Source organism: Haliotis cracherodii, unplaced genomic scaffold (genome assembly GCF_022045235.1).
Source record: "Haliotis cracherodii isolate W230 unplaced genomic scaffold, xgHalCrac1.p SCAF_10, whole genome shotgun sequence".
NCBI classification, from domain to species: domain Eukaryota; kingdom Metazoa; phylum Mollusca; class Gastropoda; order Lepetellida; family Haliotidae; genus Haliotis; species Haliotis cracherodii.
In genome coordinates, this window is record NW_027266265.1 from 8,087,768 (window position 1) to 8,147,981 (window position 60,214).

Here is a 60,214-nt window from a genome sequence, read left to right on the forward strand (position 1 = left end):
AGAGTCTGTTACTACATCTTGCTCAATGGCTTCAGGCTTTTTTGGTCAGACCACTTTACCTAGTATTTGGAACAATACATGTTTAATAACGACTACGCCAGGTTCTGTTGTGAAACCAGCCAGCATAAGAATCTTCCTGACCAAAGATCTTATTCAGGAGAGTCAAGGATTCAAACACCATGACCATCTTATAATGGCAAAGAAAAGGGAGACAATTCACAGTAAGGTTTTGTGCACAAGATCACCCAGCCCCCATAGAACCACGTTTTGACACATATACTGAAAACATGCATACCTTCATCCGGAAAGGAATCCTAAAATAGGCATATCCTCTTCCAGTAAGGATTCCTGGTCAGAATAGGTCTCCAGCAACCAAGTGCTGATAACAAGAGGCGACAAATAGATCAGGTTGTCAGGCTTGGGAGACTTTATGGATTGCTGTCACCATACAGCCACCTTGTCGATCCATTGATCACAATATCGATCACTGGTTTGTCTGGTCTAGACACGAAGACTTACAGGCCGCCTTCATATGGCTAGAACACTGGGGAGTGCGGGATTAAACAATAAACAAAACTCCCGAAAAGCTAAATAAATAACATCACTCTGCTTATTGAAATGTAGTTTTATATTTATTGTATTCATGTTCAACTTTGAACAAACAGTCTTTAAAACTGCCTTTGCTGGTAAAAATATTGCTACAATATTGTTACATTGACAGACATACAACAAAATAACTTCCCGTTCTGTACAGAGAGGCTTATACAAGTAACAGGAAATACTGCCCGAAGCAGCTCAAGCAACAACACATTCAGTTCTCAATTCATTCTTGTCTCGCATAAAACATAAAAAGAATTAAATGCACTTTTTGCATGTTCATAACAAGAGTCTACTAATGAAATAGGTCAACATTGCCAAATACTTAGAATACAGTATATCTTTTAAAAGATATAACAATGTCCTTGATTTCATTATTTAGAAAGAACACAAGGCAGAAATATTAAATTAAACTACATTATGACACAAATAACTTCTACTACACAATATTAGTGAGAATCAACCCATTTAACCAGAAAACCTTCAGAACTGCAAACTGATCCCAAACTGCCCTTTGATGCAATGGACAACAGCCAGGATGTGGTGTTAAGAAGTGATCTCAGCCATGGGAGTTTTGAAATCCATAGCAATAACACCACTTGCTCAAACGACCCCTGTTATGAAGTGATCTTACCCCTATGAATTTCCATCTCAGCCATGGGAGTTATGAAATCCATAGCAATAACACCACTTACTCAAACGACCCCTGTTATGAAGTGATCTTAGCCCTATGAATTTCCATCTCAGCAATTGGAGTTACGATATACATAGCACTAAGACCACTTGCTAAAACTGATCATGTTACAAAGGACCTTAGCCCTATGACTGTCTCTCTTAGCTGTTGGGAGTTACAAAACCCATAGAGCGAAGATAACATTCTCGAACTAGTCCTGGGCCTATTTCCACATAGCTCTAAGACGATCCTAACTCCCATACAGTACTTTAACATAAGACTGATCGTTTGTGGGACCAGTTCTTCAGGACACATGTACTTGAGACTTAGGGCACGCTCCACATAAGTATCAATAAAAGTTTGAAAACATGAACGGCGAATTCAATTCTGGAATTCATGGATACATTTCAATTAATGCTTTTTTAAATTAAATACTTAGCAATCTTAACGAAACGTCCCTACCACAAAAAATACACATATACATTGAGGTAAGTGCTAAATAAGCCATATGGCCTATCATACTTTGATTAAACGTTTTAAATATTCCCCCTTGTTCCGACAGGATATAAATCGGTGTCATTGTCACCAGCAAAGTCCCCTGCTTAGCCCTCAAAATATGCATTTGACAAGAAATTGGTTCAGTCTATCAAAATGTGACTCTGACATCTTTATATCAGTGTCCACCTCAGATTGGACGGACTGGTCAGATTGGCTACTGGCCATAGCTTAACTTGTTCAATGTTGTGCGGACATTTTGCATCTGAGTTATCTCCCCTTGTCTCATGAGCAAGGCATTGAAGAAAGAATAAATAGAAACATGTCTTGCTGTTGCAGACATTTCATACATAATAACTCCATCATAATGAATTCTACTTCAATTTTGGCACTCTAAATATTCAAATAGTATTGTGAGCACTAGCTACATGTTAAATAGTTGTGAAAATACATTAAGATAAATAAACTAAACATCTTACAAGACAAGGCACAGCATCCAACACATCAAGGTGCCTGTCAAAGATTCCATTATTAGAAACTTTTGGCAAGAAAATGTGTTGGAAAATCTGATCGTTTAAGGCCCTGAATAAAAAAATTCAGAATAACTGATGAAAAAATCATCCAACTTCAAACCATGAGAATCTTAAATTTGGTCTGTGAAATCAAACTGGTTGAATTCTCAATTGATATCGATTAGCTGAGTAAATTTTAGTGTCCGTTTGGATTTCATCATCAATCAGTGTCATGATGAGTTCTTTCTAAGCAATCAATCATCGATTATGATCAGTTATAAATATTTTCAAAAAAGTAGAATGTTGAAGAAGTTGTAGACATAATTATTGAAATGTCCGAACTGTTCCTCATATGAACCTGCCAAATCAATGGATTGTTGATGTTTATTTTAAGTGCATGAGTGAGAGTATTTGGTTGGAACATTATTTCAGTTACATCCCCACCTGTCAATTTGATGTGGGGTCAATTCACAAAGTGAAGCAGGTCTTTGACGTTTACCACTTTGGTAAAACCCCCCCGACACCAAACATAATCAGGGCGAATATCAGATTTAAACCCATTAGCACAGATGACTGGGTCACCAGACGCATGCTTCCTGTTTATGTATAATTTTGCATAGATCCAATGAATGGTATACAGAGTAAACATAGATTTCGGACATCGATTTTCTCCACAATTACTGCCACTTGCAATATATCATATTAGCATCCCAAACTATCCTCCACAGCAGATATTGCTGGGGGGAGATATCCTTTCAATGCAATTCTTAGCAGACCATTGTACATCATCAGCTAACAAGACATAATCTCTGCTACTGAAGCTGGCTAGCAGTATGTTTTAGTACCATTTACAAACTGAAAAAGTTAAAGAATGATGTTGGATGATAAAGAATCTCACCCTTCTTTGTTTTGATATAAAACATATCAACACTCGTCAATAATAAGTTTAAAACTCCTCAGCAAGCCTTGTAGTTTTAAACTTTTATTGACTCATGTAGATATATTTGATATCAAAGGCCACTCAGGTGAGTGAGTGAGTTGGGTTTAACGCCGCTTTTAACAGTATTCCAGTTATATGATGGCATGTCAGCTTAATGTGGGAGGAAAGCCCGGAGTGATGCAGGTCTCAGACGTTAACCACTTCAGTGAAACCCACGAGCACGGGTATGGTGCTGACAAACCTTGAAACATAATCGGGGCGAACCGGAATTCGAACCCACAATCATTGGTTTCTGGCGTGCCCAAGGGACGCAACTCTGCACAGCGAATCACAATGCCTGAGGAGACTGGGCCACCCGTGCCCCCCACTCAGGTGAGATTCTCTATATATCAATCATGATTTTGGAACAATAGGAGAAATTAACTTTATCATGAATTTCTCTTAGAACTTGTCAATCTCAAGAAAACACAAAGGAATAATGAAACATTTACTTGGAGAAACAGAACATATTTTTAAAATTAAATATTTTTTATATCAACAGCAAAAAGAAAAAAATATGTGTCACAAAACATGCCTAGTTTTATCATTTTTTAACATCTTCTAACAAGCATTACTTTGCATGAAACAAGATGGGAATACTCCTACACACAAGATTAACCAGAAAATTATTCCGGTAGCACGACTCGAACACAGGCTCCAGACATGTAGTCTTGTGTAGTAAGCAGTTATAGGAAGCTCTACCAGTAATACTGTGGTATTTATACTGAAACGAAATGCCCCACAAACGTTTTAACTATACAGGATTAAATAAACCTGATCTATGGAGTGTCAGAGATTGCCACATAAATTGCTAACTTGATACGGGCACCTAGTACTTCAAACAAAGCATGTGTTAATTTCTAAAGTGTAAGACAGTAAAAAGTTGAACTGTAACTCTATCTGCATGAAGACAGTTATGAGTGAGTGACTTAGTTTTAACCCTGATTTGAACAGTACTCCAGTAATATCCCTGCATGCCAGCTTAATGTGGGAGGAAAGCCCACAGTGATGCAGGTCTCAGACGTTTACCACATTGATAAACCCCACAATCAAACAAGGAACCTGGACAGGGTGAATTGGGGATTCGGACCCACTATCGTAAGTGTCTGGCATGCCGAAGTAACGTAACACTGCACAACGAACAGCAAATAAAGGCCTTAGGCACCTGCCCACCCCCCATGATAGAACAGGAGTTGGTGAATATAAGTGATACACACAGGTGAACATACTCTAATGTATGGTATTGAGTTTTCTGTGGCCACCTCTGAACATAAGCACAGTTTCCTTGTATGACATGAATAATACAAGCAAGACATACAGGTCTTACATGACAAAAATATCAACTCTGTATATGGGCTATGTTAAGGCAAGGATGAAGGGTACACCTGCTATGTGTATGCTATACACGAACCTATCGGAGACCAGAGCATCCAGGTGGGTTGTTGTTGCTGCAACAGGCAAGTGCTTAATCAATTTCTTTAGTGTTTAAATAGCTTCAAGAAAGATAAACTTTAGATTTTTTTTGTCTAAAGTTTGCAACTGTTTGTTGAAATTATTTTTATGAAGTAATGGTCAACTTGAAATTTTGTTTATTGAATAAATTGGGAGAGAGTAAGTGGGGTTTCAGTTGATGCAGTAAAAATTAAACTATTCATCATGAATCATCATGGCATCCTGGACCTATCTTAAAGAGGATAACCCAAGTGTTGAGATAATCAACACATTGACAGCTTTAGAAATTGGCACTAGTCCTGTAGTCCTTACCAAACTGCCCAATACTAAAGGATATCCCAAGGACTAGTAGAAATTGGCCCATTTTAAGGGGTTTGCTATATGTTATCATTATAAGGACTCGAGGACAAAAACTGTTAGTTTCTAACCCTGATTGGCCAGGAAGCTTCCCCACTGCCTCCACAAATCTGCCACTCCCAATTCCCAGACCCTCTTAACTGAGGGTACAGCTGTTGCAGGCTAAACAAGACTATTGTAACACATGCTCCGGTCTCCCTGGTATATAGGTGAGGTAGTTGACAAGAGAATTTCTGTGAGATCAGCAGACAATTGAAGAAACAACTTATATCTGATAAACATCCATATCTGAATGATAGTCATAATACATACTTAGATCGAGTTACGCATGGCCCATGTAATATCTAACTGGTCATGTTTGTAAGTAACCCTGACAACATTTAGTCCATAAATGTGAGACCTAATGATTGATAAATGAGTGCATTATGGAAGTACAGAATAAATTTGTTCATTCACGTTAAAGAAAGGAAAGAGCCGAAAGACTGAACTTTGAGAAATGTGATTTTACTTGACTCGTCACTTCTAATTACCTAAAAACTTGGTACTTGTTTATCTCAATGATTCTAATTCACTTAACACATTTATAAAGATCTTGTTATCTTGAAACTGATTTCTTTTGATTCCCTGAAATTCTGGGAGGGTAATAAAGAAACAACTACAGTCAAACCAATTTTGTGAAGATGACCCATTCCATGACAGCCTAATAGCCATAGCTCAAGCTCTTCACAGCTCTCTATACTATCGCTGCCACCAGTCATAGCTCCCCACTGTGCTCACAACCATGTATGGAGTTTAAATCACAACTGCTTGACCATCATGCTTGCAAACATGTGATGAATATTCTTGATGCCGAATACTATTCGTCAAGCTAATAAAGTTTGTTGGTCAGTTTTAATTTCTATTTCATTCCAACTCTCATGTAAGTAGTCGAGTGAGAATGTAAGGGGCAAAGTTAAGTAATTTTCCGTTAATTCAGCAATCTCCAACCGATCTGATTTAAATCACACAAGTCAAATCATCTGGGAAATAATAAGTCAGTCGTAAACCATCTCCTAATTCACTAGAATGGCATTCCCCAAAACTATAAATTTCACTGCATTTGTGGTTGGAGGGACAATTTACAAAGTTCTTGTAATGGCTGTTACACACTGGTGGCACGAAGGTCTCAAGCACTGGGATAGAGTTTGAGCCACAGCTTCACAAAGGGAGATAACAAATCTGGGCGAGTTACCTCCCCTTGTGCGAAAATCCAATTCCCCTCAATGAAACTAAAGGACCTTGTGTTTCTGTATGTCATGAGTAATCCTTCTTTAAGTTCTACATGTAACAAACAATTAATAACCACTATTGATAATTGTACCAAATATTTCATAAGTTTTAATCCCCTGATAAAGGTTCTATCAAAATTCAGAGAAAGAATCATCCTTAGCTCACAAAGATTCTCTTCAATCATTTTATTAAGACCCTACATCACTCAATGATCAACACGATTGAGCACCATGTGCAACCACTTGGTAATTGGATACTTGGGGTATTATAAATTGACTTAATTATTATTAATATTATTGTTATTATTATCATTTGTAAGTCTATTATCATCAGATCAATACTAATATACACAATTACAAGTACAGCTGAATCGTAAACAATACCCCATTTATCCTCAATGACATAAGTGAAAAAAAAAAAGGAACTTCAATATCAAAATGTCAGTGATAATGACCCCTATCAATGCTATATAATTGAAGTGACAATGTGAGTGAAATGATCTTCATTAATTCCTGAAACATTTTAAGAAAGGATTATGATCTTGCAAACAATAAAACCTGGTCCAAGTGTGTGAGATCTCTGTCCACTCGGACCAAAGTCTCCTGTGACCATATCTATCAACTCGCTGTACAAGAAGGGCTTTTCATAGACTATTAGGATAGCACTTATCAAGGAAATTCAAATGGCAACAGATACATGCATATTTTCTTTAAAAGTATCGAAATAGCAGAGAATCCCGCTCTCCTGCTAAAAAGACTACAAACTTTAAAGGGTATCAAAATGCTACTTCGGCTAAAACAGTAAGGTATAAAATACTCCCCATTAAAAAAACAATGACATTCACGCATTCACTCCAGTATCTCTAACAGAAGGTGAATGGAGTTGGTCTTAAAGCAGTCTTGAAACTCGGAGCTCCAGGATTACAAAAGTTCACAGCTGGCTTCTAGACTTGTTACTGCATTTGTATGTGGAGCATGTAGTTACAACACAATCAAATGTGACTGCCTTCCGTCACTTTAAGGTGTGAACAAAACTCCCATCTTAATCAGTGGTTGTATGCCAATGACAGCATGGAACACCAAATGTCAATGAGAATATGATGCAGATTCAGTGAGTGGCACTCTATTGGCACAAATGCACAATTTTCCCCCAGTAGATATTTCCAAAATACTTTTCTAACAAATCAGTTTAATGGCTAAGGTTGGTGATGTTTTATCTCAAGTTTTATGAATTTGTCAAGAGGCAAACAACAAACCTTGTAGACTCCATAACTATTGCTCTAGGCTTAAGACTGCTTTGTGAGACAAGAAGTTGATGCCCTATTAACTGTACATCAGGCATAAAGGGACAGTTTTCAGGATTAAACATAAAGGAAGTCAATTCATACCCTGGAAATATCCAACCTCAGATACCATACTACAAATATATATAATTCACATGCAAGAGAAATATCAGAATTATTTTTAGCAATAAGACATAATAGACAGTTTTCACTGGAAACAATTCTATTTTGTTTACAGCAAAATACAGTATTATATATGGCCTTGATTCTATGTTTCATCAACCAACTTGAAGACACTTATTTTCAAGGATATATCACTTGATCCAGTCTTGATTTGCATATAATAGTACTCCCACATACAAGGGAGGTCACTCCCATCATATCACACTGACAAGGGAGGTAACGCTCCCTTGTTGACAACTCTCTCAAGACCGAAAACTTTCTCATTTTCATGTAAAACCTGAAAATACCTGGTGATGAAACAGAGAATGAGAGCATTTGACTCTTATGGACAATAAGAGAGGAAATCACATTATTTTATCACATAATAGAGAGTAGTGTTAATAATTACGGCAAAGATTTAATCTTTAGAAGAACCTTCTGTAAAGGTCTGAAAAATAAATAATGATGATTATCAGTTTCATCTGACCATGATCCTCATCATGACCGGAGTCTTGCATTCATGCAAAACTGCAAAGATTAGCTGTCGGTCGTACTGTGAAAATTGTTCGTGTAAAGACAACAGTTGCCTTCATTAGACTGCACATGCACTCACAACACGATAAGTCCGATACAGCAGTCACTCAACAATCGCCAAAACCACATAGGTAATGACCTTCGCACCAAAGATCAGCCATCAGTCTTCTGTAAGCACAGCCAAGCACTCATACCACATCTTGGGTGATCATGATCAGCATGATTTCAGTTTGAAATGCACAGAGCTTGATTGGTGACAGTCATATAAACGATATTAAAATATGGGGTGTTATAAACAGACTCCAACTTTCTAAAATGCATAAAAATAATCCTTTTGGATGACAAATGTAATAGCTGTCAAATTACAAAAATATTAATTATGTTGTGCATGGAGTTTGAGTGAAGTCTTTAGCGTTGAATGTTTGCAAATTTTCAAAGTTTGCAATTGACCGAGAGTTGTGATAAATTATTTGACCAATTCTCCCATATTAAATATCCTACACCATTCCAATGATGCATATCAAGCACTGCATCTGAACTCAATGCATTCAAACAATCAGTCCCCTGCTGTAGAGAAGCACAGGTCCTACTGCCAGGACAGTCATTCCCTCATCAGACAAAGGAGAAAGACAACTTGGTCAGAACCAACAGATGCTATTTCATCTATGATCATATCTGAGATCCAATTCATCCCTGAATCGTTCCTGGTGCAGTCAACAGGATTTCTCAATCCTGACGAAGCTCCAAAGAAAGAGCATAACCGACCTGATATGTGGTCAGGTCTTAACAAAGGTAATAAATCTATATCAACAAATTGTCATTAGGAGCTTGAAAATATCGTGTGCTGGCTCAGACTTGGTCCTAGTTGACGATTCCATTTGCCTCCTGTCGCTCTGAATTTACATCCTGTAATCGGCGCATTAGCCGACTGGAACACATTTTCTTTGATGGGCTGTCATCAACGTCATCATCGTGATCCACCTCAAGGATCCTCTTCCCCGTCAACTTTCGCTCCCCCATGCGGACCATGTTATTGATTGCACGCAGGTCCTGAAATGATACATCGTGAAATCAGTTGAGTGAGTGAGGGAGGGAGAGGGTGGATGTCTAATATTCAAATCAGGGTCGGACAAACCATTGACTATTTATTTTTGTTTTGTTGTTGTTTAATGCTGCATTCAGCAATATTCCAGCTATATGACAGCAGTTTGTAAATAATCAAATCTGAACCAGAAATTCCAGATATTGACATTATGAGCATCGATCCATGCAATTGGTAAACAATGACATGCATCAACCAAGTCAGCAAGCCTAACCACCCGATCCCGTTTGTCGCCTCTTACGACAAGCAAAGTCACCTTTTACGGCAAACATTGGTTGCTGAAGACCTATTCTACCCCAGATCTTCACGGGTCCCACTGATTAATGCCATATATGGAACATGAAGTTACGACAACATAAAAGTCTTGAAATGTTGAATATCAAAAGGCAACTTTGATAATCATGATTCATTAGAAATAGATTATAATAAGCCTAAATTGGTTAGCAACAAATAGCATCGCCAACACATTTCAAAATGAGGTCTGTTTCTACACGTCTGCTCTGGAAAACAAGCAAGAGAAACAGCAACCTTATTGTGACTTGATACCCTGGATGATCGGGAATGGCTGGAAACTATTCTTCCACAGAATACACAAACGTTCAATGCACACTTACAATCAGGCCAAAGCATATTGTACAAAATCCTGCTATTTACACCAGTGGAATTTCACAGGAAATGTCCTATCTCAAAGTGTTTTATTCTGTAATGAAACTTGTCAGCAGGACAGTATCCAGAATTTGATTACCAGATTTTTGCATACTTTCTGCGATTTCATACAAGTATATTGGCACATGTACCGAACTTGTCTTCATACGCTCTCAAGTTTCAAAGGTTAATTTTTGAGTAATCTTTTTGTGAGAGTTCAACTAACACAGCAGACGCTTAGTATGGTAACTCAAAGTGCGAACTGTCAACTGTGATATGTCTAACTAGGGGAATCACGATGTTAGAAGGTTCATATATGGTAAAGGCCAACCAGTAAGCTTGATTCGCCAACAAGTGATGCTGTATCCTACTACCAACCTTTGCTGGGCTCCTGTTTATGCAGAATGAGATGCCTTTAGGCTGAGTTTGGTGGGACATGCTGCCTGCATGGGGGGAGATATACACAGAGTATTTGCTGGACACGCGGCGTGGAGATGCTTGCTGGCTTCGTACCAATGGCAGCGGGGACAAGGGAGGTACATCCTGCAGCATCAAATAAAACTGATCACAATGAAATCAATACTAAATCAGTTATTATACTTCTCAATTTAGAGACAGAACATCTTAATGGCATGCCATATTAACTGTAGAAATATGAAAGAATTGGGTGTCCTTTAACTTCTTTTGAATGGTAATATCAAAGATTTCCACAGAAACTTATTTCATTGAACTGATAATTTTTAATTTTAAAAACTTGTTAAAACAGGGAAAATGTTGAAATCATATTAAACTAACACTCAATTGCAAATGGTGACTTACAGACGTTGCGTTTGCTGATGAAAATTTCAGTGCAAAACTCTTTATTCTCTTCACAAACACCTGAAAATGAGTATGAAGCACAATACAATATATAATCAAATCAGACAGTCAGCTCATTGTAACCACCACTCATCACAACATGGTAACAGCTAATCCTTCTTCACACAACGCATTAGGGATGTCAAGATACGACTATCCCCCAGTGCGATACATATCGCGTTACTTTGTTCACGATCACGCCAATTATTGGTGAATATTTATATTTTATAGGGCATTAAGAAGATGTCAAACTTCCTGGTCTCAAATTTAAAAACAATAAGTCCCATTTCAATCAATACTTTATAAACTTCGGATAAATCTTGAGTGTCGAGGCCTGTGAGAAAAAGACCAGAAAAGATTTAAGTCTTAAATTATTAAATTAATGATGATAAAATCGTTTATCAAAATGTAGGTAGGGCAACAAAGTCATTTGTGAAACACTACTGGGTTATTGGTTTGGTTGGTTTGTTGTTTAACGCCACACTCAGCAATATTCCAGCTTTATGATGGCGGTCTGTAAATAATCGAGTCTGGACCAGACAATCCAGTGATTAATATCACGAGCATCATCCACGCAATTGGGATCGATGACATCCAACTACCAAGTCAGCGAGCCTGACCACCCGATCCAGTTAGTCGCCTCTTACGGCAAGCATGGGTTGTTGAAGACCTATTCTAAACCGGAATCTTCACAATATCAATGGATACAGTTAAGTGTGTATTGCATATCTCATTGTCTGAGACCAGCAATGAATCAGGAATCAGGGCATCCCTACAACGCACATCCACTGTCGGATTGTCCAGATTTACTGTGATATTTGTGAATGCTAACTATCCTAAACTTCCTTCACATTTGGTTAATTTATCAGTATTTCCAAAGATGAACAAGATCTTCCTCACAAAACAAAAATATATCATGCAGTTTTCTACAATAGCTAACATCATACTACAACTATTAGGCAACAACAAGGATAGTGTATTTTCATTCGTAAATAATTACTTCACATGTATTCAAGTTATTCCAACGTGAGTACTTACAGCATTGTAGAACTGTATCAGGTCCCCTCTCTCAAAGTCAAAGGTTGCCTCACCCCCGAGTAGCTTGGTGGGGGTGGGGGGCTGACTGTTGGGGTGGGGGACAGGAAGAGTACTGTCAGAGCGAATGAATCCAAGCATTTCAGTTTTCTCTGCAAAACATAAAACCAAGATATAGGGTTTAAGATTTGTTGATTTTTTCTAGGGCATTGACTGATTGTCGTTCAAAATGTCAAGTTTTTTCCCTTCAAATCTGATATCGATATAGAAGAATGTCCTATCAATAGCTCATTTGAACTAGGGGTTATGTAAAATAGCTACATTTCGGGAGAAATCAAGTAGTAAGTATAGAATTTCACTGGTCAGACTAAACAGACTAATGGCCACGTCTATTCCTGATGGGGTATTCACTTGGAGATTTGGTGCAAACTTTGAATCATTTCTTCTGCTCCAATGGCCTTACTTTTGTCACGGTCCTTTTCGTCCTCCTTGTTGACCGGGGACGACGAGCCGCTTGCACCACTCTTGCTGCTCTCGCTGCTCCCAGACGCATTGCGGTGACGGCCGATTAGCAGCACACTGCGATACACCTGCACATGGAGTCCATTTGATTATTTGTTTGTTGTTTAATGCCACACTCAGCAATATTGGAATAATATCAAGGCAGCCTGTAAATAATCAAGTCTGGAATATTACGTCTAAGGATGATGGATAACAAACTCCAGATTTCATCAAAATGATCTACAATCTCATGGAAGAATGCATCTCGGCCTGCTCAGAGGCAATAATATGTTGGCAGCAAATGTCACTGATCACAGGACCAATAAAGAGGATTGAGTGAGCGAGTTGGATTTAACGCCGCTTTTGACAGTATTCCAGTTATATGTGGGAGGAAAGCCCAAAGTGATGCAGGTCTCAGACGTTTACCACTTCTGTGAAACCCACAAGCACGGGTATGGTGCTGACAAACCTAGAAACATAATTGGGGCGAACCGGGATTCGTACCCACAATCATAGGTTTCTAGCGTGCCCAAGGGACGCAACTCTGCACAGCGAATCGCGGCGCCTTAGACGACTGGGGCCCCCTGTGCCCCCCCCCAATAAAGAGGAAGGGGTCTTAATGCTGCATCAAATGCCATCTTGAAATACCACAGAATTAATGGAAATGAGAACTCTGGGGTTGTACAGGACATGTTGTAAAGTGTAGGGCTGCAACGAATACACTGAGGCGAATACGATTCATATCACAAATATAAGGTTACGAATATGAATATTAATTCACAATTACAATAACAAGTCAGCAGTTTATGTATTATTTATTATATTCAGTGAAACAGTAACATCATAAATTATTTGACATGGTTTGTTAATTATTACTAAATTATACATTTATATACTGCACTTATCCAGGTACTGGTATCTGCTCAATTGCGACAATGACCAGTGACAACAAGACTGTCAAATTAAATATTATTAAAGTGTTGTCATTGAAAGAAATCTATGCAAATAATATGTTCTTATGGATATTTTTAGGTACAGGGTATGTAAATATACATGATAGCATATTCATAAATATTCGATTCTAGTGGCCATGAATTACGAATTCAATTCATGAACGGTTACGGTTCGATTCACGGAATACGTGAGTGAATCGTAACAGGTGAGGTGAGGTGAAATGGGGTTTAACGTCGCGTCCAAGATTATTGCACTTATTTAGCGACGTGCATGTATGTGTGTGTATACTGACTCCGAGCCGACCAGTCCTTGTTTTAGCCCCTTAATGCTGAACGCCAGACAGGGTAACAACAAGTACCATTTTTTAAGGTCTTTTGGTATGACGCAGTCGTGAATCATAACAGCCCTAGTAAAGTGCTATAAAAGGAGAGGCACATTCAGAATTAAGATTGAAAGACAGGGAAATATTGATCAACCATCCTCCTACTCACATGACTTTGAGCCTGTGGTTGAACTCGGTAGCACTTCATGATTTGCTGGAATGTTAGCGGTTTTTGGCACACCTGTAGGAAAATAGGGAATATCAGAAAACACATTTCCTTAACATCTGTATATCTTCTTAGTGAAATGAGTCTGGATTAACATTGCTCTGCATTGCCATTTGTTACATCATGGCATGTGGAAGGAAAGCCGGACGTGCTGCAGATGTTAGATGTTTACCACTTCAGTGAATCCCATGAGCTCAGGTATGGTGCTTACAAACATAGAGACATAATCAGGGTAAACATGGGATTCAAACCTACAGTCGCAGGTTTCTGCCTGCCTGTGCATTCCTGTATTCAGTGTGAAGACACAGATCACATCGGTGAAAATATGTCGAGCCAGGGATTTATCTAGACCTGCTCGGAGACCGATATTTGACCAGGTTTCTGGCACTCCTAAGGAACATGTCTGCCTGTGTATTCCTGCGTATTCTGAAGACACAGATCACATCGGTGAAAATATGTAGAGCCAGGAATTTATCAGAGGTCGATATGTGTCTGCAGCAAATGTCAATAAAAATTCCAAATTGGAACCTAACATTTCCCTATTCATGTTATAATGTATTAATATATAAGAACTACATTTGGGGCTTTGTAGCAGTAACCTGTGTTTACTTTCAGCAAGACCAATAAATAGGAACAGGTTTTAATCCTATGTTTTACAATATATCATGAAATACAATCTCAAAATTTAAAGTGGCATTTGCAGTAAGAACTACCGCACTCAAAGTTAAGAATCCTGGATGAATCCCTGAGACTATGAACATGTATGTTTCCTGCTTAACATCACACTTGGCAACATTCCAGCAAAATGACGAGTCAGGACCGAACAAACCTGTGATTGATACTAATGAGCAATGATCCATGTGATCAAGTCACACAGCATGACCACCAATAAGTCACCTTGTACAACAAACACGGGTTGCTGGGACATATTCTAACCTAGAACCCCCACCAATCCAATCTTATGAGGAGTTCATATTAGTAAAATCTAAATATTTTTTACATTTGTATACTTATCCTGCATTACTCCTTAATGCATTCACTGCTTACTTACGACAACTAGAAGGACAGCCTGCGAAGGTCCTGGGTGAAGAAATAAAGTTGTTGTTCTCAAGTCCCAATCAGTGGCCTTCCGTCGCTGTCCTGTGACCTTGATGACACCTAAGGTCATCTTCACATCACTGCCTGTCGCCCAAGCTCTTAGAAAAACATACTTTTGAGGTTTCTGAAGCCAAAGTGGGGAGGCAAGTCTTACGACGGGTGGGCCAAAAGCGTAGTAATGCAGGATAAGTATACAAATGTAAAAAATATTTAGATTTTACTAAATTTTTTACTTATCCTGCATTACTCCTTAATGCATCTGTATCGGACGGTTTGGAGGTGGGTAAACCTTCAGAATACAGAAACCTCAATAATTCACACCCTACAATACGACACCAGTTGGTCGATAAACCGTGAAGCGGAAAAGTTCAGAAAGGAAACAAAACGCCATTACGGTAGGGTTGTTCAAAAATCAAAAAGATTGAACATAGGAATTAAAGAGAAATTCCCTATATATACACGCATAGTAATAAAGAAAATAATAGCTATTCAGCTAATTCTTTACTTACTACGTCATGGAGCCGTCGCTGACAAACAAGATTGTCTAATATTCTTCCACTGGCGGCGACTGAGTGACTGCACATGGAAGTTGACTGGCTCTGTATAGGGCGAGTTCATTACTTGCGTCAGGGGTTGGCAACCTACAGGATAACAACCAGAGGGCCAAACTTCAAACGTTTTCGACATCCCCGAGAGCCCCAACGCGAAGGTTATGACTAACGAAAATATGTGTCGAATCTCCAGAAATATCCTTCCGTGATTGTTCCAAAACCACAAGTGCCGTGTTGAGCCCTGGTAAGGCTGACACCTTGAGATCTTGAGGGTAATTCGCTCTCGGCGAGTTCCGTTTGGCGATCTCGTATGTCTGAAGGATTACTGCACGTAACCATAGAGATATGGTGTTTGCAATTATGCGACTAACTTCGGTCGTTGACAAAGTAAATACGGGTATCAATGACCGCTTCCTCGAACTCCTCGTCGAACTCCTAGTCTTGGAGCGTCGAATGAAAACTCGAACTGCTCGCACCGAGCCCAGGAGAACTTCACCATGTAAGATTCCCACACTAGTCGATATCGGTGGGATGGTGAAGGAACGGTCGGGTTGGCCTGGTAGTAGATTTTAGCAATAAAATCCCAGCATAACCCTAGATGTCCCGTTCCGTGCGTCCCATGCTCAAAACGGATCCGGGTTGAGTCGATCACATGTAGTTCGCTCACCCGTACCGCCATTGCTAATGCCAAGAGAAACCATTGTTTCCTTGGTGATGTCCAAGCTCCTCACAGCGATAGCCCGTTCGCGGAGCTCTCTATACTATACCGAGAGTGTAACGAAGGTGTCACGCGCTGGGAAGGAGCTTGAAAATGAGGATGCAATGAGGGGCTCGAAGGGGGCCCTCGCAAACCTCGAAGTACCACGTTCAAGTCCCAATCAGGTGGCTGGAACTTGGCCTTCTGATCCTCAAGCCTGAATGAGCATAATATGGCCTGTAGTTCCATGACCTTAATCACGTTGTGATTTTCCGGAAACGGCCAACACTAAGATAATTGCAGCCAATTACGTAGTAATGGTGCTACCTTCCAAGTGTTTTTGGGTACGCAATGTAGGAGGTATTCCTCTAGGAATTGTGACGCAATCGTAGGGTCTTGATTCTTTTCTTCCCTGTAAAAAGTCTCAAGTGATCCCCACTTGTCATCGTCGTCTCTGGGAGAGTAACGATAAATTAAAGCTATAGCTTTGCTGCCCGTGTCGAAATAACCCTTCGCACTTAAACGCCTTTTAAAGACGAACCATGCGTGCAGACGTTGGGTGAGGCAATTTTCTGTTGAGGGTGGATGAGTAGGTTGGACCACTGTGAGAGGGGTAGTGAATCGTTTTAGATTTTTCCGAGCTTGACGAACTACCCTCTCGCCGGTTACCAGGGTGCGACCAAAGGAGAGATCGAGATACCTTGTCTCCTTGATCCCCTGTATCACCTTGGGAAGTAAAAGTGGTGGCAGAAAAGTGTTAGTTTTTTGCCCTTCCCAAGTGATACTGAAACTCGTCCACCGCCCAAGTCTGCGGATCCGGCAACGGGGAGATATACGTCATGAGTTGGTGGCCTAGGCAAGTAATAAACAAGTCAATGTTTGGTTGCCTGAATTCCTGAAGCAGTAACTGGAATGCTTCTGTGAGAAATTTCCACTCGGTGGGCGCCACCCTGTCTGGACGTGATAAAGTATCGGCCAGTCTGTTTCTACATCCGGGGATGTGCTGAACTATGAACTTTAGTCACAGCCGATCCACTAGACGGAACAAATCTGAATGTCCTTAGAAGTAAAGAGTGGGAGTGTGTTGTTCCCCGATTGCACAGGCACCACACCACAGTGCTGTTGTCTGTGGATATTGCGAGTCGGGCTAACTGTAGTTGATTCTGCCAATGTGATATAGCCAGAATTAAAGCTTCCAACTCCAAGTTGTTTGTGTGCCACTTTCATTGAGCGCCGGGCCATAGCCCTGAGTTTATCTGGTCTTGTAAGTGAAGACCCCACCCCTGAAAGGGGCCGTCCACAAACAGGTGTGTATTCGGGGAAAACCCGAATAAAGAGACTCCGCAGACATTCAACGCCACAAATTGAGGCAAGGCTCTAGCTTAGTCGGTAGAGTGATGGCCTTGAGTGGATCCTGACTCCTGATGTAAGGGTTCAGGAAAAAATTGAATTGGTCGCAGTTGTAAGCGGCCCATGCTAGTTAACTCCTGTGCCGAGGTGATTAACCCTAGCAACACTTGCCACTGGCGAAGTGTGTGTGGTTGGTGTAGAGTAGATGACAAAAGAAGTAGAAACTTGTGCCATCTGTCCCTCGGTACAGATAGGATATCCTGGTCTGTCTTGAACAGGTCTCCTATGAACTGAAGTCAATAGGAGGGAGAATACTCCCGACTTCGTCTCGTTGATTGTCTATCCCAGTTATTGACATGTGTTGATGATACAGTAGATCGCCCTCCATCTACGACTCGAACCAAGTGTTCGTCACGTGTAGATAGTTATTGGCTTCATTACTCCTGTAAATAGCCATAAGTGTCACTGACATGTCAAATGGGAAATACTACCATTGGTAGTGAACCTCAATGAACTGGACCTGAAAAGCCTACGGTTGGGATGGATAGTCGAGACTGATCAAGAGTCAAACGTTCGTTGAACACAGAGATTGTGGATCATTCTCATCTTGTCTGGGTCCTTCATGAGTACCAGGTAGGTGTGAGGATAAAACCCCGGTGTAAAAACTGGGTTGTGAACCCACTCTACAGCTCTTCTTACCAACAGTATATCAATGTTGGATTTTCCCAATCAAACTGTGGTCAACGGTGGGGTTATCTCTACCCGTATACGGACACCATGATATAGTGCGATAAGTACGAAATCGTCCTTGAGACTTGTCTCTGCCACTCCCTTCTCAGTAAGGGAATGCTGGTCTTCCCTGAGAAACGCGCGTCAAGGCTTATAATTCCCTGACTTGCCAGCCCGCTTGGACTTTCCAAGCTTTTTGGGAACTTGACGTGCGTGTCTGCGATCTGTTCGTTGAACAGGGGAGTAGATGACCAAGGTTGACGTAATAGACTGCCCTTGAAACCAGCATCTCAGTTGGAAACGCTATAAAGTCTTGGGTGTAATGGTAATCTCCGTCAGAACGGTCTCAAGATGAATTTTCCTGTGGTCAAACTGACGCTGTAGGAAAAACACGATAGTTTGAAAGTGATCTATTCAGATAGGGTTATCCTCTAATAGATTCTGATCCACTGCAAACATTGACGATATTGGTCGCTTAAATGACGGAGCAAAAGTGAGTTTTGGAGAAGTCTTCCTCCAATGACCTCGTGGTGTCCCTCTTATTTACCCTGTTATCAGGGGAGGGCGTTACTGACACGAGATGGTTTGCTTCCCAATCGGGTACATGTGCTAAGCTGATCATGTGCCGGTTACGTAACCGAGTACACTGTAAGCCTTGGGCTAACGTCATTGTAGAGACCTTGATTGGTACGCAGACGCTGCGCTCAGCGCAGGTCTGGAATGTTGGAACAGCGCTAAGCTGATCGTGCGACGTTTGCGTAATAGGAGCGCATTGGGTAGCAGTCAGACGCTGCGCTCGGCGCAGGTCTATGCTGGATATGTTGGAACAGTGCTAAGCTGATCGTGCGACGTTTGCGTAATAGGAGCGCATTGGGTAGCAGTCAGACGCTGCGCTCGGCGCATGTCTATGCTGGATATGTTGGAACAGTGCTAAGCTGATCGTGCGACGTTTGCGTAATAGGAGCGCATTGGGTAGCAGTCAGACGCTGCGCTCGGCGCATGTCTATGCTGGATATGTTGGAACAGCGCTAAGCTGATCGTGCGTCGCTTGCGTAATAGAAGTGCTTGGGTTGTAGTCAAGTGCTGCGCTCGGCGCAGATAAATCAGACACAAAGCTCAAAAGTATTGACTGGATCAAGGCTTGCGTCTAATCTACCCCCATCATAGCATCTTGATACGCTGGTGCTGTCGCCGACCTCACAGATTAACATACATGTATCTGGAAGTGTCCGGCGGCTGAAAAAATAAGAGCAGTTACGATACTCACAAAATCCTCCGATATTGTTGATTTCGGTGGATGGTGTACTTCTGCAGTCACAGGCGTCATAATACCTGCTGATAATAACGGTTGGGTGGTAATGACCGAACCATGTCATTCGCTATTCTGCGATAGTGACATTCCTCTCGTCTCACGGCGGAATAACTGCAAAATATGATTGTGTGTAATCTGCTTTTATATAGTAAACTCGTTGGATTAGAGATTTACACAAAAATTACATTTTGAATATGGGCGAGCACATCTACGTGCATGCCTAGGACCGTGGATAAAGAGCTTTGGGCGAATATTCCACGACAATATGTACACCACGCAAACACAAGTTACGCAATTAAACCATTGAAGAAATGGTACTGGAAGAATGCCGTAGAATTGAACAGTAATCTATCGGCAAAAATACGAATTCCAAGGGTATACAATATTTTTATATACGCAATTCAATGTAAACCAAGGCTATTTACATTTAGAGATTGGAGAGCACATCTGCGCGCAAACCAACCAACGTGGATGATAATCTTTGTAAGGTTTTTTCCACGACAATTAGTACAATGCTCAAAGGTATGTTACGCAATTAAACCCTTGTTGATGAGACAATACTGGAAGAGTGCCGAAGAATTTGAACTCTAATCTATCGGCAAAATTATGAGTTGCAAAGGTATACAATCTTTTTGTATGCGCAACTAAATGTAAACCAAAGGTATTTATATTTTCATTTAGGGTTTGGAGAGCACATCTGCGTACAGACCAAACAACGTGGATGATAATCTTTGTAAGATTTTTCCCACGACAATTAGTACCACGCTCACTCAATCATAAGTTACACAATTACGCCATTGTTGATGAAGCGGTACTGGAATAATGCCATAGAATTGAACAATAATCTATCGGCAAAACTACAAGTTGCAAGAGTATACAATAGTTCATATACGCAACTCAATGTAAACCAAAAAGACCAACAAAAACCTATTTAATCGCATAAACATAGGTACGCAATAAAAGAATTGTTGATAACGCGGGACTGGAAGAATGCCGTAGATTCGGCAACCATATTTTTAACGAGTTGAAAAAGTATACAATAATTTGAGTATACGCAACTCACTGTTACGCCAAAGCTAGTAGTATTTAAGAACATAAGAATATGTTATACATACGTAGCTGATAATTGTAAACAATATGACTACCTTGGCAGGCAAACGATTGTAACACAATTCAAAATGGCGGCGAACAACAATATTTTGGCGGGGAAAAAGACCAGAGTCTTTACACGCCTAATTAATTCACATAAAACTACACAACATGGTGAAAGTAATATGAAAAGAATACATCACCAATCGCAGATCAATTTTTAAGATTGTAGACAAACTGAAGGTCTAAAATTAATCCAAAAGGAGAGCTCCGCTTGGACACGTCCTAGCTGTGCTGCGACAAGCAGTGATGTGAAGATGACCTTAGGTGTCATCAAGGTCACAGGACAGCGACGGAAGGCCACTGATTGGGACTTGAGAACAACAACTTTATTTCTTCACCCAGGACCTTCTCAGGCTGTCCTTCTAGTTGTCGTAAGTAAGCAGTGAATGCATTAAGGAGTAATGCAGGATAAGTAAAAAATTTGTTGTTTAACGCCGCACTCAGCAATATTCCAGCTATGTGACGCGGTCTGTAAATAATCATGTCTCACCAGACAACCCAGTGATTGACATCATGAGCATCGATCCATGCAACTGGGATACGAGCAAATGCATCAACCAAGTCTGCGAGGCTGAACACCCGATCCCGTTATTCGCGTATGACGGCAACTTGTTAATAATCATGTCTAGACCAGATAATCCAGTGATTGACATTGTGAGCAATGATGCACGCCATCAGGGTACATGGACACACTCAACCAGGTCAACAAGCCTGACCACCCCATCCATTTGGTCGCCTCTTACAACATCATAGATTCCTAGTGACTAATTCTAAGCTGGAATCCTTACAGGGTGAGCAGTTCAAGAGTGAGTGAATGTTAATTTACGACCCAGGCAGTAATATTAAAACCGTCTTACAAACAATCCAGCCCAGCTGACCATTTGATAAAGCACATTATCAACCTGATCACATATCATAACCACCGGATCCTTGACCGCTGGGGCTGGATAGTGGGATTCCAGAACCTATCCACCCCAGAATCCCCACAAAGTCACAAGAATGAATAAAGAAACTGAAACTCACACAGGTTGAGGAGACTTACTTTCGCCATAACGTAGATAGCACACATAAGCAGTTGGTCAATATGACGATCCTTCATAAGGTCCAGGTTATGTACAAAGACATGTTCAAAACACGTCCACATCTTGCGTCGCAGGTCGTCGTCTGTGACTTCTAACCTGTCACACAGGTCACGTAATCGCACGCTCACTAAATGATACACCTGTGGACAGAAGATGCACCCTCAATCTTTGATAACAACCTTGATGCATCTGGATTTGATCAGTGTGGGTCATGTAACCCTTCAAATTCTAAAATGTGGGCAAGATGTTAGTCAATAAAAAGTACTTCTGATTTACCAGTTTGAACAGAAGACCTAAAGAAGAGGTTAAGATAGAAGACCTCAAGTAAATGTCACTGTCAGTTTGAACAGAAGACTACCTCATAGTTACGATTGTAGACCACAAGGAAATGTCACTAGTCCTTCCTGAATTTACTAGTATGTGACTAGCTGGCATTATGTTAATTTTGAAACCTGCATTGTAATTAGTCGCTCGTGTGTTAGTTTGTTGTTTAACACCGCACTCAGCAATATTTCAGCTGTATGATGGCGGTCTCTAAACAATCGATTATAAGTGAGACAATCGACTGATCGATATTGTGAGCAAAGATCCATGAATTCAGGTACAATGACACGCAATCAACCTAGTCACTGATTCGGAATACCAGATCCATTTGTCACTTCTTACGACCAGCTTAGGGACCTATTGCTAGAACCTGTTCTGACCCTGAATCTCAATTTTGCATGCCCGGCTGCTTATAATATTCGGGACAATGCCAGCTTAAAAGTGCTAGCACACTGAGATACCTTGTCGCAGTTTTAACATAAATACCACACTCAGACATTGTTCATCCCCTTAATGCCAAGCACCAGGCAGGGTAACAAGAAGTGCCATCATTTATCGTCATTTGGTATAAGGGAACTGGGGTAAAGCTCACCTTTCTAAAGAACAGCGGCAGAGAGCCAGTTTTCTTGGGTTTATTGGACTTGCTGGGGGAGGGTGGAATCTGTTTGCTGGGACTGGTGGACACCAGGGTCTGTACCGGGATGAGCACCTGCAACACGGAACAGGGTAACTGTAGCAGCTGGAGAAAATTAGTTCATTTATCGATACTAAAAACAGCTTTTGAGATATAAACTTAAAGTCTCTTGAATGAATGGCATTGATTTATGAAACAGTTTAGAGACACGCCACAATAACTTGAAATGTACTATGATCTTAAAAACATCAGTATGTCAAATCTGTATCATATATGTATGACATGAAGAACAGTGATGAGCAAGAGCATTAACACGGAGTCGGCAATGTTCCAGTTTTATCACTGGAACAGACAAACCGGTGACTGAAAACATGAAACCAACAATTCCTGTCATCCAGGTAAGATGACAAGCATTCGGAGAGCTAGAATCTCATCTCAAACAAAGTCTGTCCAATTCAAGGTCTGACCAAACCTTTGAGACTATTGTCCAATGTAGTGCTACATTCTGCATCCTATTGTTACCGTGGTGACCACTAACCTGTCTCCCATCGCTGGTGACGGCTATGAGGGTCTGCCCCGTGGAGAGGGTGTTGGAGTCGGTCTGCGTCACCACGGTGTCCGTGACGCCACTGTTGAGCTGCTTCACCAACTCTGTGTGTGTTGCTGCGTGTGTGGAGAGCTGCTGGGCAGCTGGCCCGAACAGCTGGCGCTTGACGCTGCCAGGCTGGGGGGACGAGAAGCGGTCTACAGCTGACGGCCCTGGGGGGGACTGGAGGGGTTCCACAACTGAACAAACACAAACATGTTTTGGCAAATTTAGACAAACCATGTTTTCAAAGCATCAAAAGAGAACACCAATTTCTTGTCTTGTTTGTTGTATGGACTTTCTAGGTCAAAATGCCAAGAAGCAGGAGGGGGTATTAAAACGCATTTGTGACGTCATTCTATAGTTTAAACGCTCCATTATTTTTCAGGAATGGACAGTTGTTTGTCAATTATACATTATCTTGAACCAAAATTTCATTTAATTTAAACTAGTTATAGGCGGACCTTTTTTTTTTTTACATATATACAAGAGAATGATTTTAACTTTTGATGGGAAATATGAGTCCCCAGTGGGCTCGGTGGGGTTTGAACCCGCATCGCTTGATTTGAGAACGTCCAAGTGTCAACCTCAGCTATGGCGACACATGACAGTGCAGTGTGAAATGAACTATTAAATATTTTCAAATATTTGCATACTCCTTAAATATGCACAATCTTGTGTTAAAGCAGAGTACCTATAACAATGTTCATATGTAAAGCAATTTGGCAAACATGATGAGTAAAATATTCAGGTAAACATATATATCTTTGTTCATGGCTCTAACTTTGCAAGCATCAACCAAGTCAGCGAGCCTGACCACCCGATCCCATTAGTCGCCTCTTACGACAAGCAGAGTCGTCTTTCGCGGCAAGTATGGGATACTGAAGACCTATTCTACCCCGGATCTTCACGTGTCTTAGGGTAGGCTTGTCTGCAAGTCTAGAAACTGAATTTGCCTGGCCTCATTATGCAACCTTTCCAGAGTTTCATGTTACACTGGCAAGCCATCAAAGTCACCTACCTTTGATTGTTCTCTGTGTGTTTCTACCTTCTCCCACAAGAGACTTCACTCTAGGATGTGTGAGCGGGGAGGACGTTATGTTGGAGTTGTTGTCAATCTGATTGGCAGGAGTTACCTGTAAATACATCACGGCACAATCAACTCAATACCATGCAAACAGAAAACAGACTTACTGAAGAATTATTCAACAGAACAATCCATCATTCCTGCACTGTTACGACATACAATTGGGTTTTTTAAGTATTCAAGGAACCATACAGAACATGTTTCAATTGATAATAGCTGAACAAAAGAAATCTGCCCTGCTAACAGAAAAATAAAGTCACAAGTCTCTGAAGCTCACCTGAATTATGAAAAAGTATTGGTGGCCATGCTATAGCTGGGATTCTTTATACAAATGCGTTGGTTCTACAGACCTAGTTACAGAGTAGATGTCAACAATACAGTAGCTCTAGACAAATAGGGATATGTGAAGGTCAAAGATCATAGCTTGATCAAACTCAAAATATGCCAAAAGCCATATGTCATACCGCATACACAGTACTCGGTGAACATCAAACTTCATTCTGACACATGCAGAAATTTGAGTAATGCCACCAGGTCCGCCATGTTTCAAGTCAGATCAGAATTGTGTGAGCACTTTCAGACACATCATGGCAGGGATCATTCATACAAAGTTGTAGTTCTAGAGGAGATGAGGGTAATGTAAAACTTAACACAGGACAGACAAAGTGCACACTTCACTTTCTGTCAGGTGAATTTAAAACAGGACAATCCTTGGTGTGGTGTGGTTTAATGTGGTGTGTGTGGTGAGGTATGAGTGTTGTGTTGTGTTGTGTTGTGTTGTGGTGAGGTGAGGTATGAGTGTTGTGTTGTGTTGTGTTGTGTTGTGGTGAGGTATGAGTGGTGTGGTGTGGTGTGGTGTGGTGTGGTGTGGTGTGGTGTGGTGTGGTGTGGTGTGGTGTGAGTGGTGTGGTGTGGTGTGGTGTGGTGTGGTGTGGTGTGGTGTGGTGTGGTATGGTGTGAGTGGTGTGGTGTGGTGTGGTGTGGTGTGGTGTGGTGTGGTGTGGTCTGGTGTGGTGAGGTATGAGTGGAGTGGTGTGGTGTGGCGTGGCGTGGCGTGGCGTGGCGTGGCTTGGCTTGTGCATGTCATGTGACTGTTACCCACTGAAAGCCTCACCTCCTCACACATCGGGATGTCCTCACTGTGCTCCTGGATGGCGTCCCACAGAGGGGAGTCTCGCTTCCATGCTAGCGACTCCAGTATTGTCTCCTCAATCTGAAGTAGTACGACGGGTCAGTGAGTGCCCTCAGTATTTTAACACAACAATCAGATACATGGTACATACAAACATCTCATTGTCATCAACTCTTGCTTATTCTGCTATGACTGCAATTCTGTCAAGACTGGGACTGTTATATTTGCTTGGATAGCGAAAATTTCAAAAACCAGCCCATGATCTCTTAAACCCCCACTTCTTTCTGTGTACCAGAGTGAGAGTGAGAATGGTCTTACCCGCTTTTAGCAATATTTCAGCAATATTACAGCAGGGACACCTGAAATGGGCCTCACACATTGAAACCATGTCATGAATCGAACCCGGGTCTGCAGCCTGACAAGCGAACGACCTAACCACTAGGCTACCCAAACGCCCCCTGTGTACCAGAGAGAGAGCTGGACATACATGATTGAGATGCTTGACGACATCCCGTGAAAGTCCTTCCTCAGCCCGGATGCAAATCTCGATGACTTTGTAGAGGTGATAGGAGCTCATCTCAAACACATCCACAATCCAAGGAAACGTTCTATTAACAAAATGAAAAATAAATTATCAACAAATAAACATTCATTTTTTATATGCATCTTGTCAGCCTAATGTTTGCTCAATGCTGGCTTTTTAACTAATAATTAGCACAGTTGTTACGCAGATAGATAAGACAATAGCTTCAGTTGAACCGACTGACAGAAAGTTTACGCAAGACTGCTTTTGTACGATTTCAGGAAGTCTTTCCCCATTGCCCTAAATAACATAAATTGGATCAATTTGGGACATACATAGTCATGATTATTATGAATTATTGGCTATGAATTGAAATAAATGTATTGATGAACACATGGTCTGTGCATTAGTAAAAAAAATGTATTGCCATAGATTGCGATATGGGTATCTGAATTGTAATATATTGGGACACTCATCATGCTCATTGCACATGCAGACTATTTTTTACATACTTAAGTAAATATGTTTTTGGTTTTGTTTTGTTTGTTGTTTAATGCCGCACTCAGCAATATTCCAGCTATATGACAGCGGTCTGTAAATAATTGTGTCTGGACCAGACAATCCAGTGATTGATATCATGAGCATCGATCCACACAGTTGGGATACAAGGACATGCATCAACCAAGTCAGCGAGCCTGACCACCCGAACCCGTTAGTCGCCTCTTACGACAAGCATAGTCGCCTTTTACAGCAAGCATGGGTTGCTTAAGACCTATTCTACCCCTTCTAAGATCTTCATGAGTCTACAGTAAATATTACTTAGCATGGTCAATCACCACCATTTTGTACTCATGGATACAGGGGAGATCAGAATGTGGAATAAAATCATTTGTGCATTTCTACAGTTCTGTCTGTCTGTCTATGTGTCTGTGCTTGCGTGTGTTTTTGTGTGCCTGTCTGCTTGTGCTAGTCCTTACTTATGCCAGTTTCATACAGCTAGCATACTGACCATGCCCCAGTTTAAAATGGAGACTCTTCCCAGACACAATATACCGACTCCGAGACGACAAGTCCTTGTTTTAGCCCCTCACTGCTGAGTGCAAGGCAGGTAACAACAAGTACCATCTTTTAACATCTTTTGGGAAGATGCCGCTAAGGCATCAAACCACCAACCTTCCGCTTTCAGAGCACGTTCTCTATCCCCTACACCAAGGAGGCTGTCTATGACAGGATGGGAGTATTGTAAACTGACCGTTGTGAGTTGTAGGAAAAGATGACAATCTCCAGACAGCAGGCCAGCAGCGACCGGTGGAACATGGGGTGCTCCAGTAAACCTTGCACAGATGTCTGCAACAGTCAAGGTGGCTTTCTAAACTTCATGTACATGTATCAGTCAACAGTTTACACACTGCTCTGAAATAGACTTCCACAAAAGTCCTAGAATTTGATATCCTAGTCATAAAAATACTTCTTCAGAGCTTGAGAAATGCTCAAGTAAACTTAAATCAAATCCTAGCGTATCAAATATGCATCAAAATTAATGCATATATTACAACTGTTAGATAAAATGATTGTGTATCAGGCTATCACAAAAATTCACTTATTGACAGTTACATTCGGAAAGGATTGTGTAACAAACATACCGATAGATGCCAATTGAAAAGCACATCAATGTACATGTTGTATCTTAAACAGTCACTGATTAGTGATTAAAACAATAGCACCTTTCTTACAATGCTAATTTTTGCAAACAAAAATGGCTTCCTGGAGAGGAAGCCGCATGCTGATGTAGACGGTATACTACTATTCACACAGTTTAAAATGATTTTCAGGGATTGTTACAAAACATGTCAAGAAACAGGTGGGTAAAACGTATTTGACTACCCTCTAAAATTGTGGATACCCAATCAAAATCAAATACCCAAATAACCAAAAGCTTATCTTTAGCTCTGCTTCTTGCAGTACCAAGATAAGTTTAGGCAACCATGATTTCCTCAACTAACTGTACATGAAATATCTTGAAAAATGCTTGAACTGTATCAGTACATAACGTTGTGTCATCGTCACGTGGGAGGGGATTCCTGAAGTGATGCACCTCTCTTTGAGCATAGTATCCGGACATGAGCAAGGAACGCCACTTGCAGCACTGAATGACTGGACCACCAATGCCACAAATCCATCAAGGACTCAGGAAGTGTGACAGAATGATTGAAGTTGTGAACTGTCAGAAATATTATTCATAGCACAGAGACCAGTAAATAATCAGTGGTCACACTAATGACACAATCAACCAGTTCAGACTTCAGACACCATACCTCACGACTCACTCTTTCGACAAATAAATTTGAATGGGGTGGTTGGGAACTGAGCGAGTGAATGCTGTGTACCAACGTAGTCAGCAATAATCCAGGCATATCACAGCAGACTCTAAATAAGTGAGTTTGGATCAGACAAACCTGAATGCATGTGCAACAATCAAAGCTATGGGGGCATTCCTACATGCAATAAGTCAAGTCACAGAGGCTGACCACCCCATCCCCTTCAGCTAGGGACCTGGGGAACTACCTTAACCGAAATTTCAATTGGGTGATGGACCACAAGGATAATAAACTCACAGCTGGGTTTGTTTTCTGGTCTTTGCCGATCCGTTTCTTTTCCCCCTGCACGATGTTCTCCAACATCTTGAAATAGAGGCTCTCCCCCAACTGAAGGCGACGTCGGGCGAAGTCAATGTGGGCGCCAGGATGACCCTCGGAAGGCTGCAACAGAAGGTAAAGTCAAAATATGTCATGATATGTCTACCACATATCGATACAAATTATGATACTCAAGTCACGATATTACTCAGATGGTGATAACATATTTGCCTGAAATTCCCCATGTTCCATCTGCTTTGGTTAACACAAGGTCCTCCTGTCGACCAGCTTGTGTCCAACTCACATGATTTGTTAATATAGGCCAATTCTACTTCAATCAGATAATGAATTTTGCTTAATGACATGCAGGTGATAGAGATGTTTCGTCAATAGCTCATTGAGTAAGAAGGCATCTCATTAATGTAAGAAGCTTGAAAGTAGTTCCGGCTTGGGACCTGATTTGCATATTTATTTTATCATGACACCAAGTTTATCAGATTGGTTTACTCCATAGCCAACACAAGCCTATACAGTAACCTACGTTCATAACCAACACGCTTATAATGAACTGATGGATAAAACTAATTTATTTTTTGCTCCTGGCCATTTGTAGTATATATGCTGGACATATGCTTATAACGAACTATGGCTATAACCAACTAAAATTAGTGATCCCTTTGGGTTCGTTATAACAGTAGTTTACTGTATATAATAAATGCTGCATTTTTGTAAACAGATAAATAAAACATGAATCAATACATGGGTAGGTCTTTCTTGCATCATAAGGTCAGGTGTAAATTCACAATGAGTGAGCAAGTTGGGTTAAACACCGCTTTGAACAGTTTCCTAATTATATACCATCATGTCAGCTTCATAGGGGGGCACGACTGTCCATGTTACCAGCTGGTCCTTGAACCACTGGACTATAGAGCCAAGTTTCTTATTAAGCTTGTTACAGTTGAGTGAGTGAGAAATGGTTTCAAGCACTGCACTCATGCGGGAGTGAGTGAGTATGGTTTTATGCCTCTTTTAGCAATATTCCAGCAATATCATGGCGGGGGACACCTGAACTGGGCTTTACAAAATGTACCCACTTTGGGAATCGAACCCAGGTCTTCAGTGTGACAAGCGAACACTTTAACCACTTGACTACCCCACAACTGTTACAGATGAGCAGTCCCAGATATACTGAGAGACATGCTTCTTTTCACATGTTGTTGACAGCTTTGTCATTGTACAGGTTTAGACAAGTGAATCGGATCCCTGGGAATAAGAAAGTTTTCACAACATCCACAAAACATTTTATCCAAAATTTACTTAATTATCACATTTTTCTTTTTTTAAAATTCAAATTGCTATGCTCCCCAAATAAAGACTTGCTACCTCTAATCATCTTACTCAATGGCATGTTAGTGATATACTTAAGGTTTCTTTTATTTAAACCAGTGTTCAAAATTAATGGGGATTCTGGACCCTTGAATCTTAAGACTCCCTAAATATTAAAATCTTAACATTACAGTTATGGCACCTAGACTTTCATGCTTAATTTGAAACAGTGTTAAAGAGTGTTGGATTAGCTTACTCAGCAAGCATAAACAGAAATAAATCATGCATAACACACAAAGCCTTGAGAGGAAAAAGTCCATTACACCAGCAACCAGACAATGAAACAGCTGTATTGTAGGGGCAAAGTAGGTCAGCTTGTCTTGTTTATCAATAGCCAGGAGTGTCAACGAAGTATCAGTTACATCTAGCTTAACAGCCATGTGAGCATTCAAGCATGAACTATCCTTACAAGCATAAAGGCCATCCTTGGTGGATACAGAATTCATTTATACGAAATTACCATAACATCATATATATATTACTTTAGAAGCTTTAAGACTGACCAATAAAACAAATTTGAAATTAGAAAAAAAATAAAATGACTTGAAGGAAAAAAATTGTTTTGCCTGACTTTTCTACAATTAGTTTAAATTTTTAAAAAAACAAACAAGCTTTTATCACTGCTGATAATAAGAAATGGTGAATTAAGTATAAAAACCTTTATTATCAACCCCCCTCCCCCCAACCTAAAAAAATACCTTTTAGTATTGTATCATGTGTTTTTTGGCGATTCTTTTACAAGCAGTACTAATCTGAAGTTAATTACCCCCCTCTCTCTCTCTCTCATACATTGAATTAAATTTTAGGCAGAACATTTTGAAAACCAACTAATAAACAATACAATGTCTAAAGACATACTGCTACATCAGAATACATTACAAAAGGTATTCGAGTATTTAACAGAAGAGTTAACCAAATTCAAGGCCTTTTCAAGACATTTTAGCAAATTTTAAGCATGTTCAATAAGTTCAAGGCAGATTCAAATTTAAGGCCTTAATAAGTCCTGCAACATTCAAAACTGTTTTAATTTGTGCTAACCTTGTATTTTTGTGCACTACCAGTAGAATATATTTAGCAAGACCACCACACTTGGATCTCGGTCCTGGTGAGCTAATACATCCTTTTGAATCAAATGGATTTGGGAGACGGAACATTTTTGTCATATTGTCAATCCTTTCTTCCCCTCTTTGAGGATACTTACTTGTACATAATGTGTGCAGAAGATCTCGCCCATATCCTGCACTCTGGAAACAATGTCATCTTTCGGGTCTTTGTTGCACTCTCTGGAAAGAATTAGCAAAAAGGTTCCCATGGTTACAGTATTAATGTCTCACACATACGTTAAATAATTACCCCCAAAATACTAATTGCATTTTGATGGCAACTTGTGGCAATTCTTGTCAGTTGTAATGTCCTTAAAACATTTCTTTTTCAAACAAGGGTCATTAGAGAACAATTCCCCCTGTTTCCAATAAATTCGAAAGAACAAATGCCCTGAACAAGTCCAACGATTCGAGAATTTCAACATCTATTTCTGTCTCTCCGTATGTATACAAGAGTAGTTATTAGGGTTGGGAATTGGACCAAAAAGTGTATTGCGATATATTGCAATATTTCAAAAACAAAATATTATTGCAATATATTGGGAAATAATTTCTACCAAGAGAAAAGCTTTTTTTCATATCCCTTTGACAAATATTAATATGAAAGCTGCAATGTTAACAATTTGGTCAAAATTATAAACCAATTTTAATAAATTGTACTATTATTTTTATCTACAATCAAATAAAGAGTATGAAGCATTTGTTTTGTCTTTGTTTTGATTTAATAAGGTAAGACTATATATCATGGCATATACATTTCAGTCACAGTTTGAATAATGAGGGAAAAACCGATACGCCAAATACGTATCGCGATACGTATCGTGATGAATTTGTATTGCAATTTACCAGTATACCGATAAAACCTCACATCCCTAGTAGTTGTTGAGCTATCAAACCTATACCACTTTGTATTGCTATGTCAGGTTCACACCACTATGGACAGTCAAAATCAAACTCGTTGGTAAGGAAAAAGAACAAACATAAATTCTAAAAATCCCTGAATAGCAAAAGGCACCAGTTGACAACCTGGTCTTTGTGTGTGCAGTTTCAAAAAGGGTGTCTAAAGATATGGTCAGGACAAACACCATTATGAAAAGAGTCAAAGTCAAACTTGTAGCCATGGAAACAGGAAAAAATATTGACACGTAAATAGCAAAAGGCATCACTTCAGCCCCTGATTAATACATGTACCAACTCTGTTCTGCTCCAGAAACTACACCTACCTCTGTTTCTGTTAAGTTCAACTTGTTCCCATGGAAACAGGAATTTTTGAAAAATTCTAAGTAGCAATGGACACCACTTTAGCCTCTGGTTAGTACATGTAACAAAACTGGTTAAAAAATCTTTTGCGGTTATACTCGGGAAACGAAAGACGGATGGGTGGACCAGATGATAACTACATCCCCCCCATGTCAAAGGAAGGATATTCTCTTACATCACTAACCTTGAACGAGAAAAATCGGGTGGCAGCAATTATGTTGAAACAAACCCTTTAACAGCTCCTTATCGTGAGAGTGCAAATTGACAAGACTAATTGTGCTAATGATGTGCTGTTTCCAACGCCCCCACAAATGTGTTTCCAATTCAGCCCATGGTAAAAGAGGGAACGCAGGTAGATATTTGTTGGTTTTTTTTAGTTTTTGTTGCCATATTCAAAATTCATGGCTTATCTATGGATGGTTAAGTGCAACAAATTTGTGATAGTGGCATAAAATCTGGAAAGAAAGTGTTGCAACTCGGGGGGAGAAAGGGGGCCTGATCAGGTTTGTCAGGGAAACAAGAAACACAATATTCTGCTTGTGGCCTAAGTTCTAAATGTTACTACTTACCCGAATATTTCCAGGAGAGTATCACTGGGAGAGGTCCTTCTCCCAGACAGAAGAGCTTGTAGGCGGCTAACACTCTGTGTTGCCGTGGAAACTGGTGTGACACTTGGGTCCTTGTCCTTCAGGTAATATCTCCCAGTCAGTGGGGTGGATGGCGCCAGACTTCGTGTCTACCACAAAACAAAAAAAATGTTAAATTGTTTGTTTGTTTGTTGTTTAACACCACACTCAGCAATATTCCAGCTATATGACGGCAGTCTCTAAGTAATCAAATCTGGATCAGACAATCCAGTGATTGACACCATCAGCATCGATTCACCCAATTGGGATCGATGACATGCATCAACCAAGTCAGCGAGCCTGACCACCCGATTTAAGTTGTGCACAGCCTAATTCCTGCATAACACAAATCAACAACTACTGCTAATAAAACAGTATTGTGTTGTTTGTTTTCAGAAAAACTTGTTGTTAATGGCGTTGACACATTGAAAAACAGGACAATTGTCATCAACTGAATAATGATTAACAATCAGTCATGGAGTCATGGAAATGACTGGCAACTTGTCAGCGAGCAATCACTGTTTATATCTATAGATTGTCATCACGCCACAAACCTTTACAACCCTCTACAGTCATAATATGCACTATACAGGTGAAACTACTGCAGCCTACTGTATGGTAACCTCAAGCTAGTTCATTACTGAGACTGGACCATAGGGACTTTTGTTTTCATCGGTCACATCACACAAAACTGTTTTAAAAAACTTACGTAGGTGGTCTAAAAAAAAGAAAATTCAACTTGCAGATTAGCACTACAAGTGCTATTAATGAATAAGTGAAAGTGTGAGTATGGTTTTACACCAGCAATATCACGGCAGGGGACACTAGAAATGGCTCCACACATTGTACCCATGTGGGGAACTGAACATGGGTCTTCCACATGACAGGCAAACACTTAAACCTTCAGACTGCCCCTTATCATCTTGTAAACATGGCCAATACTGAATTATTAGTTTGTTTCTTGTTTAGCGCTACTCTGCAATATTCCAGCTATATGACAGAAGCATGCAAATAAATCTTGGCCAGTAAAAACAGTGATTGATATTATGAGCAATGATCCACGCAATCTGTGTACATTGACACACGATAAACAAGTCTCTATGCCTGAATAGCCAATCCATTAAGTCGATCTGTTCAACAAGCATAGGATGCTGGGGACCAATGACAACCCAAAATCCCCATGGGAGAAACACTGAACAAACTTAATGTTCCGTGCATAGGCTTAGGCTTGTCTACCTAGTCACTGGTTGCCAAGGTGATTAATAACTAGTGGTATAATGATACGTGGATACAGCATTGTATCGTGATACAAGGCCCACGATAAATCAATTTACAACTCCTGCATCACGATACAGTCATGCCCCGCTTATACAGACTTCAGATATCCGGAAACCTCGGTTCATGGACGATTTTCATTCAAAACAAAATAATTACTAGTATATAAATTTACCCGTTTATACTTAAATTCAGTTTCCGGAACCGGATGGTCCTTTTCATACACAAAACACTGAAATGCACACAAAATTGTATCACTTACCCGGACAATACACTTCCGCTGGTGGTAATCCTTTGATTCGTGAGAAGTCAATTAACCGAGTGACACTGAATTACGTTTGAGACGAGCTTGTTTATTGTACAAGTAATCCCATTCGATAAATAATGGAGTCTGTGGAGGGCAGAGACAGATTTTTTTAAACGTGTGGATGTATCTGTTTGCTGTCATGTCATGAGTTGCATAATTGAAGGGAAGTAACTCTTCCAGTAAGAAGCTGGTTTCAGTTATACGGAAATTCGTTTATACGGACGAATTGTGAAATGACGCAAGTGTCCATATAAACGAGGCACGACTGTACATATAATACATTTATAACAAGTTGTATTGGTGGAAAAACATCTTATTAACAAAATATTAACAGAAACTGTTCAACCACCAGCTTATGCAGATTGTCTAGTATATCATGGTTGGAATGTAGAGTCAGTACAGTGACGTTTGTGTATGGTGAGATCAGAGCACAGTAAGTACATTAAACGAGAATAGTAAAGAGAATGTACCGTATTCGACGCAATAAGCGCCCCGCTCTAATAAACGCCCATGGCGATGTTTGCTAAGATATTGGCTAGTGAACAATCCCAATTAGCACCCCTTCCGATTGATCAATGTACACTGGACATTTATTTGCATATAATACGCACACGTGTGTTATATGCACCCTTAATTATGGGCAATAAAGTTCTGGAAAAATATATCTGTCGTAGATAAACATTTCAGACTGTCAGCATAAACCACGAAATTTATCTTTCAACTTTTCCACCAAAATAATATTCTAATAAGAGCCCCCTTTTTCTAATTTTGAGAGCGCCCTGGGCGCTTATTTCGTCGAATATGGTATGTATGGCGAGGGTTGTTCTTACCTGGTCCACGTGCTGCCTCAATGACTTCTTCTTGGCCATCTGTTCTGCGAAGTCTGTCCCAGGTTTCCCCGGCGTACCTATCTCCTCCTCTGCCTCCTCCCCGAGAAAGATCCGCTCGTCAAAATCCCCGACACTCAGCACATACTCTTCATAGGCATTATTGATCGACTTGCTGGAAGAGATATGATGAACCTCTCACTGTTAATACAATGTACAACCTGGCCCAGATCCTGCCATATACAATTACAATGTAAGGAATGTGTTCAAACAAACTAAATGGCCAACATCCTGTATTCTACATTGTCAGAAATATAACAGCTACACCACAGAAACACATGTTTACAGGGATTTATCTGTTTCCTCATAAAGTGCCTTTTTTCATAATGGAGATATTAAAAAATTGGATTTTTTTACTGTTTATAAATAGGAGGAATGGAAATGTAACTGTCATTTACTGCAGGCTTGGGGCAGTTGATGAGCAGGTGTAGACTAACACCTGGTTTACTGTTAAAGTGAGCAGTAAACCCCATTTGTACAGGAAGTGTACAGTGCAGTACACACCGTACACACAAATAGTAAGGCAATGTCTGAGTGTTTCCTTTCCCTGTGATAACAAGCATGAAGTACTCATATCCCCCGCCAAAATGACATGTCCGGTTGTGTGCAATGCATTAGCTCCTGTGAACTATGTTCACTGGGCCTTTTTGTAAATGGCCTAATTGCAGCACTAACAAGTCCAACTTGTTGCAATGGAAACATGAAAAATAAAAAATTCTTAAATTCCGAAATAGCAAAAGGCAGTTCAGTATGTGTCTGGTAAACATGCATAGTTTTGTTAGAAAGTATTGAATGGGTTTTGAGTTATGCTCCAGAAACAAACACTACCGAATAGAACCTAAGTCCAACGGAAACGTAAAAAATAAAAATTTATAAAACTGCTAAATAGCAAAAGGCACCAGTTCAGTATGTGTCTGGTAAACATGCAAAGGTTTAAGAGAAATTATTTAACGGTTTTTGAGTTACGCTCCGGATACGAACAGCACCCTTATGGAACCCAAGTCCAACTTGTTGCCATGGAAACGTAAAAATAATTTTTTTAATAAAATTCCTAAATAACAAAAGGCACCAGTTCAGCATGAGTCTGATAGACGTGCAAAGTTTTGTAGAAAAATATTTAACGGTTTCTGAGTTATGCTCCCAAAACGATTTTGGGGCGCACACACGCACACACAGACGGAACCAATTCTATATCCCCCGCCAACTTTGTTTTTTAATTTTATCCCCCGCCAAGTTTTATTCCTAGTCAGTCTCCATTGTGAAAACACACACTACAAGGCACGCCCTTAGGCAGAGATTAGTAAACATCTCAAAGGACTACTTATTTTCTCCCAAAACCTAATTAAGTTAAACAAGAGTTTGCCACTAACGTGGCTATGTCCCCCGCCCCTCATGCAGAATTTATGAAATAGTTGAATCTAAACAAACCTTAACCTTTTTTAACCGAGGTGGAACTTGTCAGGGAAATTGTAAAAAAAACATGAGTCCATCTTGTTGCCATGGAAACATAACAAATAAAAATTTCTAAAATTTCTCAATAGCAAAAGGCACCAGTTCAGCCTGTACCTGACAGACCTGCAAAGTTTGATGAAAAAATATTGAACGGTTTATGAGTTATGCTCCAGAAACTCACACTCCCCTCACAGAACCTAAGTCCACTTTAAATATCCAGTTATCATTATTCACAACAATACACTCTTCAGTTATGCGAAACTTCAACTCATGGTTTATCCTTTCTTCCCAGCACATCTGGGTGTCCAGGTATCTGTATTAGCATGGCAAGTCATCATCAGAATGCAGAATTGAAAGCTAAAATCATTATCCTTTCAAAAGCAAACAAGAGTTTGCCACTAACGTCACCCCCGCCCCTGTTGCAGAATTTATGACATAATTAAATCTAAACAAACCCTAACCTTTTTTAACCGAGATGGAACTTGTCATGGAAATTGTAAAAAATAAATATTTCTAAAATTTCTCAATAGCAAAATGCACCAGTTCAGCATGTACCTGACAGACCTGCAAAGTTTGATGAAAAAATATTGAACGGTTTATGAGTTATGCTCCGGAACGAACCCTACCCTCACAGAACCTAAGTCCATCTTGTTGCCATGGAAACACAAAATATAAACATTTCTTAAATTTCTAAATAGCAAAAGGAACCAGTTCAGCATGTACCTGACAGTTTGATGAAAAAATATTGAACGGTTTATGAGTTATGCTCCGGAAACGAAACGTGACGGACGGACGGAGCCCGTTTCTATATCCCCCGCCAACTTTGTTGGGCGGGGGATAATAAATAACTAGCCCTAGAGGTAGTTTGGAGCTCATTTCAGACTAGTGGTTCATGCAATACACTTAAGATTTAGGTCGGAAACATTTAGCCCTTCTGAATGTTAACTGGTCTCAGACTAACGCACTGTCCGTGTCTAACCCTGAACTGAGCTGTGCACGAGATAATTATTTATTGGTGACCATATTTACCCCATCCTAATTTGGTCTTACCCCAAGACTTGAGTCCAGGGGATGTATTCTGCCTCCTGCCAGCAGTGGCCAAGTATTGGGTGCTGGGGATCTATTTCAAGCACACCACAGACAGTGCAGGAACGACAATGGGGACAGGAAGCCAGAGTTCCAGAGTGAGCGAGTGAGTACGGTTTTACACCGCTTTTAGTAATATTCCAGCAATATCACAGCAGGGACACCAGAAATGGGCGTCACACATTGTACCCATGTCGTGAATCGAACCCTGGTCTTTGGCATGACGAGCAAACGCTTTAACCACTAGGCTACCCGACCAACCGCCAGAGTTCCAGAAGTATATTATCATGACTAATAGAGTGATGCATGTCAAGACAAAACAATAACATGATTAAACAATATCTTAAGTCAATGTTTATGCTCACATTCAGCGAACACCAAAAAGAATACCACTTTGGGCAAAACTCACCTATTGACTTCAAAATTCCCAGTCTCCAAAATTGCCGACAATGTTTCCACTTTCCCTTTCAGAATCTACAACAAATGCAACAAACAAGATTAAAATACCAGCAGCTAGAGACTTATTGTGTTTACAGCTAACATCCACTATAGGAGTGTAAGGGGTCCTTGTCATGTTGAAAGCATCAAATTTAGGAGATCCCTCAATTACGTCAAATACTGGATTGAGTAAATGAACGGAGTCAGAAATACTCCAGCTACTTCGTGGGAGCCTGGATTTTACAGCAAAACCAGTGTGTGATAACAACAATCAGGGCTCCACATCATTTTGGGAGCCATTAAGTATTCATTCACAAGTTATCATTCACATTAATAGTTTTCTCTGGGTATTCAATATACAGTGAACTAAGTTTAAAACGAACATGCTTATAACGAACTGACGGATAACAGCCATTTGTTGTATATATGCTGTATATATGCTCATAACGAACTACGGTCATAACAAACTAAAATTAGTGGTCCCTTTGTGTTTCTTATAACCATAGTTCACTGAATATGTACTCCTTTGGGTGCAGTCGGGTCGATATTATTTTACTAATGAGTGATCATTTTTCTTAATAATTCTACTTCAAATGCTGTTTCAGGGGTTCTGTGGTAATTTTTGGCTTGTCGATCTTGAATATCATCGTCTCGACTAAAAGTGGTTGCCAGGGAAACATGCTCCCCTGACAGTCCATCTTCGGGGAGCAAGCGTGTCCACTAGCCTTTATCAAAGCCTAGGCTCTACCCTCGCCACATCAAGGCCACTTTTCTTGGCTCAACCCTGGTGCCATTTAGCGTAGATCACGACTCGTGCCCCTTGTAATGAAAACGCAATATCTAATCGGATCTCTGTTCTTATCTCGTATAGCTTCACAAAGATGGCGACTACCATAGGCAACAACCAAGTCGATCACATAATGAAAACATTCACGATTTCATCCCTGACACAATAACATAGGCATTGGGGGGTTTAAAAGATGAAAAAAGGCATATTTGTGTCAACAAAGACAGCGGTAAATTACCTTCATACGAAGGTGTATCAGTCATGGATGTTGATTTTTGTGAAATGTTCTCTGATTGGACTATCGATATGTGGAATAGTCCAATCATATTCAGCACAGGAAAGTGGCCTTGATGTGGCAAGGGTGGAAACAAGACTTTGATAAAAAGGCTAGTGGATGCTGACAGTTATGTACGTACCCGCTTCTCGTACAGCTTCTTGATGTGGGGCTTCCACCAGTGTTCCTTGATGGTCTTGGCCTCCACCACGAGGCCATCGTGCTTGTCACACAGCAGCTGGATGATACACGGAGCCTCCACCGGGGGCTTCCAGTCTCGACTGTGGTAGTTGTCCGGTAAACCTGATCAAGTCAGTCAGTTTGGCATAATGCTGCTTTGATCAGTCGTTCATTATCATGGCATGTCAGCTTAATGTGGGAGGAAAGCCTAAAGTTTAACCCGCTAGCACATGTTTGGTAGAGACAAAACAATCAGGACAATTCAAGCCAACAATCACAGGGTTCTGGCACTCCTAAGGGAGACAACTCTGCACATCAAATTGCTAGAGTTTAGATGCCTGTGCCAACCTGCCTCACAGCAATAGCAGCAGGGCAGTGAAAAAATTCAGGACATACAAGAGTTGTTATTGAGCTTTCAAAACAATTGGTATTCGGAATATTGCTATATCCTCACATTATATCCTGGGGGTCGGGGGTGGGGGGCGGGGAAGAGAAAAGAAAGTGAGGAGACACTACCCATACAGTCAATTACCCATACAGCGAAGTGTTAAAATGATAATATTGGCCGTTTTTTCACCCCTACCCCACCCCCATCCCGGACCAATTTATTTGTTTAATTTTGGTTTTATAGATCAAAGGTTGTTCAAACTATAAAATAAGTACAAAGCACTGTCAAAAAACAGAAATAATTTGTTTATTACCCACAGATCCTGATTTACCTATTACTTGATATATTGGCTTCAGTCTGAAAAAGAATAGGGTATTTTCCTCTCGTCCTACCTGAGAATTCAGGACTGAGCAAATCTTTGCGTCCTCCAAGAAGAGCGTTGGCATAGATCCAGTCGACACAACACACCAGCAGATGGTAGGAGTTGACCAGGTCGTCACTGATGGCTGGAAAGTTACCTGGAAACAAGCAACAACTCATCATCCAACCATACTCGCCTACCGTGGACTTTTCTTCCAAGTTAAGTAATTTTGGCAAGCAAATTCATGATATTGCTAAAAACAATATCCTGTGCTGCAAGCTTGTGACTCAATACGGGGCTCTGAGCGATTCTGATAAACCCAAGCTAAACTCAGAAAAAGTATACCAAAATCTCAAGTAGTCCTCACCTAATGTCCATGGCACATACGAGCAATGGTCGAAATTAAGTCAAAAGGTATAGTGTCTTAACCCTGATGTTATATTGTTACAAAATGAGCTACAAGGTGAGATGAATGGGGTTTAACGTCGCGTACAAGATTATTGCACTTATATAGCGACGTGCATGTAGGTGTGTGTGTTTGTGTGGCTGCTTGTACTAGTCCGGACTGATGCCTATTTATAGTGCTAGCTCACAGAGATACCATGCCGCAGTTTAACATGAATACCCCACTCAGACACACTGTGACAGTATACTGACTCCGAGCCGACTAGTCCTTGTTTTAACAGCTTAATGCCTAGCGCCAGACAGGGTAACAACAAGTACCATCTTTTAACGTCTTTTGGTATGACGCGGCCGGGGATCGAACCCCGGGCCTTCAGCTCTCCGGGCGGACGCTCTACCACTAGACCACAGAGGCGGTAAATGAGCTACAAACCTGCATGACCCCAACAATCCTAACATTGTGCAAGCATAAAATCAGCACAAGTTTTGTCACAACAATGCTGTTTTCTTAGGATAAAAGCTAAATTAAGAAACTTCCTGAAACGAGTTTCCTAAATGTTACAATATTAATGACTTAATTATGATGTTCACCAAACACTCTGACATTTGGCGGAACCCACTTGGGGTATCCCAAAAACAATGTGATGAGGATCAAAATTATGATATGCATTTGTGTATGGTCTGTATATAACACATGGTCAGAGGTGCCATCCCTCAATGAAAGTTTAGAGTATTTAAGGGGTACAAAAACGAAGAGTAATTTCATGTGAAAGAGAGTATTGTTAACAGTACCATGTTCCGAGTTCCAAGGTAATATTAGTGTACAAGCAGTAAGTTCCCTGTCTGCACTCACAGATCGATAAAATGACCTGAGCGTGTTTTAACATAGTCAATCAGAGTGAGTGAATTTGGTTTTATGCCTCTTTTAACAATATTCCAGCAATATCATGGTGGGTGACACCAGAAATGGGCTTCACACATTGTACCAATGTCAGGATTTGAACCAGTGTCTTCGGTGTGACGAGCGAATGCTTTAACCACTAGGCTACCCGACCTCCCTAGTCAATCAGAGACCTGGTACCACAGAGTAATGGCTATTTAACACTAAGCGAATTAAAAGCATGGCTATCACTCGTCAACAGACTACCAGGTATGCACAGACTCGTTGTTGAATGCTTCAAGCCACTGGTGGATTAACAATTTGCTCTGATATTTTATGTGTGAACAATACTTGAAAAAATGACAGAAATCGTAATTTTGGTCAAGGACAAGTGTAATAGAACAATTTTAGGCTCAAAATCGTAATTGTTGGCATCCCTGCATGTACTCACTGATAGTGATGCCAACCCTTCTACAACCTATTTATTTGTTTGTTGTTTAACACAGCACTCAGCAATATTCAAGCTATATGACGGTGGTCTGTAAATTATCAAGTCTGAACCCGACAATCCAGTGATTCACATCATGAGCATCAATCCACTCAATTGGGATATGACATGCATGAACCAAGTCAGCGAGCCTGACCACCCAATCCTGTTAGTTGCCTCTTATGACAAGCATGGGTTGCTGAAGACCAATTCTAACCCAGATCTTCACGGGTGCTAACTTTAAAAAGACAATACACAGCACGTCATTTGTCATTACTGACACTGTTTCCATAAACAACATGATTCAACTCACCTTTCACTTGAACAAACATTGTCCATGCGAAGTTGAAAACATCTGCGGGAGTGCAGGGCAGGCGGCTGCAAGAAGACGAAACAACAGTTCTACATCAGGTGGTACATTCATATGCCAGTGAAACATCCAACCCGAGGAGCATCCGTATACAAGATAATACTAACCCTATCATTTTGTTTGTTTGTTTGTTGTTTAACGCCGCACTCAGCAATATTCCAGCTATATGACGGCAGTCCTTAAATAATCGAGTCTGGACCAGACAATCCAGTGATGAATATCATGAGCATCGATTCACACAATTGGGATCGATGACATGCATCAACCAAGTCAGCGAGTCTGACCACCCAATCCCATTAGTCGCCTTTTACATCAAGCAGGGTCACCTTTTACGCAAGCATGGGTTGCTGAAGACCTATTCAACCCCGACTAACCCTATCAATTTGGAGAGTTCACGTTGTTGAAACTGAGAGTTAGTACATTTTTCCAGCCCTTTCAGACCTGGACCCACTTGCACAAAGCGAAATTTGAGCTATAGATGTTGACACCACTGGTCATACTCCACTTGTCTTTCAGACAAGCCAGGACTTCAAAATTCTTTGTTTTAAAGTGTCAATGGCACAGTTTAAATCATAATGGCACAGCTAACAGTAGGTTCAGGTGCCTTAAAGGCACACTTAGAGATTAAACAAAAGTACCATGTGACTTTCTTGTTATGAAGCCTGTGTGAAATGTACTTTGCAACAGTGAAGTGCACAAACACATAGGATATAATAAATGTATGAACAGAGTGTCAATTAATGGATTTCTTTTTTTCACTTAAATGTATTCTTCCAGTTGGAACACACAAACATCTTATCAAGTGCCCTGGCATACTTTAAAAAACAATGCTTCTATCTCTAAAATAGTTAATGTTAAATGACAACATTTTTGGAGAAACCAAAAGGCCATCTAGATGATTACTGCTCTTGGACTAATGGGCTAGGGGGAAGTGTTGGCGTATTCAGTTGAGCACCATTGCTCTTCGTGCGTGTGGGGACAAGAAACGTTTCCTAAACAAACTGTTGCAAATAGGGAGGATGTGTTTGCTTTGTTGTTAAAAGTTCAAGATTTAGTTGGTTGGTTGGATGGTTTGATGTTTAATGATGCACTCAGCAATATTCCAGCTATATGACGGCGGTCTGTAAATATTCGAATCTGGACCAGACAATCCAGTGATTAATATCATGAGCATCGATCCACGCAACTGGGATCAATGATATGCATCAACCAAGTCAACAAGCCTGACCACCCGATCCTGTTAGTCGCCTTTTACGACAAGCATATTCACCTTTTATGGCAAGCATGGGTTTCTGAAGACCTATTCTACCCCTGATCTTCACGGGTCTCAAGATTTAGAGGCTCACAGGATTAAAATACTGCTGGCTCCCCCTGAACTGCAAGCAGTTCTTTGTTGAATGCAATACTCAACATATTCTAGCAATATGATGGTGACATGTTGATAATCCGGCTTCTACTACACAATTTAGTGCAATTTTAATGAGCATTGATACCCAACTTAGATACAATGACATGCAATCAATCAAGTCACCACACAATTCAAAACGGACGTCTCAAGAAAACCAGAATCACAACAGCATTGTTCGAAATGAGCTGTGGAATAGCTCACTAGTTATATTAAGTCATTTCAATACCAATGCTTGTATTACGGCTAACAGTATATCAATACATTAAACATTCAGTGAATTGTTGCAATACAGTGGAATCTGACAAAATAGGAATTCGGTGCACACCAGACTTCCCCCCGTTCCCCTCAGTTCCTTAATAAATTATCATTACTCTAACTGACCTACAACTCTCCTAAAATTTACAATTGAAAAGAAGCGGACTGGACCACACCTGACTCAATATTCTCTCACTTGGAAGTGAGCTCAGTCATTGTCAGCTAAAAGAAACAATGCTGTTTTTTATGGGGTTTTTTTTTTTATTGTTTAAAGCGTCACTCAGCAATATACTCCAGTCATGACAGTGGTCTGTAAAAAAAATCGAGTCTGAACCAGACAATCCAGTGATTGACATCAAGAGCATTGATACAGTTAATTGGGATACGATGACACGCATGAACCAAGTCAGCGAGTCTGACCACCTGATCCCGTTATTCGTCTCTTATGACAAGCATAGTCGCCTTTATAGCAAGCATGGGTTGCTGAAGACCTATTCTAACTAAGTTCTAAACAGGTATAATCCTGCATGAATAAACTTAAAGCCATGAGCATGGCAATAAATAGTGGTAAACGCAGCTTGAAATTATCAATCACAATGGCTGAGCTACTGGCTGAGAAAGTAACTTTAATTAAGGAAATTTAGTCAGTGAAAAAACCAAAGCAGAAAGAGTTAGCAGAGAAGTATTGCATCAGTGAGCTGACTTTTTTTAAACATAGCAAAGACTACCAGCAGCAGCAAATAAAGATGAATGATAGTTGCTTTTTGTTTTGACTTCGGTCGAACTTTTTGTACTCCAGACCTCGCTGTAAATTAGACATCTAACCAGTCCCAACCAAGTCCGAATTAGACAGATTCCACTGAACTGTAACAGCCATAATACACAAAATGTAAATCTCTTGTGACCCCTATTCCCCTCAGTGCTGGGGATAGATCTCATTTGACAAAAGAGGTTTATTTTAATGTCTTTCTAAACTTGCCCAATAACTCATGTCACTCTTGGTATTAATATAGAAACGCTATACACCATGTTTGTATTCCCAGGTTACCAGACACTCAAGTTTGTTTGTTGCTCACACCTCACTCTGGGCCAACCACTCTAGTCCTTGTTTTGTCCCTTTAATGTCGTGTGCCAGTCAGGGTAACAACAAATACCATCTATTAATGTCTTTAGGTAAGATGCGGAAGGGGATTGAACCTTCCGCAGTCAAGGCAGACACTATCCACTAGACCACAGGAGGTAACCAGGAAACATACCCAACACTGCAAGCAACTAGAAAACCCTTAACAGGCCCATAGAACTACCCTTCAAACATGATCAATAACCAGTTGCCATGACAACAAGTACCTAAGTGGTGATCTAAGAATATAACAGTTACATTCATTCAACTAAATGCTAAATAAGTGAGTGAGTTTGGTTTAACGCCGCTTTTAAAAGTATTCCAGTTATATCACTGTGTGTCAGCTTGATGTGGGAGGAAAGCCCCAAGTGATGCAGGTCTCAGACGTTTACCACTTCGGTGAAACCCACGAGCATGGGTAAGGCGCTGACAAACCTAGAAACATTATCGGGGCAAAACGGGATTCAAACCCACAATCATAGGTTTCTGGCGTGCCCAAGGAGGGCAACTCTGCACAGCGAATCGCTGCGCCTTAGACGACTGGGCCACCCGTCCCCCCTTGCTAAGTAAGAGTTAATCCAGCAACATGATGACAACTATATGGCAGACACTTGGCCAGACAACTGGTTGAAAGCACAAAATCCCAACAGAGTATACAATGAAACAGAGTTGCACATTGTGGCCACCCGATTCTCAGTCAGTCAGTCGCCCCAATGAAAAGCAGTCGGTCTAAGAAATAAATTAAACATAAAAACATTTCCTTTTATCATGTTTCCCGCTACTAATATAGTACCTCTTTTACAATATAAAATGTCATATATAAATTTCTTGTATACATCACTATCCATGATTCAATAGGCCATCTGCAAATCCACAGCAGAAAGATTTTCATAAATAAATAAATAATTGACATTTTTATTTCGACCGACTTTGTGTGGCAAAGCTGGAATAAATCCATGAAACATAAGATTAAAAAAGTGTGGCCTTAAAGCATTTGGCACTGGGGACCTATTCTGACACAAATAGATTCATTGTTATTTAACGTCATACTCAGCAATATTCCAGCTATGACAACAGCATTCGTAATTCATGAAAGTCTGCTAGCCCGTGACTACTAAATTGTGCTGAGGACAAGTAAAAATCATTAACATTAATGGTGTTCCAATTTTGAGACAAACTGAAACTAAATAAGAGGGACAAAAAATTGTACATAGTCAACTTTTTTGTCTTGTTCTGGCCGGGCTTGATACAAACTATGAGGACGAGTGAAATATAGTTGACACTAGTCCTCTCGAGTAATCTTAAAAATACATATTCTAAAGCCGGTGAGGACATATTCTGAAACAGAATCCCCAAGGGGTCTTAACTAAGATTAAGTAATTATGTCTACTTGAGTTTAATGGAATGGAAAGACAGCATGAGAGTCAGGACAGGTGAATTATTAATAAACTGTCTTAGATATTATTACTGGTAAATGGTTACCAGGGGGGCTATTTCAAACCATGTAGTAGAATGGGGGTCGCTGGTAGTCATTCTCACTGCATCAAGACAGCAATATGTGCCCAGGTATGAACTAGCGATCGACTGTCGGCAGGCAACACACAAAATCATTCAGTGAGGCAACAGTTGTTAAAGTGGGGTTCCCAATTCATCAGGGTCTAGTTGGTAAATCATGCAGATCTATTACTTGATCAAGAAGTGAGTGATCACTGCTTAATGCCAAGGTCAGCAACAGTCCAGATAAATCACCAGACCAGACTAACCAGTAACAGAAAGCAGGAGTAATGATCCACACCACCAGGGTCCAGTTTCAGCCAAACAAAAGAATGGGACACCTGACATTTATCTCCTCTTGCAAGCACAAAATTGGGGATCTCTTCTCACCCATAACACCCATAGGGCAAGGATAGATCCTGTTAGACAATAGAGATTTATTTCAAAATGTCCTTCATAAAAGAAGTAAATCATTTGACGCTTAGAAATAAAATAGCATAATTGAACTATGGTGTATTTATAGGTTACCAGCCATGCAACATATATCCATTTTAGTGAGGATACTCAGTCAAGTATGCACAATATGTAGAGAATTGATGTAGAAAAAAAATATGAGTCCTAGGGCACACACAATAATATTCATTGAACCTACAGCGCATCAAGAGCAGTTAAGGGTGTCTGTTATGTCAAACATCAAACATGTCTACATAATCACGGATTCATTCCTGACTCCAAAGTATTTATCTAAATGTACAGTACACTACACCATTTCATTACTCTACTGGACCCTCATATTGCCTGCAAGGACCCTTAAAATTAATTACTGGGGGTCCCATTGACCCCCACTTTTGATAGTTAAGGTAAAACCCTGCTCAGTACTAAAGAGTGACCACACAATCAACAGTAAGTGTCTTCTATTTATTTTACATCGGGTAATAGACAGATACACAGACATGGACCCTGTTCTACAAAGCTGTTGTAGCTCTACAACTGTAATAAGTCTATATTTGTGGAGAGCCCTGGTCTAGGTATCAGATTATCCCCAGGTAGGTCTTCCCCACCGGATGAGAGAGTTAAATATGCCAATAGCTGCATCATCAATATCTAGCTACTAACAGCCAGGATTGAAACTATTAAATGCCATTGGCGGATAATTTGGGAAAAGAATTATCATTTCGACCAGCAACTGGTCACCAAGTTACAAGTCCCTTCTACAAAGCCATAACATAAGTTGTAACTATATATAACATAAATTTGGGAAATTTATATTTCCTATTTGGGAATTATTACTGACATTTACGACAGACCTAGAGCCAAATAAAGGCACCCATGCATGCCTAGATATATCCACCTTGCAGAAGTCAACGAGTGAGGGTAGTTTTACGATGCTTTTAGCAATATTCCAGCAATAACTTGGTGGGTGTCACCAGAAATGGGCTTCACACATTGTTCCTATGTTGGGAATCAAACCCGGGTCTTTGGTGTGACGGGCAAACGCTTTAACGACTAGGCTACTCGACTGCCCCGCAGAAGTCAATGAGCTGTATGCTGTTACTGTTGCCACTATACCAGGCATATATTCCTGTGGGGACATCAAAAACAGCCTTCACAAGCTGTACCCTGTATGAGGATCGAACCCATGTCCTCTTAATGACAAGTGAAGGCATAAACTTCTCATCAAGGCTGTCCAACTGCCCTATCTTTCCCAATTAATATCTCCTGTGACAGTTGGACAAAGCTGAACAAAAGCTTCATGTTAGACATTTAGATTGAAATCAGGTGTGAAAAAAAGGGTGCAGGGTTATCTATGTTAAACTGCAGCAGAGAAACTACATAACTACAGAAATACCTCAATGTTAACAAGTGCAGCGTCTACGTCTACAAAATTTCATTAAATCAAGTGTTAGCTCAACTGGTGTCAGTGCTAGAACGCCAACATACAAGGGGTGAGGGGTTGGGATGGAGAGGGTACCTGTTCCGTTCAGATGAAGATACACGGGACTTGCTATGACTAGATTTTCTGGAAATTATCACAACAATTAGAAAAGCATCTGTAATAATATATTAATGTGATGATTAAAAAAGGCACAATCAACAAATGAGCAAAGGGAAGAATGACAACAAAAACTAAATGCGAGTGAACTGCTATAGAATACTACGGCATCCTTCATCAGGTCACTTAAGAACGTAACTTAATATAATAATTAATTATTAAATTTCTGATTGAATACGTCATTACTGAAAATAGCGTCTGAATGAATACGATGTTATTTAAAAGGAAAAATAATATGATATTTTTTAAATATGGTTGAATTCTGTTTTCAGAATTGTCTTTACATTATTTATCACAAATGAATATTAAGTTAACAGTAAAACCATTGCATCAAGCCCAATATAATTTCATACAGTTTTCATGTACATTTGCATATGCAAATGCAGAGTCTCTTGGCTTGAGGGAATCTAAATATAGCCCAGTTATCCGAGTTCCCCTCAGCAACAAAACTCTTATGTGACCTTGACCTTTGATGATGGGGATGAGCATTGAAGCTAGTATATTATATATACGACCAAGCTACAAGTATATACGTACTAATATATTATCTAGTGCCAAAATTACATACCGCGGTTTTCTGCTCCTCTGTTGTCGTGATATTTCACTCGGTGCTTCAAAGATATCCAAGAAAATGGGCTCGAATTTCTTGAATATCACCGTTGACACTGCAAAATTTCTCTCAAGCCGGTCAACTTTATTCCTAAACTCTTGGGGCAGACTTGCCATATCCGACCATTTTTTCATTTTGTTAAAAAACTGGATCAAGCTGAAAAGAACAGAAATGGACAAGTTTATTGACAAGAATCAGAATACCAATCAATTTCATGTTTGTCTTTCCCCGAGATGTTTCTTTCACTTCCGTGTTGCCTTGCCGGCGGACGGTTAATATAGACATTTCATGCGATCGAAATAATATGGCTTGCTGTCATGAGAATATTTGTAATTTTTTAATTACCTGAATTTTGCTGATCGCAGCAACCTTGTCAGCGAAACGCAGTTGCCTTCTACTTGCCCCCGGCCCACAGTGGGAACCACTGTACGACGACATGCTTCGTATAAAGCACATGCCAACCAATGGAGCTGGTCACCCTGTGAAATAACAAGCATTTTATCTACAATCAAATCTGACTTAATTAGATTCGAGTTATTTTCGCGGCTGACACCCGTGATCATAAATAGTATGTATACAAACATCGATACGACCAAAACAATGGGTGATCTGTGCAAGTTTCTAGGACACAACACGATGCAAAAAAAATGTAAGTCATAAATTTGTAATGGAGTGGAATTATGCACTAATTATAACCGCAATCAGATCATTTATAACAGTACTCCGATCAAACCGAGAACGACGGAAGCTACGAATACCGGTCATTTAAACTCAACATGGCCGAACGATAGAGCCCGTACTTCAAGAGTATAATTTAGCTGTATCCTTTGGTACGATTCCCACGCCTCGCCCTCAGCAGTTTTGTCCATATTTAAGTCCAAACATAGTTCTTCATATCGTTGTTGCACATTGGCCTCTCCCTCGTCGGACAAGCCCATCTTGGACGAGGAATCTGCGCCGTTCTCAGTGATCGCGGCTGACAATGGCTAGCCGATCACTAGCGTATGATACCGCTACTCACATTCGAGTGGCGGGAAAAACGAGAGACATGTCACCTACCGCATCACACCTTTGAGGTCATATCCGCGTAACGATATAGTTCCCCGTTCAAAGCATATTAACGGAAGTTACACTCTACAAACATAATTGTGACTATGTCAGTATTACTCATTATGAGTTACAATATACATGTTGCTGGTGTTGTAACCATATCGATACACTAAAACTTGGTATTTTCTGGCGGATGAATCGGGCACCTTGCAATTGTGACCTAAATGTAAACACAGTACAGAAAACAATTATCAGTGACAATTTGTTGCCAACTAAATAGATTATCGTTTCAAACAAGAATATATCATTACTTACACCAAATACCGATACCGGTGTAAACTAGAGTCTACTATTCTTATCAGTATAAATCTTTCGAAAATTTAATAACACATTTTTGTTCGTATTCTTTTGATAACTGTTTTCTTAGTGACGTCATTATATATTTATGACGTCATTGCATTGTTTGTGACAAAATCTTGTGTGTTTCGAATGACTTCGCGTTAGATTGTGTCTCCTTGATGTGTATTTAAAAGTTCTGGTAATTTGTTACCTATGAAGAAACTATTTCAACTGAAATAATTTATGAAATACTGAATGAAAATCTACGTTAAGATCGTTATTGTGATTTCATTGAAATATTACCTTTACAAGAGCGTTTCTAATAAAGGAATATCAGTTTTGCACATTTCTTAACTTTTATTCGTTTAAGTACTTATCATCATTATCATTATGACGTATACCGTTTGCATTATTACTTTATGACTCTAGAACTTTAATTGTTAGTATTTTATCATGATCTTTATTCGAAACATAATTTCATTAGAGGATTCTTTTCATCAACTCCGGTACCCTATCTTTCTACCTTATCTTTTTCTCTATTATTTATCTTTTGGTTTGTTTTTTGTTGTTTGTTGTTTTACGCCGCACTCAGTAATATTCCAGCTATATGATGGGGTCTGTAAATAATCGAGTCTGGACCAGACAATCCAGTGATTGACATCATGAGCATCGATCCACACAATTGGGATACGATGACATGCATCAACAAAGTCAGCGAGCCCGACCACCCGATCCCGTTAATCGCAACTTACGATAAGCAGAGTCGCCTTTTACGGCAAGCATGGGTTACTGAAGACCTATTCTACTCCAGATCTTCACGGGTCATTACTTATCTGTTACTAAACGTCTAAATGTTAGATGTTGCTTGTATGTCGTCCACACGTCCACTGTACTCCTTTAGAGGTGTGAACTACACTCATTGCGTACCATGATAATTATTATCATTATTATTTATTCATTTTATTCACAAAATCCTTTGCGTGATATGTTACAAAAAAAATATTCTTCGTCACAAAGACAGGCATGGGCATATCTTCTAAACCCGGACAGAGATTCAAGTCGGCAGGTGGGTATAGCTGCGAATCCGATGAAAGCAAAACTCATCATGTAACAACACGTTGTATTAACTAACGGCTTTGGACAAAGCTCCGACATGCAGATCTGATCGATTAGGTAGAGCACCGTACACTGTAATTACCCGCTGTCGCTCGTTCACTGTCAATCGGATAAGCTCGCCTATTTCCGCGAATCTTCGTTAAAGTATTGCTCAGAACACATTGTGCTCAGATAGCATCGCGAACGCCTGGAGGCACCGGGAAAACTAGGGGTAGTGGGGAGGAGGGGGCGGGGGACGATGAGAGGGAGAGGTCGCCATCTGGACAACCTACCGGCTGCGCGTCAAAACAAAGAGTCGGTGACTTGACGTTTCAGCCGATGAATTTGTATAGGCTTGGGTCTGGGTGTCTGGGTAGGTGAACTACAGGTTGGTAATTGTTTTTATCAATTATCAGAGAGGTGTTACGTCGGCCGGTAATAAAAGGGGCTGGGTTACCACACATGACGTAATATTACGAGCGTCTCCGGGGAGAAAGATTTGCTTGGTCAGCAAGTTCTCAGTTTGCGTACATGCGGGGTTTAAACCAATGCTCTGTTCAGTTGAACGTTCTCGACAGGCGGCGAGCGCGTTGTGGTACCGGGTTTGCAAGAATAGGCATGGCTTATTGTGATTTGGTTTCCGATCACTTTCATTAAATATGCAGCAGGAAATAGAATAGTTTCTATGGGTTCTTTTTTTCTGAAGAATATTAGGTGATGACATTTTGTGGTTAATGTTTTGTCTGGGGCGGTCGGGTAGCCAAGTGGTTAGAGCGTCCGCTCGTGAGGACGAAGATCCGGGTTCGATTCCCGACATGGGTACAATGTGTGAAGACCATTTCTGGTGTACCCCGCCGTGATATTGCTGGAATATTGCTAAAAGCGGCGTAAAACCATACTCACTCACTAATGTTTTGTTTAAGTATTCCTAATAACATATTCCATGTGGTGTGTTATTAGTTATAAGTCAGGAAGTATATATACCTTGCGCCGTTCTTATCTATCACAATGGCGACTCCCTTCGTGGTCTAGTGGCTAGAGTGTCTACCATGAGACCAGAAGGTCGGTGGTTCGATCCCCAGTCGCGTCATACCAAAATATGTTACAAGATGGCACTTGTTGTTACCCTACCTGGCGTTCGACATTAAGGAGCTAAAACGAGGAGTGGTCGGCTCGGGGTCAGTATATACTGTCCATGTTAAAACTGTGGAATGGTATCTCTGTGCTAGTATATAAAACCGGCACTTGTCGGCACCGGTATCTCCGGACTAGTACTATAAAACCGCCACTAGTCCGGACTAGTACACACAGCCACACACACACGTGCACGCACGTCGCTATATAAATGCAATATTCTTGAATGCTGCGTTAAACCCCATTTCACCTCACCTATCACATGGGATGAAATATGATCTTAAGTCAGTCGAGTGTGAACATGTGTCTCATGTTACCACCCCTCTCGTGTAAAATGTCATGCAAATCAATTCGAACAGACGGCAGGTGGTAGATCCACAACGCGGGATAGTGTTTCGAATGAGGATAAAAATCGACATGTCTCAGTTAATCACATTCGTTGATTTGGCTTTATAAAATAGTGTGTATATTGCATGTATACTGTGTATATAATGTGTATATCCTGTGTATATATAGTGTGAATGTATTGTGTTGTCATCTACATGCATGGAACACGTCAGTGTATTTGCCACCCAAAATACATATACTAGAATTTCTACATTACTTGATCCTTGAGATATATATAGAATACTAAACGAGCTCCCATGTAATACTAATTTTATGAAACGAGTGAATAGTTGTAGTATCTGACGAGCGAAAGCAACTATTCACGAGTTTCATTAAATTGGTTTTACATGGGAGCGAGTTTAGTATTTTATTTATTACTGGCCATTTATAACGTTTTTAGAATTATACTGTTGAGTGTGAATAGGCTGACACCTACACGATCCACGGCATAGTCCAACTGAGATTAACACAGTAATACTTTAAATACGTCAAAAGTTGAAACGTATGAATTTAATACATCCAACGGTCCACCTTTAGAATTCAGGCGTCAGTTCCACAAAATTAAGGTTATCGCAACTCATATACTTTAACTTAGACCAACGACTGTCGTTGCGCTACCGCTACGGTCGCCTTGTGGAACGGGGCCTTGCACCTCAAAGTTTACAATCACGTCACAATACCCGATGACGTCATTTGTGAAATTTTGTTGCAAGATCCTTCTGCGAAACAATGCCATGTGACGTCAACCTAGCAACAAGGTTGCTGGGGTCATCGAGTGTGCATAAGCTCCTCTCAGTGATCTATCATCTCCACACGCAATGTCTTTGAATAAGCCAAGGGATGTTGAGAACTTTCAATATTTGTTCGTGAAACGTGTTCCGAGAGTACATAAGCACGCGTTTTGGTATTACACAATGTGTAATACAGCTGTATGTTTATTAAACGGGTGATCTCTTCACGGGCAAGTAATAAATACACATATTTCCCCCGAGATCTTTCTTGCATGAGGCGAAGGTGCAATGGGGTTTAACGTCGCGTTCAAGATTATTGCTCATATATAGGGATGTGCATACGCGCGCGTGCGTGCGTAATTGCGTGTGTGTGTTTGTACTTATACCGAGCGACCAGTCCTTGTTTTATCCTCTTAATGCCGAGCGTCGGACAGGGTGACAACAAGGACAACCTTTCAGGGGATCGAACTCCGGGCAGGTGCTGAAGTGTTGAAACTATGTGTGAAGTTTAAAAGAGGGGTCGCCCCCGTGGTTCATACAGCGTCTACCTGTGGTATCCCAGTGGACTAGCACTATAAAAGTCCGGACTAGTACAAACATACCCACACGCACGTAGACATGCACACACACGTGCATGCGCATCACTGTGTAAGTGCAATAATCATGAACGCAACGTTCAACCACTTTTCACCTCCAATTGTAAATAGCGCCATGTTCCAAACTGAGACATTGTCTGAATACTTAGAAGGGGGCACGGGTGGCCAAGTCGTCTAAGGCGCCGCGATTCGCTTTGCAGAATCCAGGTTCGCCCCGATTATGTTTCTAGGTTTATCAGCACCATACCCGTGCTCGTGGGTTTCACCGAAGTGGTAATACTGTTAAAAATGGCGTTAAACCAAACTCACTCACTCACTCGACCGCCTCCGTGGTCTAGTGGTAGAGCGTCCGCCCGGAGAGCGGAAGGTCCGGGGTTCGATCCCCGGCCGCGTCATACCAAAAGACGTTAAACGATGGTACTTGTTGTTACCCTGTCTGGCGCTCGGCATTAAGGGGCTAAAGTCAGAGTCAGTATACTGTGTCTGAGTAGGGTATTCATGTTAAACTGCGGCATGGTATCTCAGTGGGCTAGTACTATAAATCGGCATCAGTCCGGACTAGTACAAGCAGCCACACACACACACACACACACACACACACACACACACACACACACACATCGAGTAAGCAGACGACAAGAGGGGTTTGAATTATTTGAATCAAATTTACTAGATACAACTTGGCATTGTTCCGAGAATACAATCCCCTTTGACGCCCGGAAACCAAGACTGTTATATATAGAGTGTCGGATAGGAATATAGCTTATATACCGTCAGATTGACTTGTCAACAGCCTTCAACTGTGCTGATATACAAAGTCACAACGTTTTTTTTGTTTACGAATATTTATCATACATGTTTGCACCCGTGAGATGCGGGTTAGAATAGGTCTTCAGCAGCCCGTGATTGGCAACTATGCTAAGAGGCGACTGACAGGATCGAGTGGTCAGGCTCGCTGACTTGGTTGACGCATGTCATCGTAACCCGACCGAGGCTCATGATATCAATCACTGGATTTGTCTGGTCCAGAATCGATTATTTACAGACTGCTGTCATAAAGCTGGAATATTGCCGAGTGCGGCGTCAAACAACAAACCAACAAAACCAAGTTGAGCGCCCGCATTAAAGATGCGCTTGGTTGCAGGTCTGCAGCTAGTTTTCAGTGTAGCCCCGGGACGTGCAATAGGTGATGTGTGAAATTGACTTTGTCATTTTTATATGTGCCACCAATGGGATGGATCGACATTCTGAACCAATGTTTAAAGTAAAGCAAAGCTGTTATGCACCCCCTACCCCATCCTCAAACACTGTAAAATAACACTGCAATAAATTTGAAATAAATCATTTGAATTTATTAGGAGAAAGAAGTAACTTAAGTTAGTGATTATAAACACACACACACCCTCCCCCTCCCCAAAGACACACACACACACACACACACACACACACCGCTAACGCACGCACGCACGCTCACTCACTAATAATTCTACCTATACGGGCCTACACCTGCCCGATCAAGCGCCAACTTGTACGACAATCACTGACGATTGCTTACAAGCCGATTCTATCCAAGTAATGGCTCCCACAATTAAGTATTTTCAAACCAACCCGGTCTCTGTAGCCAGATCGATATGCGAGGCTATCCTATCTACGTATGTGAGACAACCGGTGTTCACACACACGAGAGGTCCGACCTCGGGTATCAGCTTGACTAGCGCTTATACCATGTTCATAATGTCGGATCGTGCTGGCGTATCAGCTTTTAAAGGAAGCATGCGTCTGTTTGTTTTCATCACACTTAACCACACATCTAGCACAGATTAATGCATTTGACTGACGATATATCAAAACACTAGACGAAATAGACCTGTAAATCGAGGACACAGAAGAACAGCAGTACTGACAATGTGTCCGAATAGCCTTAAGTTTGTGCAAACCTTTTTAAAAAAACCACACAATTGTGTTCTAAAATATACAGACATTAAACAAGTGAAAAATAGAATTCTCTTCAAAACTCGTTTACAGAGCCATCTTCAGCCTGTCGGTTTATACCACTGGATGAAGGTGAGCGTCTGTACTTCGGGTTCTCGAGTTAAATAAAACTTTGAAGTGTTTGTATTAAACATTTAACAACAGTGATTCCAGTTCACAGTATATTGCAAGGCCTTCTGTGTCGTTTGATTCTGAAATGAGTTCTCATCGTTTAACAACAGTATATGATTTGCTCTCTACTGCTCGTATAATATGAACAATTAAGTTAAACATGTAATTCGTCTTCGTGCTGAGGCACTATTAAATAGTCAGTATCGCTCGGAATTATGTTTAAAGGTTAGGTCATAAGAAGTTAGCAAATATATAAACCCCCATGGCACACATTCTCACTCATCGGATTACATACGAGTTACTAGTTGAGCAACGTCATGTTCGAGTACAAGTTGTGTACAGGCCAGTTGAGCAACGTCATGCTCGAGTACAAGTTGTGTACAGGCCAGTTGAGCTACGTCATGTTCGAGTACAAGTTGTGTACAGGCCAGTTGAGCTACGTCATGTTCGAGTACAAGTTGTGTACAGGCGAGTTGAGCTGCGTCATGTTCGAGTACAAGTTGTGTACAGGCCAGTTGAGCAACGTCATGCTCGAGTAAAGGTTGTGTACAGTCGAGTTGGGCAACGTCATGCTCCAGTACAAGTTGTGTACAGGCCAGTTGAGCTACGTCATGTTCGAGTACAAGTTGTGTAGAGGCGAGTTGAGCTACGTCATGTTCGAGTACAAGTTGTGTAGAGGCGAGTTGAGCTACGTCATGTTCCAGTACAAGTTGTGTAGAGGCGAGTTGAGCTACGTCATGTTCGAGTACAGGTTGTGTACAGGCGAGTTGAGCTACGTCATGTTCGAGTACAAGTTGTGTACAGGCGAGTTGAGCTACGTCATGTTCGAGTACAAGTTGTGTACAGGCGAGTTGAGCTACGTCATGCTCGAGTACAAGTTGTGTAGAGGCGAGTTGAGCTACGTCATGTTCGAGTACAAGTTGTGTACAGGCGAGTTGAGCTACGTCATGTTCGAGTACAAGTTGTGTACAGGCGAGTTGAGCTACGTCATGCTCGAGTACAAGTTGTGTAGAGGCGAGTTGAGCTACGTCATATTCGAGTACAAGTTGTGTAGAGGCGAGTTGAGCTACGTCATGTTCGAGTACAAGTTGTGTAGAGGCGAGTTGAGCTACGTCATGTTCGAGTACAAGTTGTGTAGAGCCGAGTTGAGCTACGTCATGCTCGAGTACGAGTTGTGTAGAGGCGAGTTGAGCTACATCATGTTCGAGTGCGAGTACGAATTTTGTACAGACATTACTCGAGGACGGGTGTGTACAAACATTACACGAGGGTGAGGTGTGTACAGACATTACACGACGGTGAGGTGTGTACAAACACTACACGAGGGTGAGGTGAGTTCAGACATTACTCGATGACGGGTGTGTACAGACATTACACGAGGGCGAGGTCAGTACAGACATTACTCGAGGGCGAGGTGTGTACAGACATTACTCGAAGACGGGTGTGTACAAACATTACTCGAAGACGGGTGTGTACAAACATTACTCGAGGGCGAGGTGTGTACAGACATTACTCCAGGACGGGTGTGTACAGACATTACTCGAGAATGAGGTGTGTACAGACATTACTCGAGAGTGAGGTGTGTACAGACATTACTTAAGGACGGGTGTGTACAGACATTACTCGAGAGTGAGGTGTGTACAGAGATTACTCGAGAGTTAGGTGTGTACAGACATTACTCGAAGACGGGTGTGTACAGACATTACTCGAAGACGGGTGTGTACAGACATTACACGAGGATGAGGAGTGTACAGACATTACTCGAGGGCGAGGTGAGTTCAGACATTACTCGAGGGTGAGGTGTGTACAGACATTACTCGAGGGCGAGGTGTGTACAGACATTACTCGAGGGTGAGGTGAGTTCAGACATTACTCGAGGGTGAGGTGTGTACAGACATTACACGAGGGTGAGGTGAGTTCAGACATTACTCGAGGGCGAGGTGAATACAGACATTACTCGAGGGTGAGTTGTGTACAGACATTACACGAGGGTGAGGTGTGTACAGACATTACTCGAGGGCGAGGTGTGTACAGACATTACACGAGGGCGAGGTGTGTACAATGATTGCTCGAGGGTGAGGTGTGTACAGACATTACTCGAGGGCGAAGTGTGTACAGACGTTACTCGAGGGCAAGGCCAGTACAGACATTACTCGAGGGCGAGGTCAGTACAGACATTACTCGAGGGTGAGGTGAGTACAGACATTACACGAGGGTGAGTTGTGTTCAGACATTACTCGGGGGTGAGGTGAGTTCAGAATTTACACGAGGGTGAGTTGTGTTTAGACATTACTCGAGGGCGAGGTGAATACAGACATTACTCGAGGGTGAGTTGTGTACAGACATTACTCGAGGGCGACTTGTATTCAGGCATTACTCAAGAATGACTGCAAGCGACATACAGTGAAATGTTCCCAGTACATACGTCCGGAATAAGGACTTGCCTTGTCATAGAAGCATTGGTAGTAACGTTGATTGCCTTGTCATAGAAGCATTGGTAGTAACGTTGATTGCATTGTCATAGAAGCATTGGTAGTAACGTTGATTGCCTTGTCATAGAAGCATTGGTAGTCACGTTCATTGCTTTGTTATAGAAGCATTGGTAGTCACGTTCATTGCCTTGTCATAGAAGCATTGGTAGTCACGTTCATTGCCTTGTCATAGAAGCATTGGTAGTCACGTTCATTGCTTTGTTATAGAAGTATTGGTAGAAACGTTCATTCAACCTGCATCGACGTTCTCGCAGTTACCGCCTGCATGACGGGGTTTCCGGATTAACAGGGTCCGGACAAACGAGGTTTGACTGTATATTGTGTCACGCGGTCCACTAGACAGCGCACGTCACAAATCAGGTGAAGTTAAGCAACGTTGGGCGCAGAGTGTGGATGGGTGACAGTGTAGCATTCTGCATGACCCAGATTGCCAGATGGGCTGTACTCTCCAAATGTCAGTCAACTGATTTGGAGGTAACAAACCTAAGGTACCGAGAACAATGGATAGTCAGACATCTTGGTACTTGGGATGCAAGCGTGAAATTTCGCA

At 40.8% G+C, this 60,214-nt stretch overlaps 2 protein-coding genes and 1 non-coding gene across 3 annotated transcripts; 1 reads left to right on the forward strand and 2 right to left on the reverse strand.

Moving 5' to 3' along the window:
* Positions 1-672: 672 nt before the first annotated feature.
* On the reverse strand, positions 673-50,745 carry LOC139454028 (retinoblastoma-like protein 1). The gene is made up of 24 exons (XM_071235512.1): positions 50,538-50,745; positions 50,083-50,216; positions 49,696-49,893; positions 42,741-42,805; positions 40,690-40,815; positions 39,872-40,032; positions 38,640-38,704; positions 35,636-35,807; positions 33,167-33,333; positions 31,436-31,517; positions 28,828-28,971; positions 27,465-27,559; positions 26,177-26,297; positions 25,672-25,770; positions 24,492-24,606; positions 23,423-23,670; positions 22,843-22,959; positions 21,887-22,066; positions 13,899-13,970; positions 12,416-12,542; positions 11,956-12,104; positions 10,879-10,938; positions 10,438-10,602; positions 673-9,362 (listed from the first exon to the last, which is right to left on the reverse strand). The coding sequence occupies exons 1-24, from the start codon at positions 50,673-50,675 to the stop codon at positions 9,174-9,176; spliced, it is 3,189 nt and encodes a 1,062-aa protein (XP_071091613.1). The 5' UTR covers positions 50,676-50,745; the 3' UTR covers positions 673-9,173.
* LOC139454601 (small nucleolar RNA U6-53/MBII-28) lies at positions 37,387-37,487 on the reverse strand. Its single transcript, XR_011652464.1, has one exon. It is a non-coding gene; the product is annotated as a small nucleolar RNA U6-53/MBII-28 (small nucleolar RNA).
* A 6,996-nt stretch (positions 50,746-57,741) lies between the features above and the next one.
* Positions 57,742-58,446, forward strand: LOC139447283 (zinc finger protein 12-like). Its single transcript, XM_071228578.1, has one exon. The coding sequence runs from the start codon at positions 57,742-57,744 to the stop codon at positions 58,444-58,446; it is 705 nt and encodes a 234-aa protein (XP_071084679.1).
* The last annotated feature ends 1,768 nt before the right edge of the window (positions 58,447-60,214 follow it).

Excerpts from the sequence above, each read along its gene's own strand:
- LOC139454028 (XM_071235512.1), bottom strand. The coding sequence starts at position 50,675 with ATGGGCTTGTCCGACGAGGGAGAGGCCAATGTGCAACAACGATATGAA. Across the intron at positions 49,894-50,082 it reads CTGCGATCAGCAAAATTCAG|CTTGATCCAGTTTTTTAACA; the intron begins GTAATTAAAAAA and ends TGTTCTTTTCAG. Across the intron at positions 12,105-12,415 it reads CGAAAAGGACCGTGACAAAA|AGAAAACTGAAATGCTTGGA; the intron begins GTAAGGCCATTG and ends TATGTTTTGCAG.
- LOC139447283 (XM_071228578.1), top strand. The coding sequence starts at position 57,742 with ATGCTCCAGTACAAGTTGTGTACAGGCCAGTTGAGCTACGTCATGTTC.